The sequence below is a fragment of the Ambystoma mexicanum genome, chromosome 12, assembly GCF_040938575.1.
Source record: "Ambystoma mexicanum isolate Mex_15411 chromosome 12, UKY_AmexF1_1, whole genome shotgun sequence".
NCBI classification, from domain to species: Eukaryota; Metazoa; Chordata; class Amphibia; order Caudata; family Ambystomatidae; genus Ambystoma; species Ambystoma mexicanum.
Genome location: NC_090936.1, coordinates 387,317,190 through 387,389,278, shown reverse-complemented (window position 1 = coordinate 387,389,278; position 72,089 = coordinate 387,317,190).

The window sequence follows — 72,089 nt, the reverse complement described above, 5'->3', positions numbered from 1 at the left end:
TTTTCTAAATGCTGCTCAGTAGAATCTCAATAATAGACCCGAGCACCATTTCTAAAGCATTATGCATTAGTTTGCAGCATGTCTTTCTTTTTATGAAGAATACATTATGAAGAGTTATTAGGCACAGGAGCTCAGCTGATGCACCTGGTTCACCATAGACGATGCAAGTTAAAAGCAAGGACTAAAGGCTCCTTGCATTGTACACCCTCATATTCTGCTGCTTGCAGGTCTCCTGATTCATAAAGGGGATTTGCATGTGGGTGCAGGTGGCTTGTGAATGGGAGTGGTTTTTAGTCAGGCTCTTGAGTCAGATGCAAGTGTCAAGCACAAACCTCACAAAGGTATGGGCATCATTTAAGGGCCGGGGGGTTTGTCCCCTCAACTTTTGTGGCACACCTTTATTTCCCACTATTTGGCAGGGGCACCTCTCATTTAGATGTCATGTCCCCCCTCCAACATTTTCAGCAAAGTTACTCCACCGCCCAACAGTCACATATGCATAGACCACATGGGTTGATATCTGGTCTCACCCCTCAAACTATGTTGGTGCTTAGTGGGCATTGGTATTGATATATTTAATATTGGCCACAACCATCAATTCATGTTTTACATGCATTGTATGGTATTGTATTGTATCCGGTTATTTATATAGCGCTCTTTCCCCACTTGTGTGGCCTCAATGCGCTTTTTAGGTTGGGACGCCCTCAGTGACCGTAGTCAATGTGCTGGATAATTCTAAAGAGTTTAGATTAGGAGATGCATGTGTGCATTTTGCCGGTCTAGGACTTGGGTGGCTGGCTAGGCTCGACTAAGCAGCACAAAGCGAGGTCAGGCACGTGGATGGGTGCTGTTGGTGGTTTTCAATAGATTGCTATTGTTGAGAGAGTCGATGTGTGACCAGCTATACCGGATTTCTTTCACAGGTAGTCGCTGTATGCTAGTGGCAGAGGTGTTGAGGTACGTCAGGTGTTTCAGTCTAGACAGTTATATGTGCTGCTAGACCGGAAAGCATAGCCATAGCTGCATTCTGCAGTGCATGGATGCTTGGCTGTGCCTGCAGCCTGTGTCCACAGATGTGGTGTAAGATATACGTACCATAGTTTTCAAGGTTACACGTACCATAGCCGTGCTGGATGATATTCACAGTTATATCTAAGTGCCATACTGGCTAACATCCACAATCCTGTCTAGATGCGACGCAAGCAAATAATCACAAAATATATCGAAATGTGGCACTGGCTAACATTCACAATCCTGTCTAGATGTGACACAAGCTCATATCCACAATTAAATCTAAATGTTGCATTGTCTAATATTCACAACCCTGTCTAGATGTGACGCAAGCTAACATTCACAAATTATATGTAAAAGTGGCACTGGCTGACATGCACAACCCTGTCTAGATTTGATGGAAGCTGATATTCACAATATATCTAAATGTGGTATTGTCTAGATGTGGCGCAGGCCAGTATTCACAATTATATCTAAATGTGGCACCGGCTCGCATTCACAATCCTGTCTAGATGTGGCACAAGCTAATAATCACAAAATATACCTAAATGTGGCACTGGCTAACAATCACAATACTGTCTAGATGTGACACAAGCTGATATTGGCAATTAAATCGCAATTTAATTTGATTGCATTTTAAATGTCCACCCCTATTCTATGTTTGGACATGTTAAATATACAGACATTAGGATGCTTTGCCTCAGATTTTTGTCTGCAGCAAAATATTGCAAGCAGAGCTCTGAAAAGAGTCAGCGACCCCTGCCTGCTTTGAGCTGTCTATCGCACTTGCTCATTGACAGGAAGAGCCCGTGTGGTGTTGGGGAAAATGATGCTGGCACACGTCCATTCTAGAGCACTTCTCTTTGAGATTGCTAGATGTGCCTTGGGATGTGTCTGCCACTCCTGTGGCAGCAGTGGTCGAAGTGTATGAAAAGAAGTAGTGGAACTATGTTCCCTACTGGCCTGCACCGCTCCCCACAGACCTCATCACCGCGCCCCCTCCCATGCACAATAAAAAACCCAAAACACATGGGCCTGCTCTTTAAGGAAACGTCCTGTGCATTGCACTGAAAGTGCAAGTTTCAATTTCTTCCTAAACTTTTATTTTAAAACAAAACCTTCCCGGAACGGTTTCTTTTTAAAAATAAAGTATAGGAACGGTAAAACGTAATTAAAAGAAGTAGAGGAGCACCGCTCCCGACCGCTCCCGCCCACTTCGACCACTGCGTGGCAGACACCAAAGCTGAGGTTTCAGTGCGTGTGGACATTTTGATCAGACGCAGGCTTTAAAACAAACAGCATCCAAGCAGAGTTGAGACCAGCCTTTAAAGGGCAGTCCGTTCAGTCAGGCAGGGGCAGTTCCTGTGAGTACTGGAAGAAGAACAGCAGATTGTGTGAGATGCCATGTGTGGAGAAATGGGATGCTGAGATCACATAGCTGGAGACATAGAAGGAGATACTGGTGCGTGGTTCTGAGAGAGATTTCTCTGGGTACGAATAGAGGGTGAGTCTGGTGATTAAGGGAAAGATTGAGTTGAATAGAAGAGAGAAAGAACTACTGATTTGGAGAGAGTGGGCTGGAGACAGAGGCAGGAATTGTTTGGGACACAAAGGGTACCAGCTTTGAGAGTAGATGGAAGGGTACCTTCTGTATAACGAGGACGGTGAGAGGAATACTGTGCAGGAATGTAAGATAATTTGGAAGGAGACAGTGGAGGATTTGGTGGTGCTGAAGGAGAAAGCAAGGACCATGTTTAGAGAGGACTGATGGAGATACCCTCTGGGAGAATAGTGTTCTATAGATGGTGGAGGAGAGCATCTGAGATTGGAATGAGAGAGGACTAGTGGTGATGGAGGAGGGTTACCCTCAGAGGAGAGAGCATTGTTGGCCGAAAGTAGGAAAGGGAAGACTATCAGAACAGTGAGGTGAAGGAGATCAAAATGGTAATTTGTCTTGGGAAGAAAGAGAGCCCACAGATAGGGTGGTACTGTTCACACGAGGAAGGAGCAGACCGGACGCATGACAGGAGTACAGAAAGTAGGACGGAATTCATTGGCAAAAGACACAAATTTCAGTACCAGCAGGAGAGTGGGGGACAGAACCATACCATCACTGGGAGGAGGTAGTGGGAGAGACCAATCGCTTTGGCAATAAGGATAGGGTGGTTCTATAGCATCACTTTGGTCCAGGTGATATAGGTGGGAGGAGGTTTGACATGGCACTGTTGGCTGGGGAGCAAGGTGGACATGATTGAACTAGTCAAGACAGAAGTGCCCAGGAGGGACCAATGAGTGGAGAATGGGTGGATAAGTGTACAGCCATGCTTGTCAACCAGACCTTAAAAGAGCACACCAATACATCCTGCACCCACCAACCTCACGCCCTGCCATGCAGTGGCTCGCTCCATCCTGTCAGGGTAGATCCCTGAGGATGAGATCTAGGCAGCAAACATCCAGAGGACCCCCAAAATACCATCAGCCCAGAGTCATGGCTACAAAACCAAGGGAAGCAGGCCACCCAAAGAGGAGATCAGAGATCGCAACACCCTCTCGCCTACTGTCCTCCTGACCATAGACATTGAGAGAAGGCCTCCTTAAAGGAAAACCCTGGTTTATATTTTCTTAAGATGTTATATGGTGGTGACTTGAAAATACTTTGTGGACACTTCTTTTGAGTTTGGGATACTGAAAGATTCTGAGACATTTGTTTTTGAACTGTCCACTGGAGATAGCCTGTTTTGAACATGCAGAGCAACAATCCTGACACTTTATAACACTGAGTTTTGAAAGCATCCTGGTGCTTATGTTATATTTTGGAGTATTTTCTTTTTTAAAAAAAACTCTTGAAAAGCACTCCTTGTGTTTAGTCTCTGCTGGGGGAACACAGGGACAGGCAGACATTGTAATGTCCTTGTCACACTTCTGACAGCAATAAAACATAATCTGTGTCCTGTGTAAACATATAGCCATGTAGCTCCTCTTTCTGTAGCACTGAATGCATGTGGAATTATCTTCGTCTCTGCCTCTTCTTGTATATTGCTCAACTAGTCCAAAGAACAATGTGAGGTGGCTACTTCTGTATGCCATACCACCATAAAGTTGTTTTTGGTCATTTGTGAATGCTGAAGCATTTTAGGAGCTAACAAGCAGTTAATCCATCTTGGGTGCTAAAGTGGGAAAGTAGCTATTGTGACAAATCTGAAGATTTTGTCCCTTCTCCCTTTGGGGGAGATCTTTCTCATGGGGCCAGTGTGGTGCGTACACAGCACAATAGTCCCCCTGCGGGTGGTGCACTTAGGGAGCATTACATGGGATTGGGGACGACCAACATCAGAGAACACGCTATGACCCTGCATCAATACACTCAACCCCTTCTCCAACCCTAAATTCTCCTTCCCCCTCTCTACATAGAGCCAATGGGCCTCATTATGAATGTGGCAGAAAGGCAACAACGGCGCCAGTAGTGCTACAGGCGCCGTTGTTAGCTCTCCGCCACATTATGAGTTCTGCTAGCCTGTGCCGGACTGCACGCATGGTCTGACCACGCGTGCAGACCAGCACCCGCGATCAGAACTTGTGATTCCACCGGCACCAGTCATCTTCTTCCTCACAGTACCAGTTTTAAGAGTAAATGCATGATACTTTGTACTTTCTGGTATTTCAGTCTTTGCATGTGTGGTAAGTTGGCTGACTTGGTACCAGAACACATTGGGCCTCATTATAGGTTTGGCGGTAGCCATGCACTTATTAAGGGCATGGCTACCGCCAAACTCGCTACCGGCCTAGGCACCCGTGAATGGGCCATTACTAGCCCATTACGAGATGAATGGGCCGGTAATTGCCCATTCGCGGGTGCTGGTATGGCTGGCCTCCCGATGCCCATTCTGCCCCATAGGGCAGAATTTGCGTCGGGAGAAGGAACAAGTTACTTACCTGTAACTGTTGTTCTCCAGCATGGGTCTGGCATGGATTCACATGCTCATGAATATTCCCCGTCGTCAGGCTGGGAATCCTCGGTAAAGAAAAAACCAGTATCAGTTTCGTTTCTGATCTGTCTTTCGTAGTAATAACCAATCACTGATCTCTGCGTCATACTGACCACAGCCAATGACTGCCCTCTACCTAAGCCCCGCCTCTGGCAGCCATCTTCAGATTTGGAAGCACGTGAAGTGGCAGTATGACCAAGTGAAGAGCCGCAGAGGGGTAGGCGGGAGGGTTCGCATGTGAATCCATGCCAGACCCATGCTGGAGAACAACAGTTACAGGTAAGTAACTTGTTCCTTCTCCAGCATGGGGTCTGGCATGGATTCACATGCTCATGAATAAAGAATACATAGCAGTACACACATGCACAACCACGGGAGGTGGCAAAGGCTCAACATTAAGCATTACATCAAACTCAACATTAAGCATCTTACCTCCTCACCAGGCTCACCTCAGGCGAACAGGTTGCGCAGCACTGCTTGGCCGACCCTGGACTCCTCCCTGGAATCCCGGTCGACCCAGTAGAATTTCGTGAAGGTGTGCATCGACCTCCACGTAGCAGCCCTGCATATGTCCAGCAGGGGCACACCAGATAGGAACGCCGTGGTAGCTGCGATCGCTCTGGTGGAATGGGCTCTCGGACGGCCAGGCAGCGGTCGGTTTGCCAACCGGTGACCATACATGATACAGCCGGAGAGCCATCTGGAAATGGAAGCCTTCGAGAGAGCCTTCCCCGATTTGACCAGTGCAAAGTTCACAAAGAGTTGTGACGTCTTCCGAAAACACTTCGTGCGGTCCACGTAGAACTTCAGCACTCTAGCCACATCCAGCGAGTGCAAAGTCCTCTCAGCCGGCGACGAAGGCGACGGGAAGAACACAGGCAACACCAAGGGTTCGTTGAGATGGAAGTCCGACGGTACCTTGGGCATGAAGGAGGGGTGCGTCCTGAGCACTACCCTCGTGTCGTGAAAAGTCAAGTACGGGGCCTTGCAGGAAAGGGCCTGGATCTCTCCCACTCGTCGTGCGGAGGTGATGGCCACAAGAAACGCTGTTTTCCACGACAGAAATTTCAACGGAGCCGAGTGCAGAGGCTCGAACGGAGGTCCCATGAGCTTGGTCAGCACCACGTTGAGCTCCCACGCCGGGGCCGGAGCGGGAACGATCTGAACAGTCCCTTCATGAACTCTTTCACCAGACGATGAGACCACAAGGGCGTCCGCCCCGTGGTTCTGGTGTATCGGGAGATCGCAGCAAGATGAATCTTGATGGACGCATGTGCCAGTCCAGCTTTGGCCAGCGTCAGCAGGTACGGAGGTATTTGGGGAGCCGTAATCCGTAGAGGGTTAATCTTCTGTGCGTGGCACCAGACAGAGAACCTCTTCCATTTGTGTCCGTAGCATTTAAGAGTCGGGGACGCCCTGGCCTTTGCAAGAACCTCTCTGCAGTCGGCCGGTATGTCGTATCCTCCAAACTCTAGCGCTGCAGGAGCCAGGCCTGCAAGTTCAGCGATTTCGGGTCGTGGTGGAGGATGGCGCCTCCTTCCCTGGAGAGTAGATCCGCGTCCACCGGCAGCTTGATCGGCGGGGGCGCTGACAAGTCCAGAAGGTCCGGGAACCATATCTGCCTCGGCCACGCAGGTGCGACGAGGATCATCCTGCACCGTGACCTCTTGAGCTGGTTGACGAGCCGGATTAGCAGTGGCAAAGGAGGGAACGCGTAGAGGAACAGGCCCTCCCAGGGGTACGAGAAAGCATCGCCCATGCTCCTCGCCTGGGGAAACCTGCTGGCGAACCTCCGGCACTTGGAGTTCGTCGTCGTCGCGAACAGGTCGATCTGGGGTGTGCCCCACCGTCGGAAGAGGCGATCCACTAGATCCTGCCGTAGCTCCCACTCGTGGCACGAGCGCAGCTCCCTGCTGAGTGAGTCGGCGATGGTGTTTTTTATCCCTGCCAGATGAAACGGCACCAGAAATATCCTTTGGGCGACCGCCCAATGCCACAGGTCCTGCGCCTCCTTGGACAGTGCTGGGGACCTGGTTCCGCCCTGTTTCCTGATGTAAAACATGGTGGTGGTGTTGTCGGTGAAGATCCTCACCACCTTGCCCTTGAGGGACGGAAGGAAGGACCTGAGGGCCCAAAACACTGCACGGAGCTCCAGGACGTTGATATGTAGGGATTTCTCCGTCGGGAACCAAAGGCCTCTTGCGTGCAGATTTTCGGTGTGCGCTCCCCACCCTTCCAGGGAGGCATCCGTGGTCACTGTCTCCTGGTGGGCTGGGGTCTGGAAGTCCATGCCCACCGTCAGATGCGCGCGGGTGCCCCACCACCGGATCGCTCGTCGGAAACTCTCGTCGAGTGTGATACTTTCCTCGAAGCTGCCCGTCGTTTGGATCCAGCGCGCGTCCAGGAACTCCTGCAACGGGCGCATCCGGAGCCTGCACATGGGAATGAGGTAGATGCAGGAAGACATCATTCCGAGGAGGGACTTGATGGACCTCACCTTGGCCGCGTCGGCCACCAACATCCGCTGCACCTTGCCCAGGATGGTCCTGGTCCTCTCCTCCGACGGGGAGGCCAAAAGGGACACTGTGTTGAGCCTCGCTCCCAGAAACAGAGCGTCTTGCGCGGGTACCAGGTGGGATTTGGCGTAGTTCACGGAGAATCCCAGGTCCGTGAGAAGTTGGACGGTCCTTGCCGTGTGAACCACAGCGAGCTCCCTCGTCCTGGCTCGGATGAGCCAGTCGTCCAGGTAGGGGTAGACGTGGACCCCCTCGCAGCGCAGCTGCGCCGCCACCGGTGCGAGGCACTTGGTGAATACCCTGGGTGCCGACCGTAGTCCGAAGGGGAGGGCTTTGAACTGGTAATGACGCCCTTGGACCACAAACCTGAGGAATTTTCGGTGCCCCTTTAGGATGGGAATATGGAAGTAGGCATCCTCCAAATCCAACGACGACAGGAAGTCTCCTTCCTCCAGCTGACCCAGGACGTGCTGGAGGGTGACCATCCAGAACTTCTGCGCCTTGATGAACTTGTTCAGACGTTGCAGGTCCAGGATAGATCGCCATCCCCCCGTCTTCTTCTTCACGAGGAAGTATCTCGAGTAAACTCCGGAGCCCGGAAGCCTCTTTGGGACGGGTTCGATGGCGCCCTTCCTGAGCATCGCCTTTACCTCCAGGAGAAGTTGAGGGACGTGAAGTTCTTTCCTGGCCACGGGGGGGACGCGTGGACACCTTCTTTGAAACTCGAGCGCGTGGCCCCGGGCCAAGGCGTCCAGCACCCAACGGTCAGTGGAGATGGACTCCCACACGCTGACGAAGCTCGCCAGCCGGCCTCCCACCGGGGTGCTTCGGTGGGGGCCCGACCCCACGGCCGGTTCAATCCTGCTTCGACGAGGCTTTGCCGCCTTGACCTCCTTGGCGACGACGGCGGGGTCCGCTAGACTTGCCTTGTCCTCTATAGGCCTCCTGAGACGACGAGCGGGCCGCTTGACGGTAGGTGGAGAAACCGCCGCCGGAACCTTTGGAGGCGCCCTTGCCTCCGCTGCTCCGAAAGGGCGTCCGTCGTTGTTGCAGAACTCCAAGGGCCCGGGCCGTCTCAGTGTCCGCTTTAATGGCCTGAAGGGAATCGTCCACTGTTTTCCCAAACAGGTTGTTGCCATCGAAGGGCATGTCCAGGACTCTGGTCTGAACGTCTTGACGGAAGTCCGTAGCCTTGAGCCATCCACGCCGCCTAAGGCAAACGCCGTTGCCCAACTGGCGGAACCCAGTGTCGGCGATGTCCGTCGCAACGGTAATGGCGTGGTCCGAAGCCACCTCACCTTCCTGCAGGATCTCCAGGGCCTCTGCCCTCTTGTCGTCTGGCAGGAAGTCCAGCAGGGGAGCCAGTTTGTACCAGAGCTCCCTGTCATAGCGGGCCACGATAGCCAAGGCGTTGGCCGCTTTAATCGTCGTCGCTGCAGACGAGATGACTCTGCGTCCCATAGCGTCCAATTTCTTTCCCTCGCCGTCCGGTGGGGAAGTCGATGTGGAGGCCGCACCCCCCCCCGCTTTCTTCCTGGCCGCCGCGGAGACGACGGAGTCCGGGGTAGGCTGCGCCCGGAGGCACAGGGGGGCCGTGTCCGGGACCCGATACTTCTTCTCGTACCGGTCTCTTCGAGCTGGCGTCGTGGAAGGGTTTTTGAGGAGGGTGAGGCCCTCATCCCAAATGTCGTCCAATAGAGGCACTGCGAGGACCGTCTTCCTCTTGGCCTCGCGCCGTTGATAAAGGAATCCTTCCTTTTTCTTCTCCTCAGGGCAGAGTTGGAAAAGCTCGGATGCCCTGGCGATCATGGAGTGGAACGATCCAATCTCGTCGGGCGGAGAAGCCCTGGTGGGAGGTGACGACGGCAGATCCTCGTCGTATACCTCGTCGTCCGTACCCGTCGCTGCCGTGTCAGTCCCCGTATCATCCCCTCGGGTGGACGGGGAGGAGGGCTGGACGGGGCGCGACGGCTGAAAAGGAGGTGGAGGGTGGATCCTTCTTTTCTTGGTAGGGGGAACACCAGAAGGTCCCGGTTCTGGGTCCCCCGACGGGAGAGGTTCCTCCGTCGGCAACGGTAGTCTCGTCCTTATCTCTGAGCATAAGGACTGTATAGCCAACAAAATGGCCACCGAGTTGTCTTGCGGCGCTGGCAGAGGGGAATCCGACGGGCGATCAGGGGCCCCGTCGGTACCCTCGACGATGTCGTCGTCACCTGCGTCGGGATCCATCCCGACGGGCCGGTCTTCTTCCACGCCGAGGCCGTGGCTTAAGACCTCGACCAGCTCCTCCTCCGAGGTTGAAGCCGAATCTACGACGACGCCCTGCCCCCCCTTTTTCTTCCCCACGGGGGATTTCACGGGGGTCCTATCAATGGGCACAAAAGAGGACTCCCTCCGAGGTGGCAGGGAGACTCTGAGCCCCGAAGTCGCCACCACTGGTGTAGCCTCCACAGGCTGAGCCAGGGCCGCTGCGACAGTTTCGATAGAGGGCTTGGCCGGATGGATTAAGGCCTTCACCACCTTAGGTGCGCTCACCGCCTTATCCTTGAGGGGGGGGACACTGCCTCGCTCCCCCTCCGCCTTCGAGCTCGACCAGGGCCTCTCCAGGAGCTTCGCCGGGTGCTCGGCCTTCCTCTTACCCAACCCAGAGCGTTGGCTCGTGGTTGATGGTACCGGGGAGGGTGCGCCCTGCCTGGCGCCCGTAGAGCCCGACCGTTCGGCGCTCCCGGTGCCAGCGGACTCGCGGTGCTTGGCCTTATGTTGGACCCCCGTCGCCGGGGCGTCCTCAAAGGTCTTAGAAGACTGCTCGGATTTCTTCCTCTTCTTCTCGCCGGACGGGCTCTTCCCTTCTAGCCAGTTGGCGAGACGTTGATGGCGGTCCTTCATGGTCCGCTCCGACATGTTGCCGCAAAACGCACAGTCCTTCTCCACGTGCGTCTTGTCCTCATGTAGGCAGTAAAGACAAAAAGAGTGTTCGTCCTCCTTGAAGACGTTCTGCAGCTGGCATCCAGGGCAGACCCTGAACAGCTTTCCGGGCGTCGAGCTTCCCTTCTCCTGGGCCATGACCGGGCCTGAGAAACTTCTGGAGTCCTCCAAAAGCGTAGCTCGACGAAATCTTCACCCTTGAGGGGCACAGACGAATCCGACACGGGTCCCCGTTGATCGGATGGAGAGTCGGTGGAGCTTGAGGCTCTATTGACCGAAAAAACGAAGTTTTTGAGAAAAAACGTGAAAAAAATAGCACTAACGCTGGAGAGCAATAGCACGAGGATCCCAACACATGAACGTGCGGTAAAAATCTGAAGATGGCTGCCAGAGGCGGGGCTTAGGTAGAGGGCAGTCATTGGCTGTGGTCAGTATGACGCAGAGATCAGTGATTGGTTATTACTACGAAAGACAGATCAGAAACGAAACTGATACTGGTTTTTTCTTTACAGAGGATTCCCAGCCTGACGACGGAGAATATTCATGAGCATGTGAATCCATGCCAGACCCCATGCTGGAGAATGGTTGCACCGGCACCGTTAACAATTGCAAACAAGGCAAACCAGGAAGAGTTGTATACGTGGCAGGAGAGTAAACCAAGTGAATACAACGCAACAGTGCAAGTCTGAGACCCGCACCAAAATAAGTGGTCGAGAAGGGTCTGGGAACCTGAATGAAAATAAAACAAAGCGAAACAAGTGGTATGCTTGGCAGGAGAGTGAACCAAGCAGAATCCACACCCAGTGTGAGTCTGGGACCCGCACCCAAACAGGAAATCAAGAATAAGAGTGTCTGGGACCCTGATGAAAGATGCAAATTAGAAAGAGTTGTATGCTTGGCAGGGAAGTGAACAAAGCAGACACTGCACTGCAAGTCTGGGACCTGCACTCAAGTTTTAAATGACAAAGATTAAGAAGGTCTGGGTCCCTGTGAGAGAAAGAGAGACAGTCTGTAAAATTACACTGGCTTGGCAGGAGAGTGAGCCAAGCCGTGTAAGTGATAGTGAGTCTAGGACTCACACCCACATTAGAAGTTCAGAATAAAAGAGACAAGAACCCTGGAAATGACATAAGGAATCTTCTGCTTGGTAACAAACTGTGCAAGGTTGGTAGGATATAGAAGCATGAAGATAAGACGCAATCCCTTGTGAATTGCCCAGTGACTCTTTACCTAAAAGGGATAAGAGGGGCTAAGTAGCCCTCTGGGAGTCGGCATAAGATAAGAAGAAGTCTAGGGCAAAGGAGCACAACCCTAGCATTTCGGAATGTTGTTTTGCATCACTTTTTATTACCAGAGATACTGGGAATTTTTCTGTGGTTGAAAACAAAAAGAACACGTTTTACTTTGAGAAGAGATCATCCTTGCACACAGGGACGTCATTTGGGGGTCGCCAGAGGTCGCAACTGCGACCTCTGTGGTCTCGCTTGCGACCTCTGTAAAAAAAAAATTAAAAAAAAATTAAAAAATTTTTTTTCTTCCGTTTTTTGTAATGCAAGGTCCTGGCTCTCATGTACAGGCTCTTTTAAAAATAAAAAAATAAAAAAATAAGAACAGGAGTGCCACAAGTCTAACACTTTCAGCACTGACCCTAAATAAGAAAGAATAGGAAACCAAATAATGTGTCTTCCTGGAATTCTGTACAATAATTGCTAGACTCATTAAAGGTTTATTTCAGGCACACGTCAGGGGGTGAGTCACTGATTTAGTCTGTTCTTAAACGCCTCAACTCAGCCTTTCATCCTTCTGAGGTCAATAAATAAGTACCAAGACAGGTTGGGTGATATTGGGTGTATATGTTTTCTATATAAAGCGCTTAAGCGTAAGTGCTATATAATAACACATCATTATCATTTGGTCATGGACGTCTGCTTGCATTCACAGTAATTTGGTAATATGGGCCTATACACACTGATCTTAACGCTACATATGGTGATCCATTCTTGCATGAAATGTACATCACATTTTAGTGATATCGTAACCATATTTTTCGTAGTGTACAATGCTGTGATGTCACTTCCTATTTTGGCAACGGGTGAAAGGTCGTGTTCCATCGCTTCCCGCGATATCACTTTGGGGTGGGGTCAAATGACATCACTTCCTGTGATGTCATCAGGGGGTCAAGGGTCGTGTGATGTCACTTCCGCTACCCCTGGCATTTTGGTGAAATGACGTCCTTGCTTGCACACTTGCTTTAGATTATTAGTGTTTGGGACAGAATTAGGTTTTGGGACACGACAATGACAGACTTTTTAGTTATACTTATTGACAATTTCACAAGTTTGCTCTGAGATAGGGAAACTCCTCTTAACTTTAGGGGTAGAAAGTCATTTTTCCAAACCTTTTGTAATTAATTAAAGTTTATACCCAATAACATGCTCCCATTGTGTCTGAGCCTTATTTCTGTACCCTTAACCTATGTTTACATTGTTAACGCAATGCACTGGAAATTCTTATGGCGTGTCATAATCTTGATTTTGTTTTTCTTTGTATGTGTCAAACACTAAGGCCCTGCTAAAAAAATGTTTTAGCATGGGAAAGTCCCAAGTGTATTTCATTACAATTCCAGTACTTCTTTCAAGTGAATGTTTTATCGAGATCTTTGCATGGCTGAATGCCTTTTCACTTATCCAAAACTTGCACCTCAGCCAACAACAATTTTAACAGATACGATCCTTTCATAATTGTAATTGCTGTGGGTTGAGCTGTTTTTTTTTTTTTTTTGCTGTCACTGATACATTGCATCATCATTAAACTTTGATTCTGGTACACGTAAATCTACTTGACACTGGGAGCTGCTTACAACACGTAGTTTGGCAAACAGTGATCTACCTGCTCTTATCTCTTAACCAGACACTTCTTTTATTTTCTTACTGGTGCTTAAACACAGATTTAGTTTGTCGTTCTTGATAGAATCCCATATTTTCATGCTGCTTGTTTCAGAGAAGAGTCTGTACATTTTGAACTCATCATATTATGTTTTATTATTTTGATTATTTTATTATTTTGATTTGAACTGCACTCTGCTGCCATTTTAATGGTCGCTGGGTGTTAACAGGCATCTGAAATTTTAAGGGGGAGGCAGTGGTTGGTGGAGTAGAGGGAAAAGTCATTGTGATTTGTTTACGTTTTGGTGCATGTAGTACCAGGAGCACCATAGGCATTTTGTTTCCAGATGGAAGATCTCAAGTGTCTGGGAAGGATTGAAGTGTTTTCACCAGTGGCTGGGGTTGAAAGTTGCTTCAATAGGTGTAGATTTATGACCATTTCTGGTGTGGATTGAGGGTTTTGTTTAACTGTATGTTATGGCAAATTTGGAGAGCCTGTGGTCATTGAGGGTGGATGGAACATGAGGCTGCCTGCTTATGGGTAATGTTCTTTGTGCGTTGTGTGCGATCAACATTCGTTTTCACGGCCTTGTATTTTTCTCATTGGCCTTGGTGATGAGAACCTTTTGAGAAAGAGTTCAGGTTCTTTAATTTGTTCTGATTTCAGGTCATGGGCCAATGAATATTGTTTGATTTGCTTTATTTGTTGTGCTAGTCCAAAACTGTTTGGGTAAGTTCCATTTGAGTATTTCTGCAGGTTTGTTCCTGGTTGCTAGTTTGTTCCTTTTGTTCCTCCTGGTGACCTTTTCTCGTTCAGTGATTGTCGGGTTTCCTAATGGTGGCGATGCTGGATGAGTTGGGCCTTCTATGGTATGTGATCCCAAGATGATTAGAGTTAATGAAGTTTGTGTATTATCCAGGAGTGTTCCTTTCATTTGTTCCATTTAATCATGTAATCTAAAACCAAGAGCATGGAGATGACCAAGATCTTTCATAATGATATCACTAAATATTGCCTCAGTGGCAATGCTGTCAGGTTCAGGCCCATTATATGAAAATTCATTTCCAATCCATTTAAATTCATTAAGTAACGTGTTTATCGCAATATCCTCTCTGTTTACTGTTTCTTTAGAGATGTAATGATGTTTGCATGATGCTGCTTGTTATGATATCCTTGTCTTCCTCAATGGTTTTTCAGACATATAATCAAACACTGGTGTACTCAGGAGACCCCTGGCCGGCCCATAGAGCCGAGGTTTGCTCCAAGAGTATTTTTAAGACGAGATAGCTGCACCTTGAGATGGATGGGGGTGCAGATTTATTACTCCAACACCGATCAATAAGGACAACTCAATGGTTTGGCAAAGGGAGTCTGTTTAATGAGAAGTGCAAAAAACGAGGAGTCACGGAAATCAGCATTGATGCGATCGTCTTTCTCGCTTCAACTCCAATGAACTTCATAAAAAACACATTGGCCCTCATTACAACCCAGGCGTTAAGGGGTTAACGGCGCCGTAAAAGGTGTCGGCGCCGTTAAACCCTTAACCCCTGATTACGAGGTCCCTTTGCGGGTGGCACTTTAATGCCTGCTTTTAGCATGCGTTAAAAAACCAACCCGCAAAGGGACCTAGGAGCTAATTACGGCACCGTAATTTACAGTACCGTAATTAGCGCCTTCCCCAATCACATTGAGCCCTATGGGGCAAAAATGGGAATGGGGAAGGGCCATGGCGGCATGGGAAATTACCGCCCCGCCAACCTTGGAATGGGGCGGTATTTCCCATTCCACCATGGCGGACTCGTTACAACACCGGCACCAACCATGGTGCTAATAGCGCCATGGTTTAGCGCCGGGGTTGTAATAAGGGCCATTCTTTATACTGAAGATTCGTCATAAGTGACGTATAACACTCAAAAGTTAATCAGCATTTCTATTGGTTAGGAAAAGGTAACTTTAATATAGGTGCTATATCTGTATATGGTAACGGAGTGAGGGGATTGGGTAGATACTGTCAGGTGGGTGTCTAAGCCCTTCCTTCAAAATGACTACTGTAGACCTCACTAAAAGTACAACGTCCCATTGGTTCTACTAACTATAGGACCCTAGATTGTGTGGTCCATTGTGATTGGGTTGGCACCAACCCCATACATAAATTTCCACTTTACTTAGCAGCACGCAGTATGGTCAGCCAGGTGCAGGGTGCCCCCTTCAGCTACCTAGCCTTCCTCCAATTAAGGTTACAATCAATCATCACTTCAACAACAATGTGCCAATTATGTTACTGTGGTTGGCCTCGAAACTGCATCTTCTGCCTGAGAGAGTTCCGCTATCTTCTCCTGGGCGGATGCCACGCGTAGGTGTGAACTCGTGCTTCTCCTAGCTCGGATGGTCACGTGATGCAGACACCGTGAATTTGCCTAGTTTCTCTTGATTTGTGCATTTAATTCTTATTCGGCTTGCCACCTGCTTACGCTTCCTTATCTTGACCTTTCAGAGGCAGGTAATTCTGTTCTTAAGTTTCAATAAGATGTACCTACTGTTCGTTCCTTCTATTGGTATGACCTTGGCTCCTTTGGCATGAGTTCCATCTGATGAGTTTCGATTCAGCCGTCTCTTCTCATTTTGCTAAAATATGAATCTTGTCTTGTTTGGCCTCTAGTAACCTGAATTGATTCTGCTTTTCGTGTAAAGTGGAATCGCACTTATAATACTTTGCTTCATTTTGAGGTAGATTATGTACAATGGCACTTGCCGCCCTATTCTTCTACTTAGCAAAGCAAGCCGCACTGTTTTCTTAGCTTTCTTGCGGTTTCAAGCATATGTACAGGCATTTAGCTGGTTGGATAACGTCATCCTGCTTACAGCTTAACTCTCTTACGCTTTGATAGCTTCCTATCACTTTAAGCTCACAATCTCTTTCCTCATGGCGTTTCGTCTCCTTGTGTCATTCTGGGTTCGTCATTTGTTCTATCTGTGAGTCCGTCCGGGCTCTTGTGACGTCACCATTAATCTTCCATTAAGACCTTTTTGGTTTCTTCCGGGTTGGTACTTAGGCAATCTTCATTTCCTCTCATTTGCTGGTAGGGTTTTCTCAATGGATACCTTACCGCCCATGGTTGTCTGGTTATTGGTACTTCAATAGGTGTTGCTCTTCTGAAGGGTACTGGGCAGAGCCCAACTGCAGCTCCCTGCTGGTTTATTTGCTCATCAAACATCACATATTTTGGTGTTAATATTCCTCGTATTTCAAAACGGGCGATGGGAGTGCTGGCTTTATTTGGGACCTCCTCTACACTCCTCCCTCTGGGCGATTCATCCACCACTTTCACCTCCTCCTTTGGATGCAATTCACTTGATTCTTCTATATTTATCTTCACTCCATCGCCTGGGTTCATTCCTTCTTCATCTTCTGGATCTATACATGATGGTTTGAAGAACTGTCTCTTTGGGGTCCATATTTTTATTACTCCTTTCAAGATCCTGCTGTCCTTACATGTTCGCCTTTATTCCATGTTATTAGTTAACATTGTCCATTTGGGCTACAGTAAACTCATCTTCCCACATAGTTTCTGTGCTTCCTGGGATAGAGATACTTTGTACCTTCTGGCGTGTGCCTGCTGGCCTTCACAACAACTCTTATTTCTTCATCAATCAGGTCTTTGGGCATGACATCAGTCATGATATTCATCCCTATGGCTTTCTTTGCAGTCTTCTGGCATTGCAGGATTATTATCTTGATAACACAAAATCCTAGTAATATCATCACTAGCAGGGCTCCTAGAAACTTGAATATGTCTGCCATCCATTGTGGGACCCACAAGAATAGTGATCCAAACCAGCTGTCATCATCAACTTAGTCAGTTTCGTCGATCATCTGGTTCTGTGGCTTCGTTAGCATACCTATGGCTTCTGTTAAGGTTCCATTTTCCTCATTGTGAGAAGGTATAAATGTGCAACATGATTCTCTTATTTTTGCACAAACTCCTCCATCCATGTCTGTGATCCTGTCAAGCACATATCCGTTCTGGAGAGTCATCAGTTGGATGGCTCTTAACTCTTCCCTTATTTCACTGAATCCTTTTATTGTCATGTTGATGGTCTGCAGTAACTCCCATCTGGTTATCTGGAACCATTTATTATTTGCTTCAACTTGGAATCTTGGCATGAAAATTGTTGTGAACACTGATGAGGTGAGGCTGAACAGCCTGTGTTCATATGGGATTGCATGAAAAGCTTCTTCTGATTTAGCGGAGAAGTAATTCTCTCCCTTCATCCGAGTTATCAGTTCCATAGATCTCTTCTTCCTAAAGTGAGCATCTGCTTTTGGGAAACTATCAATATTCAGGTCACTTTTTGGGATCACCAATGCTGGAACATGGACGTTCACTATCGCGCATATGCCTCCCGAGTCTCTTGGCAGTCTGATGTATGCTTTGGATCCACACGCCCAATAATGATCCATAATCACTGCGGTTCCATGTACCATTCCTCTAGCGTCAAAAACTTGTCCACAGTTCTGATTCTCTCCCATCTTCCTTGCCATTGTTCCTGAAGCAGCACTTTGGGCTCTCCAGTGCCACTATCTGCAAGGGTCCTCCTCTGTCTTCGACCCATGTAAGTAGTTTTGCAAGTTTTGGCCATAATGGCTTGCATCCGTTTCACACTATGTTGATGGTTGGCTCGTAGTGACCGAAGACCATCCATGCTCGCCATATCAATACTCCTTTCTCCCATCCGTCTAGTGAAAGCACTGTTCCCCAAATTTGCATTTGGCCTCTATTCTTCCATCTTCTTCTGGAGTTTTTCTTTGGACATTTAGCTTCTGATTTGCTTCTCTTCTGATCTCTGCTCCTTTAACTCCAGGCTTCTCATATCTGATCATAATGTGTTTCATCTTTCCATTGTTTCTTGTCTTTATGTCCTGGACACAATCGTCTTCATTTGGATCAGTTGCTTCAGTTGCCCATTTCAGAGAGGCATCACTACCCATGAACTGGCCTCTGGTCTTGCTACGTGTGACATAGAGTGTGCTGTCTGGACATCAATTTCTGCAGCTACGAAGATTTTGGACTTCCCCATGCTGTATGGTAGGAGTGCACAAACAAAGCATTCTCCTTCTGAACTTCATCTTCCAACTTCTTTCATGTGTTGGTACCAAATGTTGTTTCCCAGATGTGCTGTGCTGTCCAGGTAGTTGTTTAGTTCATTGTCATCTCCATGCATACTTCTCTTGATTTTTAATGTTTTTCTGTAGTTGGCTATGACTACATCCCTAAATGCGTCGGTATGGCTTTTCCTTGCTGGAGGATTCTCAGGTATCCTGGTCCATGGTGCAGGCCTTCTCATCTGCGCCATTTGAGCGGACAAGAGTCTGGCAGCTCTTTCCCACTCTTCATGCATCTTTCTCTGTCGGGTTATAAATGTTCGTATCCATTCTGGCGTTGGTCTAGTATTTGGTTGTACTGTGCAATTAGTACTTGTCCTTTGCGTTGGAATGTATATGCTTGGTAATACAGTCTCTGCAATTTTGTTCTTCAGTTCCTCTTGTAGTTCCCTATCTCTGGCTATGTGCGGAACTAATGAGTCTACTATCAGTTGTGTCTGTACAGAGAGTTTCTCAGTGTTGGCTCTTGTTTTCTTAAGAGTTTCTGATATAACTGCTCCTGTTGGTTTTTGCTTTAATTCTTGTTTTCTCACAACATCTGCTGTGGAGTTTCTTGTGGCGGGCAGTCTCTTCATTTCTGCTGCTTTGGTTTGTGGTTCTGCAGTCATTGACACTATGCCTGTATTTTGTGAATTCAGTGTTTTCCGTGCGTGTAGTTTTCAGTGATGTTGAAAGAACAAGGAAATATTGAGGCTGAGTACCACAAAGGAAATACACCAATCACGGGCTGAAAAGATTCACAGATCTTTTATTACTGTACAATTTACAAAGAAACAAAGATAGCTATCTGTCTCTCAACACCGCGCAATGTGTTCCATCCCGACAGAGAGAGGAGAGAGAGTTCTGGACATCTAAACGTTCATACTTTTATACAATTTTGAGTAATATTGTTCAGCCTCTCCTCACGTTAATAATTTGTGGTCTAGAATTTGTGCCTAGTTCACATACGGATCATACAATATTGTACAAGGGATTGCATAGGTTTGCATTCCCGTGCTGGCACAATGGCGATGTATGTTCTCAAATCCTGCAGTAAGCCTTATGCAATATCCCTTTACAATTGCATTCGGCCTGTGGCTACGATCGGGGATTGTTCTACATTGTCCCCAATGTGTATTCAAGGATAAGACTTGTGAGCGCAGACAACACTTAAACAACAGTTCATATGCAGTACAAGGCCTTATTGCCTAGTCTAAACAGTCGGCTCTTGGACAGTCTAAACATTAACAGAACTCAAAGGTCGGGAAGCTTCATTGCAAGTTGAAAACATAGTCCACCATTTTAGAATGAAGAAACACACGAGTGGAAATCAAAATGGCGGACGTATCTTAAAATGGCGGCGAAGTGAACCCAAAATCGGAACTTTGCAACGCTTTTTTCCTCGTAGAGCGACTAGGCTTAGGCCAATATAAATATAAAGGAGGCACTATACATTTACGGTTTAACAAACCCTCCTTTTGGCCTAAGCCAAGAGCTTTACTAAAAATAGTTGCTTTACTCGTAACTCCACATTTCAATATCTGTACATCCTGAATCACATTCATCAGATATAACAATTGCCATTAGATCTTTGACAGTCATATCCTTCATCGTGAATACATTAGTCATCTTCTCAGGTGTGTGCACTTTTGGTTCTAATGTTCCTACAGTTTGCGCACAACATCCCCCTAACATCGAACATATGGCAGGAAGACATTGTATGCAACAACAACGGAACAACAGAATACGAAGGATTACCATCAAAACGGAGAGAAGCTTCCATCCCCAAGAATGTAAAAAGTCCCAGAACCAAGCACTTAGATCCCAATTTCCCCCAGGAACATGCACTTCTGAACTTAGGACATGCAGATTTTGTATTGCCTTAAATATGGTCGGGGAGGAGTCAGGTACGTAAACACAGCAAGCGGATCCCACCAATTGTGCATACTCCACCACGCTCAGCCAGGATGACGTCTAACACCATCCGGTTCTGAAGAGCCACTAATCTAATTGCTTTTTGTTCGAGAGTCACATTGTAGAGCATGTCAGGGGTCCGGTTGATGGTTCTCTCCAATACTCTTGCCAGTATCCTAATATCCTCGGAATTCATGATCTGTCCCCAAAATGGTACAAAGGATTTTGCTACATCACCCATGACTTGTGAAGGAGTATTACTGTCCTCCTCCCGCCTTGGACGAGCCCTAGCGATCTCAGTGGTACTAGCTACATATATCCCTGGTAACAGGATACCCAAATAACAAGTTCCCTGCCAATCCCTAGGTAGCCACGGATAAGCTTAATTACCGCAAATGAAATAAACAGGCTCCCCTACATACAAAAGTCTGTCCTCACTGTTCAAGTTTGCAACATTAGTACAACCCTCGAAATCACCAATTAACTGAGTACCATTCCTTTGTATGCAGAAAGAGACAGAGGTGGGGCTGTGATTGATAGTGTAAGAAGGTGGAGTGGCATCCCGGTTGCCTACAGGAGCCATCTTGAAAGAAATCAGTGATTGGAAAGCTCGAGTCTTTCGGAAGGCCTAATAGAAGCAACATTAAGCTTGCTCCTATTTGCAAAAAGTGAGCATCCCAGAGGCCTCAGGTCTCGTCTTTCAAACTCATTCAAATTAGTATCCGTCAAAGTTCCCTGAGATGCTATCATTCCAATTACCAAAGAATAGTGCCCTTAGAGAGGCATAACATGCAGTAGTTAAAGGCAAAGGATGAACATAGCAGCACAACCCTTTTTCCCCATGCTGTGGCAAATGTGAACAGATCCAACAATTAGTTCTATTCAGAATCGCATGAGTTACGTTCATTATTAACAGACGTGTGTTGTGATAGCTCTGTCTGTGCTGAGAGTCCCTAGGAGATAAAGTGTACAGGTGCACGAAAGGTGTAGACATAGTGGGAACATTCTCAGTAGGAAAAAATGTTTCAAGTGGACGCACTCCCTCTATATACCAAAACCCAAAAGCAATCAATACTATAAGACTGGTTAACACAATTACAAGAAAACAATACGTCCTCAAGGACCATGTATTTGATTGTCCAGTGTCATTGTTGGCCACGCAATAAATTGATTGCTCCGCACGAGTAGGGATGACGACAGGCATTGTTGCTAAACAACTCTTTCCCGAAAAAGTTCCTGCGAAAACTCCCTAGTCCGTTTGCTGGTGATCTCCTGATCACCTGATTTCTTGATTGAAGATAGTTCTTCCCAGTCCCCAGCCATTTACTTACACTTCAGTGCAAAAGTGGCAAAGGACACGCTCAACAATCGTTTCCTGTGGGCACAGCCGTGCTGTGCAGTAAGTCTAGTGCCGTGGACGCAGATTGTACCTTGAGACGCCTGGTACTGTGTGATCTGTGAACAGTGTGTCGTTGCTTCCTGATGGAAATGATGAAATACCAAAAGAATCGTGCAAGGGTGCAGAAGGATCTGTAGAAGAGTTCAGAGACAGAGCAGCAGTCTCCCCAGGCCCCGCGGGCTCAGGAAGTGTCTCCGAAACACCATTGATGCTGTTCAGAACAGAGCAAGGAGGTTTCTTCTTATCTTCTCCATCATGTGGCAAAGAGAAAGGTATCCTCTTGACATGCATAGCATGGATCCAGTGTTGTTTCCCAGCTACTCATACGGCAGTCCGTGTGGCCAATAGGACCTGGTATGGCCCTTTCCAGCGCGGTGCGAGACTGGATGCTCTCTCAAATGGCTTTGTGAGCACCCAGTCACCGGGTCGAGTTCTATGACTTGGCCCCTCATATTTAACTGGGAGGGCTTCTCGCACATGTTGATAAATCAAATACAAATTTTGAGTTAACCGATCACAGGATTCAGAGAGAAGTAAATGCTCTACATCTTTCAAATACCTAGGCTTGGGGAGGCTCCATATATTGGCGGGTCTCCCCATGATGATTTCAAATGGGGAGAGCCCTGTCCTAGTCTGCAGGGATGTCGCATTGATGGGAGTGCTATCGGTAAAGCGTACGGCCATTTCAAATTGCTGCCGGCGCAAACCTTAGCAATTTTATTTTTCAAAATACCATTGTGACGTTCTACAAGTCCAGCACTTTGGCCATGTCTAGCCAAATGGAACCGTTTATCGATCTGTAATCCCGAGCATACTTGCAGAATAACAGCAGCGATAAAATGTGGACCATTATCCGACCAGATGACCTTCGGCAAACCAAACCTAGGAAAATATTCCTTAAGCATGGTCTTCACCATTGTCATTGCTGTGGCATCTTTCACAGGGAAGGCTTCAACCCATTTACTAAAAGCACAAATGACTACCAATACGTACTTATAGTTATTGCAACGTTCCCTCTCGATAAAATCGAAATGAATCACCTCAAAAGGCACAGAGGGTGGACCAAAACTACCCCTCGGTGTTGATGTACCCTTCCCCACATTATGCTGTAGACAAACCATACAACTCTGGACAAAATGCTCAGCAGTTTTCGGGATGTTAACATTTACCCAGACAGATTCTAACATTTTGCAGATCTTCCTAGCACATATGTGAATGGGACCATGGGCCATTGTGATCATTGCAGTGACATACGCATCCGGTAACATCGATTTTCCCTTTGAATTATCCACCCAACACCCTTCTTCATCTAACCTTGCCAAGCCCTCAGCCCATTGCTTGGTTTCTTCTAGAGTGGCATCTGCTTGAATATTTTTTATGGAATCAATCCCTTCATTGATAGTACAAGTGTTTATAGCTTCCCTTGTAGCGTACATTTCTGAATAGAGGTCAGTAGCAGTCTGTTTAGCCATCTGATCGACAAAAGCGTTCCCTTTTCCTACATGATCTATGATTTTCTGATGTGCCGCGCACTTCATAATTGCTAATTGAGTGGGAAGCGCAAGCGCTGAGAGTAGCTGAACTATCAAGGTACCATATTGGATTTACGTTCCATGTGAGGTCAAGAAACCTTTTTCTGCCCATAATCTACCGAAGTTGTGAAACACCCCAAAAGCATACTGACTGTCAGTATATATATTCACTCTAAGCCCTTCGGAAAGTTCACAAGCTCGTGTCAGTGCAATAATCTCTGTGGCCCGCGAAGAGTTATGCGAAATTCTCTTGGTTTCCACAATCGTACTTAATGTAGTGATGGCATAAGCAGCAGTGGATGTACCATCCGGAAGTTTGAAGCAGGAGTCATCGCAAAACAGCTACCTTTGAGGATTGGTCAAAGGTGTATCTTTCAAATCAATCCTGCCTTTAGTTTCTTGTTCCGTGGTATAAAGGCAATCATGTGACATTTCGTCACTACAAGCAATATCTTGCAGAAGAGGTAACAATTCAGCCGGATTTAATACACAACATCTTTTAATTTGTATGTGCGGTGCAAACAAGATCAATTCATATCTCGTTAATCGTGCAGAAGTAAGGTGTTGTGTTTGCGTTCTGTTTAATAGAACGTCTACAGAGTGAGGTACCAACAAGGTTAAAGCATGGCCTATGACCATACCCTCACTCTGTTTTACAGATGCAGCAGCAGCAGTGACAGCTCTCAAACAGAAAAGCGCATGCAACATGATCAAGGGTGGAGGAAAAGTAACCGGACGGCCTATTCTTCCCCCCATGTTCCTGTGTTAACACAGCCAAAGCACATCCATCACGTTCATGCAAATACAACTCGAAGGCCTTTTCATGATTTGGTGTGCCCAAAACTGGTACTCAACACAGTGCAGTCTTGAGCAAATCAAAAGCTTTCTGGTGTTCCAAGTTCCACGGCAGTGGCAAAGAAATGCCCTTCTTGGTCAATGCCAACATTGGTTTGATCACTAGTGAGAAATTAGGGGTCCACTGTCTACGGTAAGAAGCCATTCCTATCATGGCTCTGACTTCCTTCTGTGTATTTGGTACAGACATGCCAGAAATGATTTTAATTTGTTCAGGTGTCAATCTTCTTCCCTCCTTTGACAGGAGACAGCCTAAATAGGCGACCTCCTGTCGACAATACTGAAACTTTTTCAATGAAGCTTTATGTCCATGTTTTGCTAGATGAATAAGCAATAACACAGTGCCTTCCTTGTAAGCACTTTCTGAGTCTGCAGCTAAAAGAAGATCATCGACATATTGCAGCAATGTACAAGTGGGAGGCAACTAAAGTGTATCGAGCTGCTCTTTCAAAGCCCTACTATAAATGCTCGGACTCTCCGTGTACCCTTGAGGTGCAGGAGTAAATGTAAACGAGCGTCCCCCTAGAGTGAACGCGAACAGATATCTACTATCCTCGTGTATAGGACTGCTAAAGAAGGTATTCTTAAGATCCACAACACTGAAATGAGTAGCACACGCTGGAATCATCGTTAATATCGTCGTTACATCAGGCACAATTGGAAATTGTGGAGCAACAACCTTATTAATAGCACGTAAATCGATAATAAAACAGAAAGGAATTGTATTATTCCCTTTCTTATACACTGGTAAAATCGGACTATTGCACAAACTTCCTGCAATTTCTTCAATTACCCCACGATGTACAAAATCAGAAACTATACACTTCAAAGCTTGCTCACCATCAACTGAAATCTTATATGTGGAATTTGTGGCAACCTAACTCCTGGTTTCAAATGATTTTAACAGGCTCAATTTGTAAAATACCAACATCATTGACATCAATTGCCCACACACACTCCGGAACTTCACTAAATTCCAGCGGCAAAGGTCTAGTCAGAAACTGCAAGGCAGGAAATTGCTGTGGCGAAATCGTCAAACGCACTCCACCCGAAGAACAATGAATTGCCGCATTTAATTCCTTCAACAGATTCAGCCCCAGCAAATTCTCTCCACAGTTCGTTGTCAAAAGAAACGGACAATGATCCATAAATGGACCCAGTGAAATTGGTACCGGCAAGAAAACCGGACTAACCACTGGCGTACCAGAAAACTCTACAGAAACGTTAGTCTGGCCTGACAGTGAAATGTCCTGAACCCGTGAATGGTCAATGGAACACTTCTGTGCTCCTGTGTCTATCAACAATAGATGCTTCCTATTCCCCTCCTTCATTTCGTCTTAGGGACCTTTCTGATTAACGGGAATAGGCATTGGTTCCAACCCTGCTTCGGGCTGTCCGAACGAAACAATATATCATCAAAGGCAAGATCTTCAGAAAGATAGGCAGTAGAAGGATCATCGAAGATATTTGTGCTATCTACATTAGGTTGCTGATTATCTTGCGAAAAGGACTGAGAATTTTGAGCAAACTGGCTTCTTCCAGGACCCCCTACCACAGGAAAGTCTCTGGGTCGTCTAGCCATGACACCATATGTGTTATTCAACCTCAACCAACATTGGTTCGCGTGTACAGGACCCAACGGCGCATTACCTTGTGGAATATACTGTCCTCTAAACTGTGTACTACCCCCTCTAGGCCCTCTAACTATCTGTTGCAACAATACCTTAGTTTTCAAATCTCCTTTTTTCTTTTCAATCCTTTCCTTCTCGTTATTGACTCTATTCTCATAATACTGAGCCATATGCAATACTTCGGACTGAGATTTAGCTTACCAAGCACTCTCGGAAGTCATAATTTGTGACTGGATATCAGGCAACAATCCACGCATAAATTTGTCCACGAATAACATGGAAATCTTTAGATGGATATATTTTCTGTATGCCAAGTTGAAAAGCCCTATCCATATTTCTATTAGACTCTGACTGTTTCTGTTGATCATATAATAATGCCTTTTCGGCATTTGACATATGTCGACGTGCATGTTCCTCTTTACTTTTAAGCTGTTGCATGGCTTCTTTTTTCCAATTTTGTATTACATCAAATGCTGCAGGTCTAGCTTTTTTCTTTAACAATATAGATTCTAAGTACTCTATACGGGAAATCTCAAAGCTACCATTGATTGGCCACTGAAGTTGGGAAGCATGTCTAATTTGTCTCTGCCAAATATCATTGAATACTATACTACCAATGCCGTACTTACAGTACATAGTACATGCCGACGACCCCTCCTGTGGTGCCAGTCGGCCAAATTCCAAAGATTGTCTGTCTCTGTGGAATAACGCCTTGAAACAGGCAGACCATTTCCCAGGCATGTCAGAATACTGGTGTTACCTGGCAATGATTGTACTTGCGAGAACAATACTTCAACCAAATATCAGGATACTTAGGAATCGGGGCACGACTCACCTGATTCAAAGGGCAAAGGGAGGTCTGATCGGATTACAAAGGACAACAAAGGACCCTCATGGTTGGTGATTTCAGCAAAACTGCCCGCCTCGATATATGGACCCTCGTCAAGATGCCGTCTCGGACCACAAGCTCACCGTCCAGGGATCAGGTTGTGCAGTACTGTTGAGGTGTCGCGTCTCATCCAAGAAGGGACCCCCTTTCTCACTGTCCGATCCCGGTCCAATAGCTGCGTCAACTCTTCAACGAGATGGCATCAATCTTGAGGGTCCCTATTCAGGCGCCATCTTAAATAACAAGGAAATATCGAGGCTGAGTACCACAAAGGAAATACACCAATCACGGGCTGAAAAGATTCACAGATCTTTTATTACTGTACAGTTTACAAAGAAACACAGATAGCTATCTGGCTCGCAACACCCCGAAATGTGTACCAGCCGGACAGAGAGAGGAGAGAGAGTGCTGGACAGCTAAACGTTCGTACTTTTATACAATTTTGAGTAATATTGTCCAGCCTCTCCTCACATTAATAATTTGTGGTCTAGAATTCGTGCCTAGTTCACATACAGATCATACAATATTGTACAAGGGATTACATAGTTTTGCATTTCCGTGGTGGCACAATGGCGATGTATGTTCTCAAATCCTGCAGTAAGCCTTATTCAATATTCCTTTACAATTGCATTCGGCCTGTGTCTACACTCGAATTTCGTTCTACATTGTCCCCAATGTGTATTCAAGGATAAGTCTTGTGAGCACAGACAACACTTAAAGGCATGGTCTAGTAAAAAAATGTATTTAAAAATAGATAGGCAACATAAAAAAAAATACTAGCATTCTCTTTTTTAAAACTTCCTATGTAAAATTTTGAGCTATTCAAGCTCAAAATTCGCAAAAGCAAGCACATGGGCGCATCCATTTTGTGAAATGGATGCCCTCCTGTGCTGGCTTTTGCTTTTGCAGCACTAATGAAGGAAAAGCCAGCCAGCTGTAGTAAACAAAAGTTACCGCTGGGTGGCTTCCCTTCATTAGTGCTGTACACGGAGGACGGGGACCGGAGACCAGAGCAGGAAAGCTGCAGCTGAATCTCGGTAAGTGCTATTTATTTTTTAAAAAAAATAAGCACTAGCTGGGGTTTTTTTTCTAAGTTTTCCGGGCTGGAGGACCCTGGAAAACTTAGAAATAAAACTGCAGCTTTAAAAACGTTGTATTTATGTTTGCGGTTGCTTTTGAAGCGACCGCAAACATAAATACAACGTTATTGTGTTGGAAAATGCTGCGGTTTTTCTTTCCAAGTTTCTCAGGCTCCACTGGCTCGGAGGAGCCTGAGAAACTCGGAAAGAAAAACCGCAGCGTTTCCAACACAACCGCGTTGTGTTTCTGCCTGAATCTGCTTTCCCATTTGGGGCTCAACGCAGCATTGCGGAAAACAACCGCGTTGTTTCTGCCTGAATCTGCTTTCCCATTTGGGGCTCTCGGAGAGCCCCAAATGGGAAAGCAGATTCAGGCAGAAACAACGCAGCATTTAGCATTTCCCATTTGGGGCTCTCCAAGAGCCCCAAATGGGAAATCAGCTGTGGGCAGAAACACTACGTGGCATGTAAACACAACCGCGTTGTGTTTCTGCCTGCTGTGGCTTTCACTTTGGGTCTCCGGTGCTCCACTGGGAGCACCGGAGACCCAAAGTGATAGCCACAGCAGGCAGAAACACAACGCGGTTGTATTGGAAAACGCTGCGGTTTTTCTTTCCGAGTTTCTCAGGCTACTCCGAGCCGGAGGAGCCTGAGAAACTTGGAAAGAAAAACTGCAGCGTTTTCCAATACAATAACGTTGTATTTATGTTTCCGGTCGCTTCAAAAGCGACCCCAAACATAAATACAACATTTTTAAAGCTGCGGTTTTATTTCTACGTTTTCCGGGCTCCTCCAGCCTGGAAAACTTAGAAAAAATAAACGCAGCTAGTGCTTATTTTTTAAAAAAGATAAATAGCACTTACCGAGATTCAGCTGCAGCTTTCCTGCTCTGGTCTCCGGTCCCTGTCCTCCGCGTACAGCACTAATGAAGGGAAAGCCGCCCAGCGGTAGCTTTTGTTTACTACAGCTGGCTGGCTTTTCCTTCATTAGTGCCGCAAAAGCAAAAGCTTTTACAAAATGGATGCGCCCATGTGCTTGTTTTTGCGAATTTTGAGCTTGAATAGCTCAAAATTTTACATAGGAAGTTTAAAAAAAGAGAATGCTAGTATTTTTTTTTATGTTGCCTATCTATTTTTTAAATAAAATGTTTTACTAGACCATGCCTTTAAACAACAGTTCATATGCAGTGCAAGGCCTTATTGCCTAGTCTACACAGTCGGCTCTTGGACAGTCTAAACATTAACAGAACTCAAAGGTCGGGAAGCTTGGTTGCAAGTTGAAAACATAGTCCACCATTTTAGAATGAAGAAACAGATGAGTGGAAATCAAAATGGCGGACAAATCTTAAAATGTCGGCAAAGTCATCCCAAAATTGGAACTTTGCAATGCGGTTTTCCTCGTAGTGCGACTAGGCTTAGGCCAATATAAATATAAAGGAGGCACTATACATTTACCGTTTAACAATGTTGCTTCATTCATTCCTTGCCGATCCTGTCTCCGGCCTTTCTTTTCATTCGTTACCACAAGTGTGTGTATATCTTTGCTAATCACATCCATTTCAAGTTCATTCACTCCACCATCAGATCTTCTAGGGACTGGAATTACTATGGGCCTCATTACACGGTAGGCGGTGAGCCATGGCGCTATTAGCGCCATGGCTCATGCCGGTAAAATACCGGCACCGCCTTGGTGGAAAGGGGATTTACCGCCCCATTCCAAGGTTGGAGGGGCGGTAAATCCCCCTTCCACCATTGCCCTTCCCCATTCCCATTTCTGCCCCATAGGGCTCTATGGGAATGGGGAAGGCGCTAATTACGGCACCGCAATTTTGCGGTGCCGTAATTAGCTCCGAGGTCCCTTTGCAGGTTGGATTTTAACGCCTGCAAAAAGCAGGCGTTAAATCCCCCAACCCACAAAGGGACCTCGTAGTAAGGCGGTAAGTATTTACCGGTACCGGTATCTTACTGGTACCGGTAAATCCTTACCGCCATCCGTGTAATGAGGCCCTATATGTATATAAGGTCTGGGTGCTTTTGTGGCTTTCATGCGTGCATCATTAGGTGGGTGCACTGAAATTGGGACGCTTTGTGCACCAATAAAGAATGCAGTTCTGATTGTTAATGACAGTAAAACAATAATGAATATGATGCATAGGTACATTATGCCCCTGTAGGTCAGGCGACAGCAATTTCTTCCAGAGAAGCGGGGTTGCCTCTCTTCTTGTGGGAGGACCAGATTGCTGTTCCCCCTCTCGTTAGTTACAGATTGTCTCTTTTGTCAGGATACAGTTCCTTTGCTAGACTATGGAAAAAATCAGAAATAAGATAACATTTTAGTGAGTCCCTTTACTGTGCATGTTCAAAATAGGTGAGCAGCCAATCCACTGCTTGGATTTGCTTCAGTCCTGAGGACATAGTGTACATTGATCAGTATGAAGGATTAGGGACTAAAATAACAACAAATATGACACGTGGAGTTCTTGGCGCCGCTTCTTTGATCTGTCCCTCGGTGGAAGGCTCTTTGAATCTCCTCAGATAACTCCTCAGATGGTTAGAACGTTCCACTTGGAGTATGATTCTGTGCAAGAGCATTCCCCTCTATGCAATATTAGCTGGGTCTCTGATGTAAGTGAGGACGTCAACATCGATTGGTCTCCCCACTAGCTCTGGAAAATCAGTGACTAGGCGAAAGAGAACATTATGGGCCAATCTGGTGTCTTCAGGTGACAGGGACATCCGTCCTGTCTTGCTGAGGTTCAGGATTATATATTTTCTCCTAGATGTCAACAATGTCTGCACTGTCCGATCGCATGGAGTGCAACTAGAATGATGATTTTATTTAAAAGATGGCTTAAATGTTCTGTATTTACTGGGTCTCTAAGGAATGTGAGCATATCTGTTGTTCTCCCAATAAGAGTTGGACAGTCTTTGATTATGCGAAAGAACAGTGTGTTGATGAGCTCATCTATTTCCCCCTGTGTTGGGAACATTTGATTCTTTCTCACTGTATTCAGGGAGTAGGATAAATTGTTCGGCAATGACAGTGAGGAGTTGTCTTATTGTCTTTTCGTTTTCAGGATCGTGTAGAAAGTCAGTGAAAATGGTGAGCCTCCCTACCAATGACGGGTATGGTCTTAGCACTAGATCAAGATAGATTATTATTATGTAATTTCTGATGTCTCTACTGTGGGACACCACATGTGATTCTGAATTATGTCTCAGTATTAAACGAATCAGGATACTGTATTTGCTTCCAAGGTAAGTGTCCTTGGTCAAAATTTGGCATATCCTTATCTCAATGCTTAAGTGTGCCTCAGTCCAAAGTTTGAAGTCATCAGACAGTGTTGTGGCTTGTGCGTGCAATTTTCTTCTTCACCCTGCAACTAGGATGCACAGAGTGTTTGTTTTTCATGTCTTTATCCCTTTTTTGCTTAGAGGAAGTGTCCAATTTAAGCCACAGTTTGCAAAAGTTCTTTGTCTTTGTCTGGCTGGTCATGCGTCCTTCTTCCACGTCATGGATCTCGACAGCACGTGCTGTGGTTCTTCCCCATCGCTCGTTGATTTCTCTCATTGGGGTGTAGGCAGGGGGGCCTTCTCCGATGTAGGGTTTTATATCGCAGAGAAAAATCCAAGCTCTCCTGCCTTGTAGTTTCACTGCGGACGGAGTGCAGTCCTCCACTGTAAAAGGACTGTTGAACCTTGGCTCATCCCACTTTTTCCTTGTGTGATTCCTCACAAGGACGGCATCTCCAGGGAAGACGGGTGGAACACGTAAACCTTGAACTTGGTCTGTTGTAGTATCTCCTTCTGTGTTCTGTGCTGCACTGCACCCTTTTTGTTGTCGCTGCAGCTGGTCTGAAATTACAGTAAGGCAAGATGTCATGCAGTTCAGATAGTTTTGCATTTCAGACACTAAAACCTCTCCTGTTGACTGGGCAACACATCTAGTTCTATCATGGGGTGTCAGAGGAGGTCTCATTCTTCTTCCTGTGGCTATCTTGTGTGGAGTAAAATGATGGTCAGACCCGGATTGGTTCCGAAGTGCAAACAGTGGCAGTGAAGGCAGTGCAACCATCCCTTCTTTAGAGTAAGCTTTAACTTGGCTATCCTTTCCTTTAACAAGCCGTTGAGCTTCTCACAGATCCCATTACCTTGTGGATGATACACCGACGAGAACTTGTGCTTTATACCAAGCAGCAAGCTAATCTGCTCGAACACTGCATTGACAAAATGAGGGCCATTATCTGACCTCATGACCTTGCACACGCCCATCTAGGGAACACTTCTCTCACTAAAAATGTGGCCACACAGGTAGAGTCTGGGTGTGTACTTGGAGCTGCCTCAATCCATCAGAGAATGGACACACCACAACAATTAAGTATCTGTACCCATTACATACTTGAATCATATCGACGTAATCGACATGCAAGTGTTGAAAAGGCCCATTTGGCCTTGGGATGATTACTCTCATTACTTTAAATGTGTGCCATGCTGTAAATTGCTGGCAGATTATACAGTTTACCATTAAGGATGCAACATGCTCTGCTAAATTCTGTATGAACCAGTCTTCTGCAAGCGTTGCTGCTAGGTTCTCCTTTTTTCATGTGCGCCGGGTAATGTAACTGCTCCAGTGCTATTTTTAATAGGGCTACAGGCATTACTGGTTTACCAGTGCTGTCTTGTCGCCACAAACTGTCAGAGGGATTTAAAGAACACCCTTGACTTTTCCACAGGTTCTTTTCTTCCTGTGCTGCCTCCCCTTGGAGTTCTATTAGCTGTGTTTGCCCCAAATTACTGTAACTTTCAAGTGCAGTTTGTGTAACCATCATTCGTTCGTTGATATGGATAACTTCCACTTCCATGATCGTCTCACTTTTGGATGCCATAAGCTTGGCTTCCGTTTCTGCTGCTTGACACCCGCGTGAGATAAAATCTGTCCCCTTCGTGTGGGTGGCACATTTCACGACCGCTATGCCCACTGGGAGCTGTGGTACCATGATCAGCCTGTCCAATAAGGCTGCGTGCTGCATTGGCGTGCCATCTGTTCGGAGGTAGCCCCTCCTTTTCCAGTGCGCTAAGCCTCCGTGCACTGTTGACGTCACATAGGCGGAGTCACTGTACACCATTACTTCCTGGTCTGCGTGATTCTCAATGGTGAGTATAAACTCCAATAATTCTGTAGCCTGTGCTGAATAATGAGATGGTAACCATGCACTAAGAAGCACTCAAAACTCTCCATTCCTTGTGTGCTTCATCACAGCAACGCCTGTGTATCTTTGCCCATCATTTTGGTCGATCCTTGAAGACCCATCAATAAAGACGATCTCTCCTTCTGCCAAGGCATTTTCTTTCACCCTGGGGATTTCATCATAGAAGTCTTCAGAATTTGCACAGTCATGCATGGGCTCTCCTTCAGTGACTCGCTCTGCTACGAACATAGCTGGGTTCACTACCTTTCATCAGACTATTTTAATAGATTGATTTGATATGATCACTTCATAAGCAGAAGCTCTCTGAGATGTCAATGTGCCCTTTGGTTTCTCTAGAATGGCAAATATTGAGTGCTCAACATACAACGTCATTGAGCATCCCATTACAATGGTTGTAGCCTTCTCTATGGCAAACGCTGCGGCAGCTAAACTTTTTTTGCAAGTGAAATGACCCCTCATAACTGGGTCTAAGTTCCCACTGTAGTAGGCCAGGGGCTTGTATGTACCCCAACGTGGTTCTTTGTGTGAGTACTGCCATCCTAACGCTGCCATTTGTGTGTGAAAACAGGTAAAATTCCTCTACATAATTGGGGATCCCTAAAACTGGTGCTGTGCAAATGGCTCTTTTGAGTTCAGCAAACCCTATCTCCATGGTCTCAGACCATTCAATCTTTTCCTTCGTCACTTGGGCCTTTTTTAGGGCCTGAAGTAAAGCCTTGATGTAAGAGCTGTAGTCGAAAACCCAAGCACTGACGTAGTTGCATAGGCCTAAAAAGTTCTGCATCTGCTTTATCGTGTGTGGCTTAGCCGTGGTAAGTGTGGCTTCAGGCCTTTCTGGGGTCACTTTCTTTCCCTCATGTGAGATCAGCTGGCCTATGTACAAAACTTCTTGTTGACAATATTGTAACTTTTCTTTGTCAACTTTATATCCCTTCTCAGCCATTATAATCAATAGCTGAACAGAATCGTGCCTGCATTGCTCTTCTGTTTTGCTGCAGATTAAGATGTCATCCACATATTGCAGGACAACACTTTCTAATGCAATATTGCTCAAGTCCATCTGCAGGAGTTGGTTAAAAATTGAAGGAGACTCACAGTACCCCTGGTGTCGCCTCGTGCTTTTCAGACGTATTTGTCTGAACGTGATTGATGTCAGATCTTGTGAGTCACTGTGCAAGATTGAGAAAAATGCATTTTTCAGGTCAATCACTGATATTTTGCCTCAACAGGTATATTACATAGAATTGTAGACAGGTTCGGGACTACAGGGAACTCGGTCTCAACAATATCATTTATTGGCCTCAGGTCTTGAATTAGCCTCCACAACCCCCCTTTACTTTTTTTCACAGGGTACACTGACGTATTACATGACGACTCTGACATCACTAAGATGCCTTCCTCTCTCATAGCAGAAATTGTCTTAAAAATCCCCTCATCTGCCTCTCTGGACATGGGATATTTTTGGGATCTTGGTAGAATTGCTCCTGGTTTCAGTTTAATCTTCACTTCTCCAACCCCGTTCAAGAGGCCTACGTCATAGGGGCCTGTAGTCCATACTGAGACAGGCACCTTGGCTATGTCGGCATCAAAATATTCAGGACGATTTAGTGCCAACATCATTCTCTGGGGTACTTCTCTTTTAATCATCTTTACCCAAAAGGTGAGACTCTCTTCCACCATTGTCTCTCCTATATCTGTTTGCTCTTCAAACAGATCATCATCGGTGACGTCAGTTAATCGATATCATTCTTCAATGGCGATTACTGCGCACCATTGTCGGCCCTCGTCGTCATACCCATCAATCAAGGCCACTCTCCCTTTCACTGCAGCCGTGTGTATCATCAAGGGAAATACTTGTCCCTTCGCCTCATGCATCGGTATTCTTGGTCTGAATAAGAACTCATCAGGGGTTCTCATGATTTTGTCTGCAAGGTCTGGCAATCCTGCTATAAGCACACGTGTACCATATGTGGACATTTCTGGCTCCAATGGTATAGCCCTCATGGCTACGTATCCTGAGTATGCTCTAATCAATTTGCATACATTTGAGTAGTGCATTCCTGGATTGGAGCATACTATGCCCTTCTCCGTGAATGAGATTGTCATGTTTAACTTTGTCATTAAATCTCAACCCAAAATATTTACTGGGTTCTGCCAAAAATATAATAAAGTTATATTCATTTCACATTCTCCTATGGTGACTGGAAGTGCATTTGAGAAGGGAACATGACTGGTAGCTCCTGTAAAACTCTGTGTATATATGGCCTTGCCGGACAAGGAAAATGTGCCTTCACGTATGCACAAGCATGCTGCACCCATGTCAACTAAGAAGGAATATTCTTTATCACCTGTAACGGCATCCACCCTAGGTTCTCTGTGAGCATCTGGTGTCACTGATAGGATAGAACACATCAGGGTTCCCAGTGAGCTGTCCTAGTTTATATACAAATTTGGGCCACTATGTGCTGGTGAATTTCCCCCATTCCCATTGTTACTCCCCATTCCAGGGTTTGTGGTCTGCCCTGTGCTCATAGTCTGCGATAGTTACAGCAGTGCCTGTTGGGATTGTCCTTGTGGAAAACTTCCCATGCTTTGTGGCTCAACACCTTGTTGCACTCCTGGCGCTTGTTGTTGCACCGTGTAATTCTGTGTACCACCCTGCTGTAAAACTACAGGTGGATTTGCCATGCCTGCTCCTGTTCCTTGGCCGTTCTGCATCATGGCTTGATTTCTGCATGTGCGCGCCAAATGCCCTGTCATTCCACACAGCCAACATATTGGCGGTGGTCGAATCATTTGCCCATTCGACATGTCTTGGTTAACATTTTGTATATTTTGAAAACCTCTTTGATTATTTTGGAAAGCTCCCTGATTACTCTGCCATCCTCTTCCCCGAAATCCTCTTCCCCTGGGGTAAAACCCTGTATTGCCTTGATTGTTTTGCTGTGGACTAGCCACCTGCTGCATGCTTGATTCAGCTGTGCTAGTTATCATGGCTCCCTCAAGAGCATATTTTCACATTTTCTTTGGTACCAGTTACGCTTCCTAACCCTTTCGAGTTGCTTCCTTTTTGCAATTCTTTTCCTGCAGCAATCTACAATAATGTGCGATGGTCAACTGTATTTCAGCCCAAGGCTTGGTTTCAAGTACCACCAATTTCTTGAGTTGTTTCTGTATCGGCTCTGGCAGCACTTGCCACAATATATGGTAAAACACAGGTATAGATTTCGTCCAAGATTCATGAGTCTAGAGCACCCATGTGTCTTGAAAATTCTTTATGTAAATTAACGGATCTTCAGACTCCTTCATCTTTCGCGTCATTATAGCTCCCATATCAGAAGTGTCTGGGTATAGTACTCGCAGCACTTTCCATACTGCAGCTCTAAAATTGTTGAATGGAGCTCTGTTGTGTGCAGTATTAATTGTGGTTACGTCAGGGTAGCCTGCTCGTGCCCACACGTCATCTGCTCTCTCGCCAAGTATGGCGATTAGGAGACCTTTGATGTCCCCTATGGCTAACGTGTTTCCTTCTGTCATTTTTCGAACTCATGTATCCACTTTCCTGCTCCCGATGTCAGCATTGGAAGCTTGTTTTTCAAATTTTCTCAATCCATGTGTGGCCATGGTATATATTGCGGTCTTATTCCCCCCTTCTCGAGCAACGGAAATTGGAATGTGTAGCCCTCTCTCTCTTCTCTCATTGTTCTCCTGTCTATTGCAGGGGTAATATTCCCGCATCGCTGTCTACCTGGCAATGCCCTTAGTCTGTCCACATAGGGCGGCAAAGACACCCCCCTCTGACCGTGAGATACTTCTTCATATCGGTCAGGCTGCATGGCAGACTCTGATGCTCTTGGTGCAGATTCGCTATTGTCTGACCACCTTCTTCCTTTTTCCCTTGGGAGTCTTCTTTTGCTCCTTCCCTCTTCCTCATCTTCCTCGCGCTGCTCCCTTTTGGAGTCGGACCCTGTCTGTCTCCAACTAGCATGACTTCTCGTATCCTCTTTGTTTTTACTTATTTCTAATCTATCCAGGGATGGCTCTCTATTCCCACTACTTCGGGAGACATTCTCAGTGTCATACAGCTGAATGCTCTCTAGGCGCTCGTCATCCACCTCCCCTTGGGGTATTTGTTCTAGTCCCATTTCATCATATATTCTATCGATTGTTTCTCCGATGCTTCTGGTGTCGAAGTCATCATTAATATTTGCCCTAGACGTGCCTGGTACTGAATCGTACTCGGGAAAGAATTCTTCAATGTCTTCCCAGTCTACAACTGGAGCAGGTTTTTTAACCTCTTTCCCCAGATATTCAAGATTGCGTGCTCTCTGTCTTCGCTTACGTTCTATGTCGTCATCAAATTCTTTGCATTTCCTCGCCTCTTCTCTGACCCTATCTTCTTCCTTTCTCTTTTCATTTCTATGTTCTTCTGACCTTCGGATTTCCTCATCTCTTCGTCTTTTTATTCTTTTCTCACGTATCATTTGCTCTTCCTCTAACATTTGCTGTTTCTGTTTGTCTTGGTCATTGGCTGCTCTTGGGTTGCGATCGAGCTGTCTCTCTTGCTCTTCGTGATATAGCTGTTCTCGCCTTTCTCTGTTTTTCTTTCTTATCCTTTCGTCTCTTAACTCTTTCTCTTTTTCCCTTTCTCCGTGTTTCATCTAACTTCTCCCTTTGTTTCACATCGTCAATGCCTTTGCCATCGAGTTTCAATAAAATGTGTCCTCCCATCCATTCGTTTTTTGCGAATGCTATCTCATCAGTTCTATCTTCGCTTCCCTTCCATCGCTTCCCTTCTCTATCTTTGGGACTGCAGAGGTAATATTCTTATCCTTATCTTTCCCTTGATTTTCATCACTGCTATGTGTAGGTGACTCATATGCGGGGTTGCTATACCCCGTGGCTGCTTTGAGTTCTCTCTGTGGGTATAATCCCTCGTTCTTACTTTCTTCAACTTTCATTTGGGTGGGGCAGGTGGTGCGTTAGGCGTCTCACCCCCCTCTGTGCATATATTAAGTATCCAATCTGTTGGCGGCTCTTCCTCCTTTCCCTGTTCAATCATTTTACACAACTCGAGAACAGCAAGGAGTTTTTCTAACTTCTTTCCTTTATATGTGGCATGCAAATATATCATCATATGTTGTAAAATGGCTTTAGATAAAGACCCATTTTGTGGCCATGGCATAAACATCTTGTGGGTGGTACCTTTAACCCACTCAGTACTATATTTCTTTAGCTTGGGTGCGTGTTTTGGCAACTGGAGTCATGTCCCCCATGCTTAAATCTGTTCCCTTTTCTCTAATATAACACTTATCAACGCTTTTGTGTGGCTTAAACAACTAACAATATGAGCGAGCACCAAACACTGCAAGCTCCAATCCAAATTTTTACAAAATGTTATACCTTCCGATTTATTCAAAAAACATCAATTCATATGCGATTTTATCTCAGCTATCAAATCGCATAAAACTTGAATCAGTTTCTCTAAGATTTATTTTTACATATGACGTCACAACAAAAACATGTAAGACAGACTGTTGACAGACTAGACAGACACCCTCTGGACATAGAAACCTCTGCCTCTAATTATTACCCCTTCATGGGGTGTAAACGTACCCCTTTCACGACGTCTTTAAACGTTGTCGTAGTCTATCTGTTCCCCATTATGTGGGACTCTGGGTACATGTTTCTCCTATCCGCTTCTATTAAAAGTGTAGGTATAAGGGGAATCCTCTCACTTCTCGGCTGTCTGCCCCGGTAACCTCTCTCTTCTCAGGTGTCTACCCCGGTAACCTTCTGTTTACTTTTATTACTCTCGATTCATTATCCCTTTATATATATACAGTCTTCTCTACTTCTAACTAGATTTAAATGTTTCACCTGCCTCCCTCCGTTACCTTTTCCCGTTACTTGCTCTATAGCATGCACTTTTGCCAGAACATTAGTCTTTTTCACTCACCGTTTGCATGGTTCTTCTCTGAACCCTCGGAATCACCGCCTTTGTTACGACCTTCTTCGGCTTTTCCACCCGTTCAGCTGCCCGTAGGAATGGGAAGGGATGTGTGGGGAACACAGGTCCCTTCAGGCCCTGATGCTGCCATTGTCTATGGGGAGCTTCACGGTCTACTCAGCCGAATGGCAAATGACTCGTGATATTGCCCAAGACCTACAGTCATTAGGTGTCTTATTCAAATCAATTATCGATAATCGATAACCCATCCTCTGCTAAGAGTGTACTCAGGAGATCCCCGGCCGGCCATATAGCCGAGGTTTGCTCCAAGAGTACTTTAAGACGAGATAGCTGCAACTTGAGATGGATGGGGGTGCAGATTTATTACTCCAACACCAATCAATAAGGACAGCTCAAGGGAGTCCGTTTAATGACAAGTACAAAAAACGGGGAAGTCATGGAAATCAGCAGTGATGCGATCATCCTTCTCGCTTCAACTCCAATGAACTTCATAAAAAACACATTGTTTATACTGAAATTTGTCATAAGTGATGTGTAACACTCAAAAGTTAATAAGCATTTCTATTGGTTAGGAAAAGGTAAATTTAATATAGGTGCTATATCTGTATATAGTAATGGAGTGAGGGGACTGGGTAGATACTGTCAGGTGGACGTCTAAGCCCTTCTTTCAAAATGACTACTGTAGACGTCACCAAAAGTATGATGTCCCATTGGTTCTACTAACTATAGGACCCTAGATTGTGTGGTTAATTGTGATTGGGCTGGCACCAACCCCATGCATACATTTCCACTTTACTTAGCAGCATGCAGAATGGTCAGCCAGGTGCAGGGTGCCCTCTTCAGCTGCCCGGCCTTCCTCCAATTAAGGTTACAATCAATCATCACTTCAACAACAATGTGTCAATTATGTTACTGTTGTTGGCCTCGAAACTGCATCTTCTGCCTGAGAAAGTTCTGCTATCTTCTCCTGGGCGATTGCCACGCGTAGGTGTGAACTCGTGCTTCTCCTCGCTCGGATGGTCATGTGATGCAGACACTCTGAATTTGCCTAGTTTCTCTCTATTTGTGCATTTAATTCTTATTCGGCTCGCCACCTGCCTACGCTTCCTTATCTTGACCTTTCAGAGGCAGGATATTCTGTTCTTAAGTTTCAATTAGATGTAGCTACTGTTCGTTCCTTCTATTGGTATGACCTTGGCTCCTTTGGCATGAGTTGCATCTGATGAGTTTTGATTCAGCCGTCTCTTCTCATTTCGCTCAAATATGAATCTTGTTTTGTTTGGCCTCTAGAAACCTGAGTTGATTCTGCTTTTCGTGTAAAGTCGAATCGCACTTATAATACTGTACTTCGTTTTGAGGTAGATTACATACAATCGCACTTGCCGCGCTATTCTTCTACTTAGCATAGCAAGCCACACTGTTTTCTTAGCTTTCTTGCGGTTTCAAGCATATGTACAGGCATTAGCTAGTTGGATATCTTCATCCTGCTTACAGCTTAACTCTCTTACTCTTTGATAGCTTCCTATCACTTTAAGTTCACAATCTCTTTTCTCATGGCGTTTCGTCTCCTTGTGTCATTCTGGGTTTGTCATTTGTACTATATGTGAGACCGTCCGGGGTCTTGTGACATTACCATTCGTCTTCCATTAAGACCTTTTTGATTTCTTCCGGGACGGTACTTAGGCAATCTTCATTTCGTATCATTAGTTGGTAGGGTTTTCTCAATGGATACTTTATTGCCATTGTTGCAGGTTATTGATACTTCAATAGGTGTTGCTCTTATGATGGGTACTGGGCAGAGCCCAACTGCGGCTCTCTGCTGGTTTATTTACTCATCATACGTCACATATTTTGGTGTGAATGTTCCTGGTACTTCAAAATGGGCGATGGGAGCAGAGGCTTTATTTGGGACCTCCTCTACACTGGCACTGTTAATAAATAGTGTACAAGGGCACTCATGTATTTTTTATGCCTACCTAAATGTCAGTAACCTTTAAAGCTGTTCAAAGAGCAGTGAATGGAATATTAGTTTTTCTCACAATCCAGTTTCCTTTGTCAAACTCTTCCCATTTTTCAGGATCTGACTTTTTTGAGACACTCACCATGGACTCAGATCTGACACTAGCACATCACATCAAATCATGCCATCTACCCTACACATTCTCGTACACATCTTTCCATACCTCAACTGCCTCAGAGAGTTGCTGCAATTAAAACCATAGCCCCCTCTCGCCTAGCCCCCAACTCCCTATAACTGGGCATCCATGCATCTCAACTCAGAAAACTCCAATGAATCCAAAACACTGCAGCCATGCTCCTCCTGGCCCTATGCCTTAAAGAGCACATCCGACCCGCCGTCCGTGTGCTGCACTGGCTCCCTGACAGTCGATGGTCCACCTTCATGGCTATGTGTATCACTCACTGTGCTCTGCACCACACATGCCCAGAATATCTACAGAAACTTGAGATCAGGCACAGCTCTCACTTGGTTATCCCTTCCACTAAATAAACCAGAATAGGGGGGTCCTTCTTCTCCATCCAAGCACTGAAAATATGGAACTCTATCCCTCGTAGCATAGCATCCGCTACATTGAGAATCACCTCAACTTCTGCAAGGCTCTCAAGATCTGGCTCTTCACTTCTCTGGTGAACTTTATTCCCAGACAGGTAGGTGGGGGCATTGATAAGTCATGTGAGGAGATTCCAAGAAGTTGCAGAGCATACACAGACTGAATTCGCATAGACCCCCAAGACAGGTCCGGCAATCAGCCATGACTCTTGGGTATGTACAACACTGTGTCTGGATGGAAGATAGCTGTGTCCCTCCCAAAGGCACGACCACCCACCCGCAAACATCTGCAATCACCTGCTATTCAATCTCATATCGCACATCACCACAGCCACTAGAATGCAGCTAAGTACCACAATAATAATTCATTCTAGCTGGACACATAATCAGTCTCCTTGACACACATACTCTCCTGAAAGCCTTCACAGCACCAAACCACAAGCCAGATATACTTGCGTCGATAGCAGGGACTTAGCCACCCCTGACTACCTTTGTACTGGCTAAATGCACAAATTCTGAATTCCCCGGACTAATCTCTCATACCTCGGACTTCAGTCCTTCAAGGGCGTTCACCTACACAGCTTTGAGACCATACCAATTGCAATAGGTGCCATACAAATGCCATATTACAATACATTGGCATGTAATCCTACATCATTTTAAAGGTTGGGTAACTTGTTGGATATTGTCAAACTCTTTCATTTTTTGAAACATATTACATATCTCCATGGTAGCTAGCAGATCCTGAATATCGCAGCTCTTGACATGTATGGTTTGTAATTCTATCTCATTATGAATTTCTGCCAAGGGATGCTTCTTGCAGAATAATTCCAGGTATCAGCCATATCATGCAACAAGTGTGTATATGTCCGTTTTTTCAGCACAACAATTATGTTGGTCTGTGATTATTTGCTGTACAGTGCTCCCGCTGTAGCAGATATTGCATATGCAAGAACACCAAATCTAGCAATAAAAGAGCCAATAGCATGACGTGATGACATACATATGTGCAATGCAACAGGTCGTAAAACAAATCAATCACAACAACAATGTTGGCAGATTTGTTGGTGGTGCACAGGATGGTAGAGACTCACGACTTATGTCACAATACATTTTGACACTTTTCCACTAATATGATTTGTTACGTTTTCCAGCTGTGTCAAGAATGTAGACTGAATCGAATGATCTCTTAGGGTATATAGTATGATTGGCAGCACACATATGCGAAACATCTGCTTTTGCACTTCTGTGAGGGTTGCACTGGAAACACAATCAGGATAAAAACGTGTTTTCTTAAGTTCACTTCGGAAGTCCATAACCATTGCAGTATTGTATGTGCTGTTTCACTGCTGTGCTCTCAACATTCAAAGTAGTAGAGATGGCTATGTACCCAATTTTACATGGAAATCATGCGAAGTCTACTCCTCAAAGCGTGTCAAATACTTAGCGTGTCTGCTGTTAATGTACTCAATCGCGCGTCCAAAGCCATGCATAAACGGAACCAAGAATTTGTAGAGAGTTTTGGACGTATTATTAAGCCAACATCCTCCTGAAATGGAAATGCATGTGTGTGTCTTAACTTTGAAATACATGCACCGTATGAGGTAGGACTGTATTTAATTGTTTTTTAAAAAAAATATTTAATTGTGTTTTGATAATGCGCCTAATACCATACCTGAGTTTGGTTTCTCATCGCAGATCCACGATTAGAAACTATGTTGCTCTGCATGGTCTTGCTTCCAAGACCAGCACGTTCCCCCTTGTGCTATCCTCTGTTCACTTTGTGTTAGGCAATCATGCATAAGAGTTTGTGACAACGCTACAGCTATTTGGCGTGTATTTTCTACCTGCAAGCTATCAAACAGTGTTCTCCCATCTATACACCGTTTGAAAAAGAATAACACTATTTGTTAAACTGATTTTGTAACTTTGTCCTGCCTGATCAAACCCATGCATTTCCACTTCTCCTTTGCCAGGATGGTTTCCCATCGTAATTTGAAATCCTATTAACTAGCCTTCATATTGTGGCAATAAGCCACGAGGTGGCAGGCCAATACCGCCCCAGGTAATGCCCCCGGGGCGAGTTTAACGGTGCCCCGGGGGCATTACCACTGGCAGTATTGGGCCACCACCGAGGGGCTTATTGCCATTAGTACCCCGGCCCGTTAGACCGGGGTACTAATTGTTTTTTTTTCTGTTCCAAAACACGTTTCAAAACAGAAAAAAAAAGAACAAAAAAATGGCAAAAAAAATGGCCGCCCGTCATGGAAAGGGAAAACGTAGTCCGTTTTCCCTTTCCATGGTGGCCATCGGGAGCGGACGCGCTGGGAACAGAAGTGTTCCCAGCGCGTTTGCTTCCAAGAGCAGAAGAAAAAAGAAGGTAAGTGGGGTCGGGAGGGCGGAAGGAAGGGGAGGAATAAAAAAAAATTTTAAAAAATTAAAAAACCTACTGCGGTCTCTGGCGGGGGACGATGGAAGCCTCCAGCCGTGTGGAGGCTTGGAGCGCCGCTCCGAGTCTCCACACGGCTGGAGCCTTCCATCGTCCCCCGCCGGAGATCGCAGGATAGAAAGTAAATCGGGTGGGGTGGGAGATGGGAAGAGGGAGGGAAAAAAAAATCTTACCTGAGTCCCCGGCGGTGGGACAAAGGAAGCCTCCAGCCATAGGGAGGCTTGGAGCGGGTATTGCCCCGTTTCGAGCCTCCTCATTGGCTGAGGGGCTGCCACGCCCCCCGCCGGGAACAGAGTAGCCAGCACGCACGGCGTGGACGGGAATACCGTGTGGTATGGCTCGCAAATGAGCCAATCACCACACAGTATTCCTGTTCAGCCGCGCGTGCCGGGTACTAATGTTATTTATGCAGGACTTGCTTCTGAATGTGAAAGCACAGCATCATAAACTGATTTCAAGGAAATACACAGTAATTGTTTCTTTGAGAGAGGATTGCTGAATACGACATTTGTGTAAAAAAAATCAATATCTGTTTTCAAGGATATTCTTAATATGTCTTCCACTTTAACACCATTTGAGCAATAGATAGCTTTATTGTGTCACTCAGAATCTGCCATTTAACAACTTTACCTTCAAGGAGGGCCTCTAATAAACAGTCAATTAATTCACCCTGACTTGCACATTCTGGCTCATTTGTTGTGTTTCAGGAGGTTTTCCTACACTTTTTAATACATTGGGCCTCGTTATGAGCTTGGCAGTAAACCACTGAAATACTGCAAAACAGAATTACTGGTACTGCCACTTGGTCCCACAGATTTACCCCAGGTTTACAAGTGATGGAAGAGCAGTGTAAGTGCTCCATAGGACTCCATGAGGATTTTGGCAGAATTACTGTTGGTGGTAATTCTTTACTACCAAACTCATTGCACAGTAGTGCGGCAATGCAGCAGTAACGATTTTGCGATCCTGCAAAATGCTGCAAAAATGTCCGTTTTGCGCAAAATGCTGCAAAAACGGCCGTTTTGTGCAAAAATTGCATCTTTAAGTAATCTGCAAAAATTACTGTTTTAAAAAAACTATACTCAGGGTGACAGGTTCTGAACTTTTTTTTTTACACAAGTTGCAGCCAAATCCACAAGGGACACATGAACGGGCACATTTTCTTATGCGCTCCCATTCAGATGGCCTTTTTCACCTCCTTGATCAAATAAAGTGGCGTTTCTGTCAATTTGAAATCGCATCCCTCATTTACAAGCAAGATGCACTTTTAAATGTGCAGAAATTGTAGGCAACCCTATGCGCACGGGATGTGGGGCTGCCACTGCATGACAGGGTCCTTCCTGACCCTGTCATGCATTTCTTTTAAGGTATGAACCGCTGCTGAGCCGCTTGCATTTCTGTTCCTCAAACAGAATAAAAATGCTTTTTTTGGGTCGCATTTTACAGCAGCAGGCACCTGGAGGGCCGGTCCCTGTGAAAGGCACTAGGAGCTTGCAGAACACTGTCGGGAGAGCGATTCTATTCAAAGTACTGCCCCTTTTGATGACAAAAATCTATTGAATGTTACAATTTGACCTATTTCGACCAGTACTATTCGATCAATTTTTATAAATACCGAACATGTGTTGCGGGGGTGTCACCCGCTCCCCATGTTCAGTATTTTTGGTCTTGTTTTTTTTGTCTGGCCTGTAGTCAAGATTACCTTTCTGTGTATACTGGTAACAGGACAGATGCTATTACTAGCATTACATTGTTTTATTTCTTCTGCAGTTGTAATTTCAAAGTGTTCTGCAAGGTGTTCATAATCACACAGGTGTTCCTAGTCACACAGGTGTTCATAATCACTGTCTTTGCACTCATTTTGAATTCTTAGAGTATCTAGTTTTTCCGTAGATATTTAGGGTTGAACTCTAAAGCCTCCTTTATTTGGTGTTGACACAATAAGCACAAATAAATGTCTAAACCAAGTGGGCACTTTTGTTTGGACAACAATGGCTGATATATCTGCTGTATACCTTCCATAACTCCAGTCAAATGCTTGTACCTAAAACAGATAATAAAAATGTATAACATGTAGGTCCTGTAAATATGGGAATGGCTGAGACATCATTTACTTCAGAGCAAAGGAACGTTTTTTGGGCCTTAAATATATTTCAAATAAGACCATACAAATGTTGACGATTTTATGTACTTCAATGGTTGCCATCTTGATCAAAGCAAAAGTGATGGCAGGATGTTTTAGAATTAATCTTAACCACTGGCATCGCTCTGGCCAACTCTTCAGACCATCGTTCTTCGCCTGCTAAGCTATTACAGAAAGGGCAAAGACCATATGCAAATAAGGGTTGGTCCCAACACAAAAGGGGCAATGCAACCCAAACTGATTGGTCACATACCTTCTGCACGGGACCACAAGCATCCCTAGACATGTTTTGACCTCATTGAGCAAAAACAAAGAGGTGATGGCTGGAAGGTTTAGACTGAATCTTAACCACTGGCATTGCTCGGGGCAACCCTCCAGACCATCGTTCTTCGCCTGCCAAGCCATTACAGAAGGGGAAAGACCATATGCAAATCAGGCTTGGCCCCACCCCAAAAGGGGCAGTCCAGCCCGAACTGCTAGGTCACATCCCTTCTGCACGAGACCACAAGCATCCCCAAACATGTTTCACCCTTGTTGGGGATCATCAGTGAGGAGTAGCTTGGGTCTCTAGGCCCAGCAGGCACGGGACCCACGTCTGGGCATACCCGTCCCACTCGGGGTGACAAAGCAAAAACAAAGAGGTGATGGCTGGAAGGTTTAGACTGAATCTTAACCACTGGCATTGCTCGGGGCAACCCTCCAGACCATCGTTCTTTGCCTGCCAAGCCATTCCAGAAGGGGAAAGACCATATGCAAATCAGGCTTGGCCCCACCCCAAAAGGGGCAGTCCAGCCCGAACTGCTAGGTCACATCCCTTCTGCACGAGACCACAAGCATCCCCAAACATGTTTCACCCTTGTTGGGGATCATCAGTGAGGAGTAGCTTGGGTCTCTAGGCCCAGCAGGCACGGGACCCACGTCTGGGCATACCCGTCCCACTCGGGGTGACAAAGCAAAAACAAAGAGGTGATGGCTGGAAGGTTTAGACTGAATCTTAACCACTGGCATTGCTCGGGGCAACCCTCCAGACCATCGTTCTTCGCCTGCCAAGCCATTACAGAAGGGGAAAGACCATATGCAAATCAGGCTTGGCCCCACCCCAAAAGGGGCAGTCCAGCCCGAACTGCTAGGTCACATCCCTTCTGCACGAGACCACAAGCATCCCCAAACATGTTTCACCCTTGTTGGGGATCATCAGTGAGGAGTAGCTTGGGTCTCTAGGCCCAGCAGGCACGGGACCCACGTCTGGGCATACCCGTCCCACTCGGGGTGACAAAGCAAAAACAAAGAGGTGATGGCTGGAAGGTTTAGACTGAATCTTAACCACTGGCATTGCTCGGGGCAACCCTCCAGACCATCGTTCTTCGCCTGCCAAGCCATTACAGAAGGGGAAAGACCATATGCAAATCAGGCTTGGCCCCACCCCAAAAGGGGCAGTCCAGCCCGAACTGCTAGGTCACATCCCTTCTGCACGAGACCACAAGCATCCCCAAACATGTTTCACCCTTGTTGGGGATCATCAGTGAGGAGTAGCTTGGGTCTCTAGGCCCAGCAGGCACGGGACCCACGTCTGGGCATACCCGTCCCACTCGGGGTGACAAAGCAAAAACAAAGAGGTGATGGCTGGAAGGTTTAGACTGAATCTTAACCACTGGCATTGCTCGGGGCAACCCTCCAGACCATCGTTCTTCGCCTGCCAAGCCATTACAGAAGGGGAAAGACCATATGCAAATCAGGCTTGGCCCCACCCCAAAAGGGGCAGTCCAGCCCGAACTGCTAGGTCACATCCCTTCTGCACGAGACCACAAGCATCCCCAAACATGTTTCACCCTTGTTGGGGATCATCAGTGAGGAGTAGCTTGGGTCTCTAGGCCCAGCAGGCACGGGACCCACGTCTGGGCATACCCGTCCCACTCGGGGTGACAAAGCAAAAACAAAGAGGTGATGGCTGGAAGGTTTAGACTGAATCTTAACCACTGGCATTGCTCGGGGCAACCCTCCAGACCATCGTTCTTCGCCTGCCAAGCCATTACAGAAGGGGAAAGACCATATGCAAATCAGGCTTGGCCCCACCCCAAAAGGGGCAGTCCAGCCCGAACTGCTAGGTCACATCCCTTCTGCACGAGACCACAAGCATCCCCAAACATGTTTCACCCTTGTTGGGGATCATCAGTGAGGAGTAGCTTGGGTCTCTAGGCCCAGCAGGCACGGGACCCACGTCTGGGCATACCCGTCCCACTCGGGGTGACAAAGCAAAAACAAAGAGGTGATGGCTGGAAGGTTTAGACTGAATCTTAACCACTGGCATTGCTCGGGGCAACCCTCCAGACCATCGTTCTTCGCCTGCCAAGCCATTACAGAAGGGGAAAGACCATATGCAAATCAGGCTTGGCCCCACCCCAAAAGGGGCAGTCCAGCCCGAACTGCTAGGTCACATCCCTTCTGCACGAGACCACAAGCATCCCCAAACATGTTTCACCCTTGTTGGGGATCATCAGTGAGGAGTAGCTTGGGTCTCTAGGCCCAGCAGGCACGGGACCCACATCTGGGCATACCCGTCCCACTCGGGGTGACAAAGCAAAAACAAAGAGGTGATGGCTGGAAGGTTTAGACTGAATCTTAACCACTGGCATTGCTCGGGGCAACCCTCCAGACCATCGTTCTTCGCCTGCCAAGCCATAACAGAAGGGGAAAGACCATATGCAAATCAGGCTTGGCCCCACCCCAAAAGGGGCAGTCCAGCCCGAACTGCTAGGTCACATCCCTTCTGCACGAGACCACAAGCATCCCCAAACATGTTTCACCCTTGTTGGGGATCATCAGTGAGGAGTAGCTTGGGTCTCTAGGCCCAGCAGGCACGGGACCCACGTCTGGGCATACCCGTCCCACTCGGGGTGACAAAGCAAAAACAAAGAGGTGATGGCTGGAAGGTTTAGACTGAATCTTAACCACTGGCATTGCTCGGGGCAACCCTCCAGACCATCGTTCTTCGCCTGCCAAGCCATTACAGAAGGGGAAAGACCATATGCAAATCAGGCTTGGCCCCACCCCAAAAGGGGCAGTCCAGCCCGAACTGCTAGGTCACATCCCTTCTGCACGAGACCACAAGCATCCCCAAACATGTTTCACCCTTGTTGGGGATCATCAGTGAGGAGTAGCTTGGGTCTCTAGGCCCAGCAGGCACGGGACCCACGTCTGGGCATACCCGTCCCACTCGGGGTGACAAAGCAAAAACAAAGAGGTGATGGCTGGAAGGTTTAGACTGAATCTTAACCACTGGCATTGCTCGGGGCAACCCTCCAGACCATCGTTCTTCGCCTGCCAAGCCATTACAGAAGGGGAAAGACCATATGCAAATCAGGCTTGGCCCCACCCCAAAAGGGGCAGTCCAGCCCGAACTGCTAGGTCACATCCCTTCTGCACGAGACCACAAGCATCCCCAAACATGTTTCACCCTTGTTGGGGATCATCAGTGAGGAGTAGCTTGGGTCTCTAGGCCCAGCAGGCATGGGATTCATTTCTAGGCATACCTGCCCCACTCAGGGTGGCATTAGCAAAACCAAGGAGGTGATGGGTGGAGGTTTTTCGAAGTAATCCCAACCACTGGCAACCAATGGCATTGCTTTGGGTAACCCTCCAGACCATCGTTCTTCCCCTGCCAAGCCATTAGATAAAGAGGAAAGACCTTATGCAACCAGGCTTGGTCCCACCCCAAAAAGGCCAGTCCAGCTTGAACTGCTTGGTCACATCCCTTCTGCACAAGACCATAGGCAACCCCAGACATGTTTTGGCCTCATTGATTACTTTGCCAATTCTACACGACATGCGCCGTACGTAGAGTGGCACCATGGAAAGAAATTGTTCATCGACAGTTGGTTTCTGATCACATAAAAAAGCCCCACCTTTTCCTCATTAAAACTGCGATGTAGCATTTTGTATACACATGCTTCAGCACTAAATGCTGTATTTGAAATATAAATGGCATTCATGTCTTTCGTTAACTGTATTTATTCCATGCATGGCATTTTGGTTTCCGCCATGTCATTGGTTTTCCTAGACTTTTTGGATATTAACTTCCTTGTTAAAAGTGGAAAAAATTAAATAGAAATAAGGAAAATGAACAATGCCAAAAGCTTTAAAAATGCTTGTGTCTGAAACCTCAAAGTTGGCTCCCGCCAAACATTGCCATGAGCTCAGTTATCGCGTGGCCATATATCAGAATCACGCGTAACGCGCTCCAGCAAAGGACTTGTGTTTGTGGGTGGGATAATTTAATGGTCAACGAGTGCCAAATTTGCAAAGGCTGGAAGCCCATCTGTTGGAGTCCTCGTTGTATGTCGCCCCCCCTCCTACCTCACGCACCACCACGTTTCGCTAATGAATGTTTGCTTTGCAATCAGGGCTAGCAAGCACTTTGCAAATCACGCCAGTGATGCGGTGCACACACCAGCCAATCTTTCACTACAGGTTAGTGTTGCACATGGTTGGCTGCCATATCTCCACAAGCAGCTTTCATGTCCGAGGAGGGTGCGAGTGAAATGATCCAGAGAAACGTGTCACCAATGTTTTCACTTGAAACGAAATGTATACATCCTTCCTTGTTTCTGAAAACCCTTTACATTTATTTTTTCAATGTCCCTCAATATTTGTGTTTCCATTTGCCTCTCAGTACGCCATTTTATGGCCACTTCAAGAGGTTGAAACTTGACCAAAGTCAACCCTGGATGCCAATATGACAGTGTTCGGGGTAGGACCCCAACAACACAAAAGAAGCGGATGAAACCCAATTCAGTTGAGAGAGATTCGATTCACAACTCACAGGTCTGATTATAATGGCAGCCATCCTTTGACGCTTCGTCCGTCGTCACATCCATTTAATGAATACTATCTGCAAATATACGTAATGTGACATGAAAAACAGTATAAAGATTTCCCCTGAACCTATTTAAACACAAATCTAGGTATCCTAATCGCAAACAGATTAATGCAATGAATCCATAAAGCTATGCATATATAATTCTGCACATACCAAGCAAAAACAGGACGTAAATGCCACACATATAAGCGTAAAAAGACTGGGAAAGACATTGGGTGGGGATTGACTGGAAGGAAGGGAAGGAAGCGTAGGAAAAATGAAAGGAAGTAAAAGATGCGACCACACAACAATAAGGTATTTTACTGTGAAGGTCGAATTCAATGGTAGCAAACGTGGGCTGAAGTTATTGATTTCTGCGCCATTTGGAGCAAGCTGAGCACTCCTCGCCCCAGCCCACCTATTTCTCTGCCTCACGCTTCCCCTGCCATTTCCCAGCCGCACTGCCACCCAAAATGTATCCCCCACCCATTCCTTGCCTCTCCCCCCCAGTGAATTGACAGATCTCCTCTCCGCCCCCAGCGGCTCTCACCTTCTTTCAATGTCTCCACCTTTCATCGCTATGGAAATGGAACAGGAGCTCACATGGTGCCCAGTCAGTTCCATGTCATTTCCACTAAATAAATAACTTTGTGGTAATTTACTTAGTGGAAATCACTGCCTTTTTTACTTTGAGTTCTTTATTATGGGGTTCCCTCCTACCGCCCTTCCCCCTTAATTACCCTTCACTCCCACCCTTATCCCAAACCCCTTCCATACCCTCTACCCTACAAATATATATATGGTCGAAATGATCACGAAGTAATTGCATTGCAGTCTTCCATTTGCGTGACACAGCTGGCTGCACCTGTTATTCTTCTTAGGCGGCCATTTTATAAGTGCCGCAGCTTGTTGCAGTAACACTCCTCACAGTGGTGGGCTGGATCAGCCAGCAACTGAACTGAGGCCTGTGGGCCTGACCCGGCCGGTCGCCCCAGGTTTAAATACATCAGGAAGCCTAGGCTACGTCCACGCTATAAACAATCCAATAAAAAAGTAAAAAATAAACTAATATTGCACTCACCTTCAATCATAAAGCTCTGAAAAGACTCCCGAATGTTCGCAAATCCATTCGTATGCAGCCTAAGGCAGCATGAAACAGGTATGGATGTGCAATATTGCACGACGGCCTGACTGGTATCGCCCTATTTAGCTTGGGCAGGACTGGGAATTCAAATTAGCATTTTGTTCTTCAAGGGGGAGAATGTTTGAAGGCTGTTGCCAGAAGAACATTATAATGGGACAGAAAGAGAGAGCATGTTACATGCCCGCTTCTCATAAACCAGATTTGAGGGAATATGTGGGGAGAAGGACTGTTTCTACTATTACCCCATTCAACTGTTGGGTGTTCATAGGACTGGCATGGGAGTAGGCTTGTTATTACTGCTCATTGTACCTTGGTTAAGGGAACGAAGGAGTCCTCTGTGACAACACACCCCTCTACAGTGTCTCACACACAGACATAACATTACCTTTAGTATCACAGATAGGCACGAGGAAGGGAACAGAGTACACTCAACTCCGACTGGGTACCTCACCATAGTCATAAAATGAGATCCAAGATGGCAGCATAAGCTTTTATAACCTCCCGTCCATGGAGCAGGTGACCCGAGGTCCGAGACTGAGAATGCTGGGGAATGAGACAAAGAGAGCCACAGAGCAAGAAACAGTGAAACTAATGAATGTCCTCTGACTCCCCACCACTGGCGTATACTGGAAAGGTAGGAGAACGGGCAGTGGTGCAGGAGAAAGATGAAAGCTGTTGAGTCCTAGTGAGACGGAAGCGGTCACGGCCGAAACCTGGAGTAGGGATGGGTGGTGGAGTGTTGTGAGGAAGAGGAGGGGGCTCTCTGACTTTGCTGAGGCTAGAAGGATGGGAGGTCTGCATATGAGAACACAGCTCGAAGGTAGGGTTCCAAGGACTAGAGGTTGTGGTGGGAAGATGGGCGAGAGTCCAGGAGCGAGTGCTGCTCGAGGAGTAACAGACACTGAATAACCCACCCCAAAAAGAGGTTACAGACAATTGGAGAGGAGAGACGTGTGCTTTAAGAAGACAGAGGCCCGAACGAGTCAAAAGATGAGTCGAAGGGCTCATCAAGTGAAATTAGGAAAGGCCTGGCACTGCATTATGGGAAATGTAGTGAAAGTACTAAAGCATAAAAACTACATTGTGAAATAAAGAGAGGCCTGGAGCTGTAGTCTGGGAATTGCAGCAAAAGTACCAAAATATGCAAAAGACATTGCGAAATAAAGGGAGGTGCACTACTGCATTCTGGGAAACATGATGAATGTGCCAAAGCGTGTAAAAGACATTCGGCCTCATTACGAGAAGTGCACTAAAAACGGGGTCATTACCGGCATGGAGGAACCAGGAGGGCTGCGCTCATGTGACGCTGCTAATAGCGGCTGATTACGAGTGCGCGAGCACGCGCGAACCCCCATGCTGGTAATAGCCATGGCGGCATGCCGCTAAAGGCCCTCCAACCCCTCGATAGCGCCTTCACAGGACCCGCCGATACCACCTCCGCCTAGGAGGAACCCCTTAATACCGACCCGGTAATAACACCATGCTAATATCGGGCTCGCAATACCGGACCCGGAAGTAACATCATCACCTCGGAACGGGAAATGCGCCGGCGGCCATCTTTATAAACACAATCCATTGCAATCCTCCTAAACCACCAGTGTTTTACAGGAGAGACCAAGGCCTTACAAATCTCCCTGTCCAAGGCAAGCAGAAAATCAAAACCCGGCCTGCGCAAAAAGCATTTTTCGGATGAAGAACTAAACATGTTGGCGGACACCCTCGCTGCCCATGCTGAGGAGATAAACATGCACAACCTCAAAAGGGAGGTGAAGCTAAGGAAAAAGGAGATTTGGGAGGAGGTAGCTCGCAAGGTTTCCGCGATCGGCACCACCCCACGGACAGTCAAAGACTGTAAGAAAAGGTGGGACGACCTCCGCCCTAGGGTACGGAACATCCTGGCCAGCAACAGGAGGGAGGCCATGGCCACAGGCGGGGGTGCCCACTCACCCACAAAACTAATGCGCTGGGAGGAGACGTGCAGTACCTTCATCCAGATGGAGTCCATCGAGGGCTTCGGGGAGATGGAGATGGGTGCCGCATCATCTGGAGATGGAGGTGAGTGACCCTGCAGACCCCAGTAGGGGAAACCATGACGTAGCACAAGTGATCTGGAATAGAGTCTAGGCAAGGCAATCATGTCCCAACCCACACATCAACATCTCCATGTCCAGATGGAGGCCCAAACGCTGCCACACTAAAATGCATGCTGAGTGCCAATCCCATTACCAACAGGCAGCCAACACACACGGACAGTGCCCATGTAATACATCACACAAACCCCAATACAACGGCATGCCACCGGCCATGCAGCATTCCTGAATTGAGACGTCACGGCAAATGCCAAAATGCCCCCTTCAAGCTACCCTGTGTGACACACCTGTAAGATATGAATACATGATAAATGAAATTCTCCACAGCACCATATAATGCATCTTGCATGTAACACTATCATTTATGCCCTGCATCTGTTCTACCCCCCCAGGCGCCGATGGAGAGGATGCCAGTGAAGGAACACCCACAAGGGCATCCACGTCCCGGCCCAAGACTACTCCCACAGGCAAAACCACCTCCGGCGCAGCCTCGCAGGCCACACCAAAACCCAGGGCGAGTGCCCAGGCCATGCCCGCACATGAGGGCCCCACAGCTATGCCAGACACCGGAACAACAGAGCTGGCAACATCATCAGAAGGCGAGGCCAGTGGCACCCATTCGGCAGAAACCAGTTCCGTGGGCGAGACAGCTGCCACTGCCCCACAGAACGACATTGAAGTTGGAGCAGAGGAGTATGTGGACGAGGAAGGGCTGATACATGTGGCATGTCTACACTCCCCAAGCCCCCTGTCCACCCCCCAACCCCACACTCAAGACACACCCATCAGCACCATCGCAGAGGCTGCCCTCTACAGCTCAGACCTCATCACCACCCCCGAGGCCAGTCCTGCCAATGCACACCCGGTCGCAGCACCCTCAACCACTGCTTCTCCCACCAACCTTGAGGCACGGCTAGCAAGGGTGGAGGCAAGACAGGACTCCATGCTGGAACTGGTACGACAATATGTAGCAGAGGGTGAGGACACAAGGAGGCAGATAGCGCAGGCCATTGCGGGGAACACTGCCGCCATCAATGCCTCTGCGGTGATGATGCGAGACAGTCTGGGGGCCGCCACACAGGTCTTGACCTCATTCCTGCTGCACATGCAGCAGCAACAACCCGTGCCAGCCATGGCAATCACTGCGGCAACCACCCCATCCACCACTCCACAGCCGCTTCCTCTGCACCCTCCAGCCCTGTGCGTCAGACAAGGCGGAGTGCGAGGCAGTCAGAAATGCTGCCCCCGGAGAGCAAGAAAGGACAAAAATAGTTTTGGACAACAATGGGCAGTGGGTTACATGGTGTTGGTGGTGTTCATTGGGGGGTATGGGGTGTTCATTAGTGGGTATGGGGTGTTCATTGGGGAGTATGGGGTGTCAATTTGGCAGTATGGGGTGTCAATTGGGGGGCATGGGGTGTTAATTGGTGGGTATGGGGTGTTATTTGGGGGTATGGGGTGTTTTGGTGTAGTGGGGGGGTACGGGGTAGCACTTTTCTGTAGTTTATATTAATACACCCGTTGTGTAGAAAATCATTCAATGCCTGGGCATTGTTCATTTTGTGTGTATTCATTTCATTCATGTCAGTGCACAGTGCCCACCTCCCCACATACCCTGTGTGCATGTCCACATGGACCCAGTGTTTAGTGTAGTAGTGACACATATCCATCAACGTCCCTGTGGGTCAGAAGTATTCGTCAATCAGTGATTGGCTTACAGCACATCCATCTTGTGCATCACGTACTGGCAGCGGTGCTGCTTCTCCTCCATCTTCATCCTCATCATCCTCACCCGGTGCATGCATGTCAATGTCAGGTGGCAGTGATACATTTCTCCGGACGCACATGTTGTGCAGCATGACACAGGCCATGGTGATCCTTGCCACCTTCTCAGGGCTATAAAGGAGTGATCCACCAGATCTGCTTAGGCAGCGGAATCGCTCCTTCAACAGGCCAAAAGTCTGCTCAATCACAACACAGGTCCGGATATGTACACGATTGTACTCCTCTTCATGGCTGTTACGCTGGTTCTGTATGTGGGTAAGGCTTCAAGGGATATCCTCCATCACCTGCATGGGAGTACAGAGAGGTGTGTGTGAGTCATTCTGAGCTGCCACCTTCAGGATTCACAGCTATGGCCGCAGCGATTTGCTGTTGACATGCACATGTCCCTGTATGTATGCACTGAGATTATTTGGATGCATTGTGTACTGCAATATGGTCTGCTAGTTTGGATGGCGTTGTACAGATGATGCAGGGTATTAACTTGCATGCTGATACAGATGTACTGTGGATGCGGAGCTATGTCTTGCCTCCCATGATTGCAGTGTATGCTACACTGTGCCTAATCACACTGGCCACATTGGCACAGTTGTAATCATGTTCAGTCATTCATTGCTTGACAGACCCAGGGTGGCCTGGTTGGGCATCTTACATGTTTTCATTGATGTACGATATTGGTCCAATGTGTGGCAGTGATGTGTCATGTTCGGGTTGGGAGGTTCAGCTCAGAAGTGTTTAGATCTGAGTGCATTGTCCACTCACCACCCCATTCCCACCCAGGCGGTGTATGCATCGCCCCCATTCCCACCCAGGTGGAGTATGCATCCCCCCATTCCCACCTAGGTGGAGTATGCATCCCACCACATCACAACCCTGATGCACTGTCATGAGCCAGTCAGGCAACTTACCAAGCAGCCAGGCATGTCGTCAGCATGTCGCTCCATGTGACGGAGTAGCGTGGAGTTATGCAGCACCATGGAATCATGTGTGGATCCGGGATATCGGGCACAACAAAGTGTGATGATCTTGTTGGAGTCACATACCATCTGCACATTGATGGAGTGGTATTGCTTGCGAATGCGGTACACCGCCTCTATGGCATGAGGGACTACCAATTCAACATGGGTGCAGTCGAGGGCACTGACGCAATTGGGCATGCCTGCCAGTGCATGGAAGCCTACTTTGGTGTCGGCAATCACCTGGGCAGTCCCTTGGAGGGATATGTGGGTGCTAGCGTGCTTCAGGAGGGCATCCAGCACTTGGGTCAGCATGCGTGAAAAGAGTGGTTGTGATATACCATCAAGCTGGCCCACTGTGTGCTGGTAGGTGCCTGTGGCCAGGAAGTGGAGCACAGACACCACCTTTAGTAGCCGGGGGATGGCAGTGCGAATTTCAATGAGGCTGACAATGTTGTCATGTATCATGTCCACAATGGTGGTGATGGTGTCCCGGTCCAACCAGTACAGGGTGTGAATCTGCTCAGGGGTTAGATTGAATGGACTGGGTCTGATGCGAGGGATTGGTTGCTGCCTACGAAGTACTACTGGCTGCACTGGTGGTAATTGCTGGGCCTGTGTCACCCTCCTTCTCCTGAGTCTCCTCTGTGCTGCCTGTTGTTGCTGCTGTAGTTGTTGTTGTTGTAGTTGCTGTAGTTGTAGCAGTACATGCATGTCCTCCAGCCCCATGACTGCAACAGCTAGTGGTATCATTTTGGTGTGGGAAGGGGTGTGGTGTGTGGGTGTGCTCCTTTTATGCTGGGACAGGCTCCATTGACTCCACCTATGGTGATTGTGTGCACCTGTGGCAGTTGACTTGACTGCAGGTTGCTGTTTACGGGTGGTCCGCGATGCCTGTACGCTGCCATCGTGCAGGCCCTAATTACCGCCTTCGGGATGCCGGAAATTGCATGCCCGCGTGAGTTGTGATGTCCTCCAATTACCGGCATCCCGGTATTTACTCCATGAAGGGGCGCGTGTCCGCGCTCGAGCCGGTATGAAGGGGCACGTTGCGGGCGGTGGCCGTATTGGCGGGGTGTCATGTCGTAATGACCCGGACCCGTTAACGATGCCGGTAATACCATTCCGCCTTCCTATTTTCATTACCTCCATTCTCATAATGAGGCCCTTTGTGAAAGAAAGTGGGGATTCATATTGCATTCTGTGAAATTGCGTGAATTACCAAAACAAATTACTAAGAGACTGTTTTGCAATTCTGATAATGAAATTAAAGAAATGATATTCTGACAATTTAAAAATAAAAGGTGTAAGTAGACTCTACACAGGTTTTTGCTTTCTTCTTTCAACAATTTGGAAAAGATCAAGGTGAGATGTGAGAATTCCACTGCCCCATACCTCGCATATGTATATGTTTCTTTATTTTTCAGAATCCAATGATAGTGTCCGCTAGAAGGGAGGCAACCTCTGACTCACACATTAAGGTTATGCAAGGTGATTTATGTGAATGTAAGGGAGGGGCTGTCAACGTACAATATTGATAGCTCAAGTAGCACAAAGTTCCTCAAAGTTAAGCATCCAAGTTCCCCTCACACTTTGTGTTCTATATATAGTCTCCGAGATCATACATGTCCTTAGTGTGAGTACTGATAGGACTGAGTGCAAAGACAGTAATGTTTCTCTAAGCATTGGTGGCACAACCTTTTATGTCTAAGCTGGTAATGATGGGCCAGCATAGATAGGATGCCAGATTCCATATTCCTTCTGCTAGCCCTTTGTCACTCACTTCTGCCTGTTGTGGCACCATCTCAAGAAAGACCATATTTGGGCAGCTCTGCACGAGAGCAACATTTTGATATATCCCATTTTTGTATCCCCCAAAAGAGACATCTAACCCACATCTCTCCACTATTTTAGCCCCAGTCTATAATTTCACAACTAGGTGTCTCCTTGTCGTTCAACACAAGTCAGAGTGCCTGCCTGCACCTGCACTGAGCCCACGCCAGAACATTTGTGAACAAAAGTTAGAACAATCACACAGGGGGTTGGGGGGGGGCGCAAGCAGTCAAAAGTGCTGGCCTCAAGCCTCATAACATAGGCTCGCCCTTTCTATTTTATTGATGTATTTAACAAAGGCTCAGTTAAAAGATGACATGAGTTTATGTTGAACCAGTTATTTGACTGACTAAAACATGACAAATGAACATCCTGGAAGCAGCATTACAAATAACCTTGTAGTAAGATGTATTAAATATTAATAAACAGGGTTGTTTTCACTCTTCCTGGTAATTACTAATAATACATCTTAATGGAAGGGTATTCAAAATGTTCTTTCCCAAAATAAAGCTGGACATTAGTAATGTGTTCAAGAAAGGCGTTCAGCTCTTCCACATCCCAGGGATAATTCTGGTCAGGAATAGTGATTATATGTTTTGATGAAAGGGCTGTTTTGGGTGTGAAGATGTGTCGCACTCAAGTACAGTATCTCCTTCCTAATTGTGGCAGGAGTATGGTTATGTTATGTTATGTTATGTTATCACTGCTAGCTCCCTAAAGTGTGTTATGTCCCCAACCACAGGTGGAAGGAGTGGTGGATTGACAACCCATCTGACGTATCAAATTTAAAGCTAAAATTATTTTATTGAAAACTAGGATCTTGGTGGTGTAAACGCCTTATATGACCCAGGGGGTTACCAATAACAAAATGAGTATATTCTCTTAGGAACCGGTCTAACCCAATAGTGCCAGGACTAGTCAAATAATAACATTTCAGGATTGTTCCGATTGTTCACAATGCACAGGTGTTACAAACTCTTTCTCTGCGTTCTCCCTCTTCCTGATTCATCTTCTCATGGGAGATATGTTTGAACTATACCGCTTCAGATACTAATGGGTGGGACAGTATCAGTGCATACATGTTCAAACACTCGATGAACACCAACGCTGTGTAAATCACCACTGCTACCAAGGACTAAGGGCCTCCTAGCATGCTGAACCTTCATATTGGCACTAGTGAGATAGTACCATGCATGCAACGCAGAGATGGCTTGTACCCCGAGTTGCAGGTCAAATCACTTAAGTCTGGGTATGGCCCTGTTGAAGGAGGATGTCTGCAGTGTCCACACTTTTCTGCCTCTAGGCAGCTCATATCTCTGGCTAGGATGTCCTGGTAGGTTGGCATTCCTGGGCTGCAACGTCCTCACTGGGCTTTGTGACAAAGGAGGTCTGACTTTTAGACAAAGCTTACTTTCCAGGTATCACAGGTAGAAGAGCCTGTCATCTGCATATGATAGAACCATTTCTTTCATACAATGTAAATGCATGACTCTGCCAGGGTTAGTCCAAAAAGGATATGGAGTATCTGTGACTGATGCCGCGTATTAAAATAACATCTGGGGACGGCAGGGCATGTGTTAGTGCCATCACTCTTGGTATGGAGTAAATCAAATGGACCACTGTCATGAAGTGCAGAACCAGATCTTATCTGCGAAGCAACTCAAATAGGAGGGGCCATTAAACAGCATCAGGGGCCTTTTATGCATCAAGCATGGCTATTGCTTCTGGCAGCTTTGTGCTTTTATTAACAGTGCGAATAGACACATACATGTTTGAGGTAAATCTTATCAGGAGGTACGAGGCTCATCCAGGAAGAAGAGTAAGTCAAGTGGGAGTTAAGTGCAAAGGGGAGAAGGAACCTACATTGAATTTCCCTAGTGATGTTGCCCTTAGGGGCCAAATGGGTGAGCTATACACTAAAAACTGCAAGTCCCAGGAGACAGAGGTTTGGAAGGGGTCCATTTTGAGCATGGGCAGGACATAAATGCAGACTGTGCCTAAGCCTTTCTGCTCGTTATAGCAGATCTTCAGTGAGCAGCAGTGGGGTGGGGGGTTTGGGAGTGGTGGGGGGACACAGGGAACAATACACTTAGGACAACAGCAACGGGGAGGATGTGGAGGAAGTGGATCTCCTCTCTTTAGCATCTGCAAGGCTGCACGAGCACCACCCTGCTGGAGAAAAATAAGTAACTTTCTTTCGTACATCCCCCATCAGACCCATGAAAGAAGCTCAGTGTTTGCTTACAAATATTAAGCACACACACTCACAGGGAGTGCTGTGCTCACCCACACCACTGAAATCCTGGAGCATATAAACCATTGGGGTATTATTGTGTGTTAGGAAAAGTGTTTGTACAATACATTCAGTAAGGGCATAGAAACTGTCAGCAATAGTTTGTGAGATATGTATGAGCACTGACATGCATAATATCCCACAACTGCCATAAAGAAATGGAAAGCAGGGCATAACCTTCATAAAGAAAGCAAACAGAGACTGCATACTCTGTGAAGGAACAGATTCAGGCACCTGTGAATTGACCACTTGTATCAGGGGAGGATAAGTAAAGCAGAATGCAGGTATGGCTGAAACTAGCATAGGGCAATATATCCTATGTTTATGATTTGTTTATGCAACACCCAATGTCCCATTGCAGTGATTGCTGGACAGTATCCAGCCTGTGTGCAGGAAGGAGTCTAGGAACCAGCCTGTAAAACATTCCCATCTTCTCCCTTCTCATCCAACTAATAGACCAGGGGAGGTGTCTACCAGATCTTTCACCATCTATGCAGAGACTGGGTGTTATCTTCCATAATTGAACGTCCCTGATTGCCACCTCCCAAAATCTGATGTCATTGCATGGTGGGGTTCCAGTTATTCTATAGTTGTCTCTACTTCATTAAAGGCATTTTTTATGCTTTTAAGATGCCATTTTCCTGTGAGATGCATGCCTCTTGGAGATAGACCTTGAAAGCCTCTCACTTTTCAAAATCTAATGATATTTTCGGTTGTTACTGGTCTGAATGTGGGGTCTTGAAGGCATCTTCTTTTAGTCTCAAAGCTTTTGTAATTGTTGGTGTATGTGTGTCTGCATGATTACATCAATGCTGGGGAGTGGCTGGAGTAGATTGTGGGTGTTATGCAATATGATTACTCTTGATTAGGGAGGGTACCACTCGCATGATAACCTGCAACTCAAGTCCACTCTTGCTAGATCTGAAAGGGAATTCTACCTAACCGTTATAAACTCTCACTCCGACCATCCTCGCAGGCTATAGGGAATCCTAAACTCACTCTCCTCTCCTCCAAAGACTATGGGCCTCATTACACGGAAGGCGGTAATCGAGGGTGCTATTAGCAGGCTGGACCATGCCGGTAAATTACCGGCACCACCTTGGCGGAAAGGGGATGTACCGCCCCATTCCAAGGTTGGAGGGGCGGTAAATCCCCCTTCCGCCATTGCCCTTCCCCATTCCCATTTCTGCCCCATAGGGCTCTATGGGAATGGGGAAGGCGCTAATTACGGCACCGCAATTTTGCGGTGCCGTAATTAGCTCCGAGGTCCCTTAGCGGGTTGGTTTTTAACGCCTGCAAGAAGCAGGCGTTAATTCCTCCAACCCGCAAAGGGACCTCGTAGTACGGCGGTAAGGGTTAACCGTCACCGTTGCCATTAACGGTGACCGTTAACCCTTACCGCCGTCCGTGTAATGAGGCCCTATGTCTTTGACTATCAACTCCACTCTCACAGCTAATGATTTCACTGAATACTTTGCTGCAAACATTTCCAAAATTAGAAACACTCACCTGACCTTCCTCACTCTCGCACCTCCTTCATTTTACACTCTGCCTACTCTACCATAATCCTCTGCCTCTATCTCCCACAGTAGTCACACTAATACTGACAAAGTGCTATCTCTGTTGATGCAGGCTAGCCCCTATTGTGCCCCATCAGACCCTCTTGGTCCTTAGCTATTTAAGCCTATTGGCCCTGTAGTGGCCTCTCACCTCTCTAAATCCTTCAACCTGTTCTTCGACTCTGCATGCTTTCCCTCTGTTTTCAAAACAGCCACAGTCTTCCCTCTCCTAAAAAAGCAAGGGCTGACCTGAACCTACCGGACAACTTTCGCCCTGTATCTCTCCTTCCACACTGCGCTAAAGTGCTTGAAAGGGTTGTGTTCAACCATCTTAGCAATTTCTGAGCCATCCACAACCTTCAAGATCCACTACAAGCAGGTTTCCACTCCTGTCACTCCACGGAAACTGCTCTCATGAATGTGTCCAACTTCATCGCCTCTGCTAAGCACTCAAACCTATCCTATATCCTAATTCTCCATGGCCTGTCTGCTACCTTTAACACTGTTGATCACTCTGATCTCCTTAATACTCTCTTTTTTCTTGGGATTTGTGATCAAGCTCTTACCTGCATTGAAACCTACCTTGCAGCTCGCTAATTATCTGTCTCCTGGACCAACAACTTCTCTCAAATCACTCCTCTAACTGTTGGTGTTCCACAAGGCTCTGTCTTGGGTCTGCTCCTCTTTACACCCTACACTGCTCTTGGGGCACTAGTCTCTTCCTTTGAGTACTTGCACAAACTCTTCGTGGACAATACCAAAATCTTCTTCTCTTTTCCTTAACTCTCCTCTGATCTCTCTCTATCAAAATGTCCAACTGTCTCTCTGATATTAAGTATCAGATGTCTTTGCACTCTCTGATGTTAAACTCTACCAAAACAGAGGTACTCTTCTTCCCTGCCATAAGCTCTCTCTCTCATCGCTTCCTTTGCCTATCCAGTTCCCACCTGACATTCTGCCCTACTCTTCTTCAGCTAGAAACCTCTGTGTCTTCTATGACCCTTGTCACACCTTCTCTACTTTTAACTCCAAAACTGGAACAGCAGTTCACCTCAATCTCCTAAATATTAGGAACATCTGGCACCTCCTTCCTTCCACCACTGCCAATTATCTCTTAACCACTCTTGTCTTCTCTAAACTGGACAACTGTGCCAGCATCCTCTTTGGTCTCCCCAACTATGATGTGTGTCCTCTAGACAAGATCATTAACTTCGCTACCAGGATTATCTTTGAACTCCCTCATTTCACACCTACTTCCTTGTACCATCACCAGGCTGGATGGCTGATGATGCAAAACAGGGCCAGATTAAAATGTCTTCTCCTGGTTCACAAATCTATCCATGGCTAGGCACTTCTGTATCTATCCTCCTTTATCCAGCTCTATAAGCGTTCTTGTAATCTCTGCTCTGCCTTCTCGACTACCCTTGTGGATCCTCTCCCTCCCTGTGCTTCCTCTCACTTCCGCTCTTTCTCTCTTCTTGCTCCACTTGCATGGAATTCTCTTCTCCCGGACATCTAAGAAACAGTCCCTATGGATTTGTTCAGAATCAAACTAAAAGCCTACCTCCTCGCCTTTGTGTTACCCTCTTAACCTACCTCTCAGCTGCCAGCTAGCTAACATTTTTCCCTCACCTCTAACCTGCCTCTGTCCCTCGCTTCCTCTGCTTCCATTCTAGCACTTCATCCATAATGGTCACATCCTAAGCACAGCTACCTGCGCTTAAAAATGCCCAATGTTGGTTGTCCTTAATCTATGTATGTCCACGTATGTATTGTCCTGGGTGACTGTTCCATTTACTCGTCGCCACAACCTGGTCAGAATGTTCCTGAAACTCATCCCATTGAAAGAAGCTCAAAAGAGTATTTTTACTCTTGTTTATGAAAAAAATTAGATGGATGTTCTCTCTCTCTCTCTCTCTCTCTATCTCTCTCTCTCTCTCTCTCTCTATATATATATATATATAGCCGAAAATCGGCTAATTTGATCCTTATAAAATTCCACACTGTTCCACCAATCTGCACAAAATTGTGCATAGTTACCTGTTAGGACCCTCCGGACATTACTGGCTACATCACATTTGGACACCCCACCCCTTTCCCTGGATTTTAGCCCCTTCACACGTGAGATGGTTGTCTGATTTGGCGAAACATCAATGTGGTCATGGAAGGACCGGACAAACCTCAGGTTAAGCACCTCAACACGAGGAACAAAACTCAAAGCTCCATATGGGACCTTGTAAACCACATTTCAATGCCCTAGGATGCACTGTTTCTGAGACATTTCACCACAGGTGGGGAGAGTGCACAGAAGGTCCCAGTGTGCTGCAGCATGCCAACTCTAGTCTCCCTTCCACGTCTCCTTTGGGGTATGTCAGCCAGGCACACACGCCCATTCTCAGTGCAGTTTACTTCAAAGCGCAAAGCACATCAATCGATAAGCAACTCGGGACAGCGGCCTACAGGATCATTGACTTTCAACAATTGATGAGAGGGTTATCATCCCTGTCTACAGAACCTGTGTGAAGTATGGGTACTTTTTACTAGTATGACAATAAATAAGAGAAGAAGCATCATGCACTGAAGAATAAAACCACTAGCACTGTCCATTTGGGTTGTAGTGTTGCCATAAATGTAACAGGGAAGAAAGGTCTGCCATTGGGAGGATAGCTCAGGGGCAACACGCTCACCTTGGAAGCAAGATGACGCGGAGCAACACAGGTCAATCCCTGAGTCTGCGCTTAGAAACCTCTGGGTGGTAAAGCAACCAATTACAATTACAGTTTAAGCGGTGATTTGGTTAAGCTTCATTTCAATGAGTTTGACCTGTCCAGCTCCAGATTTGGGCCCAAATTAAATTCCCCATTTCACTGTATATCTTAGTCTAGAAAGTGATATAACTGTACTGCTGCTGAGGCAAACCACTCAGGGAAGTCTGAATTAGGGGTATAAATATTATCATTAGCATGCAGGGCACATTGGGCCGCCAATCAGCTACCGAAGACTGAAGCTACACTTCTTAAAGTGAAAACTCTGGGCATAATCATTGACCAAGAACTCAGCATGAGAATGCATGTGAGTAGCCTCATGTCATCCACCTCATACTATCTGAGAGCTTTTTTGACTCATGATAACTGTGCCATCATTGCACAAGCCATAGTTAGTGCCAAACAAGATTATTGTGCCAGGCTCTAGGAAGGGTCAGTAAGGGTGAAATTGTTCAACTACAGATTGTGCAGATAATGCCGTCAGGGCTGTTGAAGGCCTACGCAAAAAAGCCATGAGGGCCTTACACTGGTTGCCGATTACCAGTAGAATTACTTTGCGACTGAAGTGTATTGCACACAGGTACCTCCATGGTGTGTGCCCTGGTTACTTATCCAGTAGACTCTCCTGGCTGCCTGCACGCAGAATGCTAAGGTCAAACAACCTGGCCCTCCTTCATGTACCCAGGGCAGTCTTAACAGTGTCATTCAGGGATCCTTTTCTTATGCAGCTGAAGACACTCCTGTTTCATCGATTTCCCAGTTTCTGCTTTCCTGGATGCAGGTTATTGGTTAGGTTTGTGTTTTCTGTTGTGTTTGTCTTGTTAGCGCATCTATGCCTACAGGCCTGTTCCTAGCACAATATAAATGAATAAAATAAAGTAAAGTGAAGCATGCATGCAGGTGATGAAATACTGCATTCCACGCAGGTGGCTAATGCCTTCCCTGGCTGCACTGTTTGGCCTTGCTCTGGCCTTGTAACTCACTCCCTCCACCCACATCTCCCCCAACCTCTTCCATCCTCACCTCCTTACCTTGGAGAGATGTTACTCTTGCACTGCTATGCCAGGTCCCCACTCTGCAAACAGCCACCGACAATTAAGGGCAGGCCAATGGAAGAGTAGCCCCGCTACAGCCCTGCTTTCTAACTCCATGACAGCTTTTTTCTATCTTCTGTGGGATGTTTTATCCCATTAGGCTCTGCCGTGCGACATCACTGTGTGCTGGTGGCACCAGAATCAGCAAAATGGCCGCAAAAACCCCATGCACGCAGAAATTGTGCTCCACCAAGCACAAAAAGATGGCTGCCAAAGCTACATTGCCTGTTGTCAGTGGTGGAAGGACACCACACTGCTGAAACATGCCACTGGGCTGCCTACCAAGGAAAAATGGAACTGCATGAAAGGCAGTGCTTTCTTGAAAGAAACACAGAAATTGGTCTTAAATCCCTTTTTCTTGGTTGCTGAAAACACAAAATACCGGTCCAAAAAACCACAAACACATCCAATATCTTTGCTGGGCGTTACCCGCCATTTCATTTAAGGAATCATTGTGAACGCACAATATCAGGAAAAGCAGAATCTATCATCAAAATATCCACAGTAAAAAGTGTGCTTGCCTGTGAAAATCTGTCAAAATATGGGCGCAATACCAGCGGCCGCCTGTATGACAGCTGTCATTTAGTGGCATCAGAAGCTTAAACTGGTGCAATTAAAAACAAATGGCTGGAAATTAAGTGACGTGTTATCAAAAGTAATATAGGTTGCAACTATTTAATCTCCATGGCTTAGAGACCGGAATAAGAGTTCTAGTTGCCTGTTTTAAAATTGCAAGTTTATTTTCAACAAAGAAAAATTGAACAAAGTGACTTTTAAAGTAAGCCTGGTGCAAGCCAAAACTACAAAGCAACTTCCCCCACTGTGCAAGGCACCTCCCTTCTGCTCTCTGGACCAGGAACTCACATTCAGGTGTTGATTAAGAGGGGAGGAGATTTTGGGCTGCTCCAGGAAGAGACAATGAACCTTCCTTGGCTGAAAGTATATACAGATTGTAAAGTGTCAACAGTGGCCTCTGCCAGAGGAAGAAGACGGATACTGCTCTTGAGCTACAGGATAGAGATGGAGGCGGAGACAGACATTTTTGTTGATTCCCAAAGCACAGAAAGCATAATTCTAAAAAGACTGATAAAGGACTGTGCGAATTTGTAAAAATTATAGAATTAGTAGCAGTGTTAATGTGATTTTTTCGTGCACATTTTAAGAGGTGCCAGAAATCTGTGCATTGTTCTGAGAAGACACAGTGAAAATTCTGGTTTTGTAGGAATTGTATTTATGTCAGGAGCATGAAACTTCATATGATTATGACCAGATATCATGGGCACATATGTACAAAATTATGGACAAATCAGATGTTGTGTCCCGGACGAAAAGTGCGAAAGGCTGTCAACTCCAGACCCAAGATCTCACAGCAAAGAGGCTTGGAAGAGGGTATGCTCCACAAAATATGTGATCTATGTATGTTATTGGTATAAAGATTGTACACATGTAAAGATATATTATATCAAAAATAGAGTTTATGTGCAAAAGGCAAAGGGGAGGATGTTTTACCTCATAAACTACATCACCATGATGACACTCTGTTTTCTGCTCCAATCAAGGGAGAGAGCAGACTTTAGCCAATAGACTACCTGGGGGAGCGCCTAGGATAATTCAGCATACCCACCCCTTTATCAAACACATAAATAGAGACAGCTGAGGACCTAGAAAGACACTGATCGACCCACCATCCTGATTTTGGCGAAGTACTTTGAAGGAGATCCATCCATACTCCTTGTTCCAGACTCCAAAAACTTTGCAAGCAGAAAGGCTCAGAGCATAGCTGATCCACTTTCAGAACCCATCCCTCAACTTAAAGGGGAAACCAAAGAAGCAGCCAGGCTGTGCTGTAACTGCTTGCCTGCCAAAGAATTATCTTCATAACCAGACGGGCAGATTAAATCCCAGCCTGGTGCCGTGCTGTGCTGTGCAGACCAGAGAGCCATTGCAGATCCAGTCCAGTTGTGCTGTGCATTGTAGACCAGAGCATCTTGCTGCCCAGTCCTGCCGTGCGGTGTCCAGAGCGCCTGGCTGATCGCTGAACCAGACCAGTCCGGTGTGCCCAGCAGTATGTCCCAGAAAGAATCCCTGACGGTTCCATTCAAAACATTGGTAGTGAGTATCCATAGTATAGGATTGTCACTAGCCTATGTACTGTCCATAGTCATCCCTATCCCAATCAAATCTATCTTATATCCAGAACTGTATTGTTAGAAAATCTTTTTGTCTTGCCTGAACTCTCTCTCTTATCCTATAGTCCTTCTGTAATAATACTGTTAAAATCATCTTTTCGCTGATATATTCATCTGAAGAAGGCAAGCGTCATGGCGTGTAAAAACCTGATCAACTCCTTCTAGTTATGCCGCAATCACGTTTACCGCGCGCAGAAAAGTTTGCCGCAAATGTTTCGTTTGGCTAAAATCTATAACGTGTAAAATAGCTTTTCATTGCACCCGACCTCAAAATTAAGTTTTCAACTTGCTTGTTACTCTCAAATCATTGCTAGTGTTTGTCTGAAACCATACAAACCGGCTCCCATTAGAATTGCAACAATTTCAGTGAATTAAAACTATTTTCAGTGTTTTACCCATTCATTCAAAGCCAACTTAAAACCATTTTTGACAAGTTTGCCAATCAATTTTGTTTTTCTCTGGTGTTTGCTGAGGGGACATTGGGATTGATATATTTGCTTAAATTCTGCATTCCTGAAACCTGTTTCTCTCCTTCTATTTCTTCATATTGCATATTGGGGGGATTGAGGGGTGTGCAGGGTAGTAATCACATTGCCATTTGATTGAACACACACAAAAGCATTATTTCTATTCTGCATTGTTTTTTCCCATCATTAATCCTTGTGATTAAAGAGGTTGCTAGTGTGACATCACCCCATTGGTGATTATTGTATGCCAATTAAAATAGTGTGATATATATATTGTGAAACCAATAAATAAATATTTGTAACTTTGCAAACCAGCCTGCTTCCTGGTTCAGTGTGACCAGGGGGGATTCAAAGAGAGGGGCGTGATGTAAGTGGTACATCATTCAGAAATAAAAGAACTTATAGACACAAATAAATGAATAAGGGTTTCAGTTGTGCATCCCACACTAGGCATTGACTTAGGTGATGTGCCGGATTGAAATCACTTACAAGATTGGGGGCTCGTGCCGGGATTTCTGAATTACACACACCACTTGTGACAGCTTAATACAGCCTGCTAACTGACAGGGTACATAAACCCTGTTGGGCTACACGCTGTGTTACACTGTGAAAAGCACCCTTCAATAGGAACGGTCTAAGGAATGTGTCTGTTTGCAAAAATAAAATAACTCCTGTAAATCAGAAAGGAAATTAATATTTCCAGAATGGTGACCGTGGTAGAAATCAATATGGCAAAAGAACACCTACTGCACAAACTATTTGTCAGGGGTGAATGGACAGAGCAGGATCAGAATGTGTGGTTGCAGGAAATTAAAGAACAGGCCACTGCAACAGGATTAAATATATGGCAAGATCAGGGTCCATTACATATGGCACTGAGTGAACTGTATATGGCGCCTAAGGTAAAAGAAGAGCAAAGTGAGAATGCCAAAATAGCGACATATCTGTACCTGCTCATTGGAGCAATACAGAAGAAATATGCCGAGAACCTAGATCTGGCAAACAAGCCACTACAATCATTAGAAAAAGCCAAAACTGATCTGGACTCTGCAGAGCAAGGGCTACAAAAGAGCCATGAATCAGAAAATGAAACCAGGCAGTACCTGATAAAAAATAAAAGAAGATATGGATATCCTGCAGCGGGAGAAGGTAGGGCAGGATACCAAAGTACTGGCCCAGCAGATAGAGTGCCAAGAAAGTTTGGACTCTCTACTTCAGAGACAGAAAAAGCTGGAAGAGCAAATACATTTTAATAGGGCCTGCGCAGAGCAGGTAGTCACCCTGCAAAACCGCCTAGACCAAGAAAAAGAACAAAATAATGAATTCATTCTCAAAGACCTTGACACCCAGACAGAATTCGATGAGGAGCGCCAGAAAGCTGGTGCACTCCAAAAACAAAGGGACGACCTTGCTGCACAGAGGGGTACTCTTATTCAGGAAAGGGACACCTTAGGCCAGGAGGTCAGTCATTTAAAAGATAAGATTGAAGAAAATCACCTGGCCCTCCAGGGACTGAGTGAGCTCCAAAAATATTACACAAAACTGTTAGAGCACTCCAGGAGGATGGAAGATGCTCTGGCAAAGAGTGACCAGGCCAGTAAGGACAGGACTCAGGAGGTAACCCTCCTGCAGCAAAAACTGGCCCAGTAATCTCAAATTACCCAGGAAGCACAGAGAGACAATGATGCTCTCTGTGAAAAAAAGGAAACACCTGAGCATAACCTCAGGAACCCTAATACCAGAGGCCTTCATCTCTTCCACTCCATGGACTCTGCCACCCCCATGTCCACTGGCACACATGGGCCAAGGGCCACGGGGATGACCGACTTCAATCCATGAGGAATATGGTGCTCATAAATCAGTACCTCCCAGGAATGGATGGGCGGGCATCTGGGTATGGGTTCCCAAGTGCTAGGACCATATTCTCTGATCAGGGAGACTCCAATGAGGGGAGGGTCAGAGAAATGGATCCTCAAAAATATAATTTACCCAGAGACCAAATGGTCAAATTTAGTGGGGAACTCTATGAGAGTAGGGGCATCCTGAAAACCACTGCCCAGTTAGGACAGTGTGGGGGGGGTTACTCAGCAAATCCTGGGAGCAAGGAGGAATCAGAAGACTCCTCTGAGCGCCACAGGATTCAGGAAACTAGGCCCCCACATTCTGCCAGCCACTCCCTCGCTTGCAGAATCCGGGAGAGCCTAGAAGACCAGACAGGCACCTCTGGTAGCAGTGCCTCTGAGTCAGAGGATGAGTGGACCAGGGTCACCCGAACCAAGAAAGCCAATAAGGTCAAGAGGGCCTTGCTCAAGGATCCCCTAAAACAAATAAAGGCCATTAGGGCGTCATCACTCCCTATCCTAAGAATGAAAAATATTCGGTTTGGGAGCACCTTGAGCTTTTTGAACAAATGATGGAGACTTTCCATTAGAAGGACAGCCAAAGCTGTATTCATTATGTAAAGTGGACCTTCTCTCTCGAGTACTCTAGCTTCTTTGCGGGGCTGGAGGATCAGAATCATTCCAGATGGTCCACCTATAGGGCAGCCATTTTGAAACACTTTTCTGTGCACAGGAATCCTCAGGAGGCTCACAAGGCAGCCTATAACTTGCAATATGGGGAAGATCAGGCCCCACAAGAATTTGTTCAAGAGTTGAAACGTGCCTTTGCGCAGACCATTAGAAGGGTGCGCACTGACAGCAAAGAGTTTGTAAATACTTTCTTCCATGCTCTCCCCAAGTATATCATGACCCAGCTACCGAGAGACTTTCACGAGAAAAGATCACTAGACTGGGTCATTGAACAAGCCACACACATTTATGAGGTGCAAAAGCCAGCGGAAAATAAAAATACTCCCAAAAGCCATAAAACAACTAACAACCCTACTACTGCTAAGGTGGCAGAGGTGAAGTTTGCCCCCATTTTAGATTTAGAGATGGGGGACTAAAAACCTGC